The sequence below is a fragment of the Vespa mandarinia genome, chromosome 18 (genome assembly GCF_050613455.1).
Source record: "Vespa mandarinia isolate Hongniang chromosome 18, ASM5061345v1, whole genome shotgun sequence".
NCBI classification, from domain to species: domain Eukaryota; kingdom Metazoa; phylum Arthropoda; class Insecta; order Hymenoptera; family Vespidae; genus Vespa; species Vespa mandarinia.
In genome coordinates, this window is record NC_140827.1 from 45,859 (window position 1) to 117,947 (window position 72,089).

The window sequence follows — 72,089 nt, forward strand, 5'->3', positions numbered from 1 at the left end:
CCTCGAAATTTAACTTCATTTGGTTGAACAGGTATTTTTTTAGATTGATAATGAAGTTGTTGTCTTTTAAGCTTTTGAGAATGATGCGTATGAGTTCCAGGTGTTAGTCTTCTTCATCCGAAAATACCAGAGTGTCATTCATGTAGACAAACACGAAGTCCAGGATTCATGAATGGGACGCACATGAATTAGTATGACTGGGTAGCATTTTTTATACCAAAGAGCATACCAAGATATTCGTAGAGACCCTATGGACTTATAATTACAGATTTTTCAATATCATCCTCGTGCATAGGTAGTTATAGGTATGCTTTCTTGCCGTCAATTTTGCTATAACGTTTTTTGTTATATAGACGTGGAAAGAGATCTTGGATACGATCATGTTTGCATCAGTGGCACCATTGAATTTACAGTATTCACCGCACATTCTCCAGCTATTATCTGTCTTTCGTGTTATCTAAATAGGACTGGCGTACATGCTGCTAGAAGGTCTAATGATTCCGAAGTAAAGAAGTTCTCTGATTTGAGTTTTTGCCGCTGCTGCCTTTTCACCCACTAATCTGCGTGTTCGTGGAGTGACTGATGAACCATGCGTAGTAATTTTATGCGCATATGCCTGTGATTTTGAATTTAATCATGGCTTGCTGATTGGCCTAATGATCTCAATGAATTATTTTAAGAGTTCATCATATTTAGTAGGCAAATCTGAACTTATAGTTGAGATGCCGTAATATTGTGCTTCCATTACTTTTCCTTTTGATGAGAAATGAGTCACTGGATTAATCATTTATTAGTGTTTTCAATCAATGAACAGGTTGTCGTGAGTTAAGAGACCAACTCCGATGATTGCTGTTTCCACGTCCGCGATGGTGAAAGACCAGGAGAAATTTATGCTGAAATCTAAATCAAGATTGATGATTTTAGTGCCATATGTGTTTATGTGTGATGAATTTGCAACATAGAGTGTAAGTGAGCCAATATTTTGTTGGTTACGGAACATTTTTGCGAATATTATGACGACATTCCCAGAGTCAATGTAGAATTTCTGTTTGGTAGTGTTTTTGTAAATGTATAGTCGAAGTTCATTTGGTACGGAGTTTCTGTCATTCACTGCTCCTACTGAAGACAGCGATGCTAGTTTTTCTGGTTTGTTATTGATGCTGTTCGGGTGAGTGATGCTGTCGAAATGTTTGGTGACGTCTTTCATCTATTGTTGTTTTGATTCATTTGTTCAGGATGAGTTTCTTTATCATTTTTATCCTCTGTCATCAATGTGTTTAACTTGCTATTGTTGTTGATTCGTGGAAATCGGATTCAGATTCGCGCCGAAACCTAATAGGTCTGTGTATACATTGTTGGCTTTTGACATAGTGTTCGGTATTTGTGTATTTTTTTCAGATGTTCTGTACATGAAGGTGATTGTAATTTTTAGCATTTATTATTTATTAATTTCTTTCCTTTTTTTGCATCTCGTGTATTATAATGAAGCAGAATGGCTGAAGCTGATTCGTTTTTCTTTTAGTAGGAGTTCTTGATGCACAAAGATTACGTCGCGATCACCAATTGTGAGTTTTTCGCGGAGAACCCACAATGTAGAAAGAAACTTTGCATATCAAGCAATAATTGTAACAAATTTATTTAACATTGGCATGTACACAGTAGTTTAATCTTTAGCAGCTATGGCGGTGGTCAAGAAGAATCAAAGAAATAATAAATGATTTTATGTTTCCAGTATCTTTGTAGTTTCCTTTGTTTTTGGCATCTTTGTTTTCTCTTGTTTGGTTGGTTTTCTACGTGTGTATTTGATGGCGTTGAGGCGTGTTAGTTATGTTTCTTGTCGGAGGAGCCGTAACAATCACAACGAGACCACAGTTGCAATTAAAGCATTGGGTAACTAGAGCGTTAAAGTAGTTTTAATAAAATGAAATAAATTAAAAATTGACCTTTGCTATTACCAAAAATTAAACTATTAATTGAATAGAACGTTTTAAGGCTGTTAACTACCTTTCGTACGAAGTGTATGTGTTCTAAGCGACAGATATGGGCAAAATATGAACTAGAAAATAAGCATAAATATCTGTCCCCACCTATCGTATCAGGTTAGTTATTCCCCTCATAATCATAAATTATCGTCAGCATATGTGTCATGATGTATATAATATAAGTATATCCTTCTATTTTTTCTTATTACTATTCTTATTATTATATTATTACATTATATATTATTCTTATAGTAATAGTAGTAGTAATAATAATAATATGAAGTGAATTCGTACAAAGGAAACCATAACAAAATAGCACTGGGAAAAAATTTTTGTAATGTGGAAACGTACTTGTATTTTGACCTTATTTAAAAATAATATATAATATATATATTTATTATAATACATATATATACTTGATAAGTATGTCATCGAACAAAATTATACTGCTGTGTCCTATTCGACAAAGATCACCGTCAGAAATTAGTGGAAGAAATAAATATAAGAGATTGAATAGCGCTACCGTACTAAATTATCAAATAAGAAGAAAAAGAGTAAATTAATTAATTATTTTCGTTTATATTGATACAATAAAAAAATAACCGAAATCATTTATAGCCTCGAATCTAATATTTCTTTAATTACTAATCTAGATGCTAGCCAATGTCCTATACATTGTTTATAGAATTTTTACCTTTTTAATCTATAAAATCTATAAGGAATTATACATTTTTCCAAAATTTAACAATATTTTAAAAACTCAAATACATTGATATAAATGATTGGACATGTCTTTCCTTATTTTTATTATAGAAACAGTTGGCCAAAGCTCATTAAAATGACCGAGTGAATTACCGTAGCTTCTGTGTGAAACGCATTTCTTTGCGTTTGGAAATATTCAGAAAATTTGACTATCGGCAATTTACGCACACAGACGAGCTACTTCACGGATATATAAACATACTACATTCAATCGTGTATATAATGATCAGTAGAGGGGATACAAGTTTCTCTTCCGCCGCAAATTTCTAGTACTAAACTTTTTCATCGCGAAAAATATCGAAAATATCATTTACTTCATCAACAGGAGTAATTTTTGACCAATTTTGATGAAGGAAGTCTTATTTTAATCATGAATCTACTATAAATCTTCGTCGAATTTTTGGAAAATCTTTTTATTTGTTTATAAAATTCTTGAAAAAATACTATTTTTAACACGATTTTTTTGTAATAAAATAAAGGTTTTTCAAAAATTTGGAAAAATTATGTACTAGATTAATCCTTCGTCTTTAAAATGCGACCTTATTGTTCAAAATCGGTCAAAAATTACGCCTGTTCTCATTGATTACGTAAATCATTATAAAACCATGTTTAATGAACATCACTTAAACTAAAAAAATGTATATCTATTTTATTAATAATGCTTTTTTATGGGAAAAGAAATATTTTTATACAAAATATCTATTAATGATTGTAAAAATTTGTAAGTTAGATTCAAGTACAAGTCAATTAATAGTAAACGTAGATCATGTTAATGCAAAATAGCCATTGCTACTTATAGCATATATAAAATCACACTAGCATAAATTAATTTACAATTAAAATGTTCACTATCTATTTAATCTTTGCCTAGTGTAAGTCAATGTATATATTTAATTTGTTAAATAATATTTTTGAAACAAAATAAAGAGTTGAAAATTATATATTATGTTTTATACTATTGGTTACATTTGTTGTAGATTATGGTAATACCTTAATAAACAATAAACACAGATTTGTTAATGTTTTAAATGAAATTGAAAAATTTGAACATAAATAACAGTAATTTAGAAGACAATAAATATATTACATACATTTTATTACAAAAAATAAAATATTATTACTTTTTGTTTTTATATCACTATTACCATATATCAACATAAACATAGTTGTTGAGTTACGCTTTGGAAAATCTCAACATGCTTGAGTCTCATAAACAATTGCTTTTTATTGATCATCTACATAGTAGAGTTTTATCTGTGCTGGAAAGATTCAGTTTTGAATCTCAAAGTTTAGATACCTTATGTTCAGTTTCATATGTGTGTTCTAAGATTGTAGATGATTATTATTATTATAATTTTTATTTATTTTTAATAAAAACATGATAAAATGTAAATATAATATATAAGTTACAAATTTATGTTCGTTATCATGAAAAAACATGAGCTTTCCCAACAGACGGATGTGTCTTAGGATTAGATGTCCTTTGATTCTAATATAAGTATGTAAATGTTTTAAAAAATATTCCATTGCATAGAGTAATCTAATTAGTACATTTATATAAATAATTAATATTGTTTTGAAATATCATTATGAATTTCACTTGAAAATAAATTAGATTTTTGTTACTTTGCGACTTATGCTACTGCTGTCTGTAAAGTTTCAGATTTTCTATAAGGAAATGTTAAAATATATGAAATTGCAAAGCCAAAATTTTGACTCTTATATCAAAACCATAAAAGTCGTTTCATTGGTATGAAAAGAAAAACAATTTCTTCCATAGCCGCATATTTTCTTATTAACCTATATCCTTCCCTTTTTTAAATACAATCTTTTATCCATTTTTAATTTAATGCCACGTTCAGAATCATTAATTTTTCCGTACTAATGATGAATATTTTATAAAATTATATACCAGTTTCATGTATTAGTGAACTGGGAATTCTTGGCCGTTTTTTTATACTTTGAAGATTAACTTTCTGAAGATGTTTTGATAATATATAATCATAGGATAACTCTTTAACAATTTGTTACATAAAATGACAAATTAACTTTGTGTTTTTTAATAGAAAAATATATATAAATAAATAATCTTGTAAAAATGCAGAATTTTTTAAGTTATATGTATATAAATTGATTGATGAGTAAAAACTTCATAATTTGACAATAAAAATATCTTATCTATGAAATCACATAAGAAAACTATAAAATAATAAGAATGATTGAAATAACACGAAATATAATTTTAAAATATTGAAATGTTCTTGATGTGTCAATTGTTAAGACAATATGGGCAAATATCAAAATATCTCACATTTTCTATGTATTAACTAAAAGTAATATTACGCAACAGTTAACAGTTCAAAATTTGGATTAATCGTGGTTTTTTTACTTTGTGTAAGATATTTCAAATGCGCAATCCTGAAAATAAAATAGGATATAAAGTTTTTCCTTTCGAAGTGAGAAGAAATTGGATACGAAATAGACATATCTATATATATATACATACATATATATATATATATGTATATATATATTATATACTGTACAAGCATCACTCACAGTACTTTCTCCTAAGAATCATATATAACTATTCGAAATATCTGCTCTTTGGAACTCGTTGTATACTCGCTAAGAATGAGCATAGATAAAAAACACACTGCTACCTTTGTCCAAGATTAGGCATTTTTAGTCAAGTATCTAGTCTTCAATAATGTGTCGAACTAGGCAATAAATAAACTGCGAAGTTAGACTCTTAGTTACGACGAGCCAAGGATTTGTTTGGTGCTTATCCTTCGAATATCAATGCAACTCTCATGGGTTCACACAGTCACCAGGACAAGAACCACACATGAGATTGTTTAAACATTTCGAATGAACTATCTTGACATGCTCACGATCAATAAAGATATTGCTTTCCTTTTCCTGGCACTTTTTATTTAAACTCCTCCCTTTCCATTTCCCTTTCCTAACTCATGAATAGTTCGGGAGGAATCTACAGACAATCGCATCAAAGCTTTTATATATATATATGTAAAGAAAGTATATTTTCTTAAGTTAGAATTGCCGCGCTTCTCATATCGCACCCTTCGATTGATTTTTGTTATTTACAAGTCGAGCTGTTAAATTTTGAAGAGAAACGGGCATTTGGAAATAAGACTTAGACGAGAGAAATAATTTTATAAAGAATATATTAAATAAAATTTAAATAGTGAATAATAAACGTAAATTGTCGTTTCTTTGTTCACAGGTAAGACTGTAAATAGTAAATAATCGCTAATTAATAAATAAAGATTTATAATTTTTGTTTACAGAGAAATATATTTTCGTTTATCACCTCACCTAATAAATTCGAGATATTATAAAACGACAATTTTTGGTTTATAATGGCAAGAAAACTACAATTCGCATTTAAATGTGTGGCATCACCGAGCGACAGAAAGACAAATGTGATTGCCATAACCTCTATCACAACTGAGGACAATAAAAAATATATGTTGCCAGAAAATGAAAAATTTGCAAGTAACCACAACGAACTCACAAAAACAGAAAGCTATAAGAGAATGAAAAAATGCCTCAATCAAAGAGGGCAAGAAAGAAAAATATAGATTAAATGCACACAGGAAATGGACAATACGTATTTTGATGAAGATGGCAATATAATGTTTAATGATCTATATCTAGAAGAAATAGTAGAAACAAACATAATAGAACCCACACAGAAGAAAAATTACCAAATAGATTTAAAGGGTATATCGGAAAAATTCATGATCGAAAAATTTGTATGTAAGCATTCAATTACAGAACAATGGTTGGAGACATTTGAAAAAGAATGTCAAAGATTCGAAATTAAAGAAGATAACACAAAATTTTGAAATTCTAAGATTGTTCCTTGACTGGGGATGTTTAAACTGGCACTCACCAACACTAACAGCGTTGACAATGGAGGTTGGTTGGAACGAATGGAAACAGAAATTTTTGAAATCATTTGCAGGCAACCGATGGAGTACAAGTATATACGCTATATCCTACAGATATAAAGAAGGTTCACTAATGGAGTACGCTATGAGGAAAGAAAAACTACTACTGGATATGGACAACAATATCGGTACATAGACTCTGATGATGCTTATAGCAGCAGGATTACCAGAATTCATAAGAGATACAATAGACAGAGAAAATTGTCAAAGCTCAACAAAATTACTACAACAAATAAAAAAATGTGAAAATCTAGTAAGTAAGAACAGTTTAAAAAAAAAAGAAAGAGGAAAAACAAGATAATAAGAAGAAATTTGAAGAAAAGAAACCATGTAAGAATTGTGAAAAACTAAACAAAAGTATTAGATATCATTCAGAGGACTCCTGTTGGTTCAAAAAGGGAAATAGAAAGGAAACCAGAATAAATGGAAGCAATTCGATGATAGAAGTGGACCTATGCAAGGAACAAAAAAACGAATAATCACACCATTGATCAAAGTAAAGATAGTATTAGAAGAGAAGTTAGAGGTAAACGGAACATATGAACCAGGTTCCCAAGTCTCTCTAATATATTTAAGACTAGTTAAAATAAAAAAAAAGAGACAAATGATAAAAATAAAATATTTTTAAAGACGGTCAATGCTGTGACACAAACAAAAGATTTAGTAACCATTAAAGTAAAAATTTTCGATAAAGAGGAATACGTTAATATATTTATTGTAGAAAGAAATAACTTTGAAGATTTCATTATTGGGTCAGATATGATAAAGAAATTCAAACTAATTCAGGATGAAAACTTACAGATATCTCCAAAGAAAGAAACACAAACAAAAAAAATATAAATACATTGGGTAGAAATGAAGAAATAAAACAAGTTAAAGTAAATTTTAACGAACATGTGAATGAAGACGAATTTAGATTGGATCTGAATCACTTGGACAATACAAAAAAAAAAGGATAAAAAAACTTATAGAAAAGTATAATTTCATATTCGCAAAAAACAAATATGATGTAGGCACCGTTTGGGACTACGAAGCTCGAATAGATTTACTGGTTGATTAATATTGCAGTAAGAGACCATATAGATGCACTATAGACGATAAAAAGGAGATAGAAAATCAGGTGGCAAAACTATTAGAAAATAAATTAATCGAAGAATCTTATAGTCCGTTTGCAGCACCAGTAACTCTAGCATTCAAAAGAGATGAAAACAAACGATCATGATTGTGTATAGATTTCTGCGAATTGAACAAGATAGTTACACCACAAGTTCAACCATTCTCATTAATAGAAGATTTAATACTAAAAACAAGAAACTGTAAATACTTCACCTCATTAGATATAAATTCCACTTTCTGGTCAATTCCATTACGTATTGAAGATAGACAAATAACAGGATTCGTTACACAAGAGGGGCACTTCCAACAGACATGTCTACCGTTCGGATTAAAAACATCATCAGCCTTTTTCCAAAGAATACTATCTAATATTTTAAGAAAGAACAAATTAAAAGATTTTTCAGAAAATTACATAGACGACATCTTAATTTTTTCAATATCATTCGAAGAACATATAGAACACATAGAAAGAGTAATAAAAGCAAACGAAGGTTTCAGACTAAAATTTAAAAAATGTACATTTGCAACAGAATCAGTGAAATATCTCGGATACATAATAGAGCACAATACAGTAAGACCAGTGAAAGATAATCTAATCTCAATACAAAATTCTCCCATTCCAAAAACCCAAAAGAATATTAGACAGTTTCTCGGAAAAATAAACTTCTATCATGAATATATATCGAAAAGCTCAATACTGCTAGACCCATTACATAAACTATTAAGAAAAAATGAGAAGTTTATATGGTCTGAAGAGCGTGAAAAATCTTTCACAAATATAAAAAAATTATTATGCTCTCAACTAGTGTTGCAAATATTTGATAAAAATTTATCGATAAGAATTTACACGGATACATCACTAGAAGGCATTGATGCAATATTTAAACAGATACAAAGTGATGGTAAAGAAAAGCCAGTAACGTACTTTTCGAAAAAATTGAATGATTCACAAAAAAGAAAAGAAGCAATTTACGTAGAATGCCTGGCAATCAAGGAAGCGGTAAAGTATTGGCAACATTGGCTGATTGGAAGAAAGTTCACAATATTCACGGACCATAAATCATTAGAAGGTATGAACATAAAAGCTAGAACAGATAAAGAACTTGGGCAGTTAACGTACTATTTGTCACAATATGATTTTCAAATTAAATATATTCCGGGAAAAGATAACGCTGAAGCAGATAGTTCTATCTGTTCTAGTACTATAACCATTCGAAAATACAGAAGAAATACTAAAAATAGTTAATGTAATAAAAATAAAGGAGATAAAAACAGATCAAAAAGAAAATAGAACACTGCAGAGAACTAAAACAAAATTAATAGAAAAAGACGGAGTATTCTATAAAAAAATTAGAAATAAAAAAAGATAATTTTATCTACAGAATTAAGGTTAAAATTAATTAAAGAAATACACTCTGAATGGTGTCATGTAGGGATCAAACAAATGATAAACAGGATATCTCCTTATTATACAGATAAAGATATAACTGCAAATATAAAAAAAATTTGCCAGAGTTGTGAAATATGTATTAAGAACAAATCCAGAGGGCAAGGAAAATATGGACTGATGTCACAATTAGGACCAGCAACAAAATCATTTGAAATAATGTCTATAGACACCATTGGAAGCTCCGGTGGACAAAGATCGACAAAAAGATACCTCCACCTGCTGGCAAGATACGTATTTATGGTAATATCAAAAACTCAGAGTGCAACGGACTTTATCAAGCTGATAAATAAAGTGCTAGAAACGGACAAAATAGGAATAATACTCGCAGATCAATACCCCGGAATAAACTCAAGAGAATTTAAGAAATTCTTAAAAGAAAATGAAACTAAACTAATTTTTACGGCTGTCAACACGCCCTTCTCCAATGGTCTGAACGAGTGACTGAATCAGACCCTAGTAAACAAACTAAGATGCAGGATAAATGAGAAAGTAAAAAAAAGAGCTTGGACAACGATCGCTAAAGAATCTTTGGATAAATACAATGAAACAGAGCATACAGTAACCGGCTTTACGCCTAAGTATTTGTTAGATAACACAAACACCCAGCATTTTACCCGAAGAAATAAAAAGAAAAAACAGTAAAGATAATTGGATTAAAGATAAAGAACTAGCTCTAGAAAGAACAAAAAAATCACACGAATATAATAAAAAGATATTTAACAAGCATAGAAAGAATCACCGGTTTAACACAGGAGATCTGGTATATATAGAAGATGGCAATAGGTTGAATAGAAAGAAATTAGACGAACTGAGAATTGGCCCTTTCCAAATAATAAAAAAAAATTTCAGGATCAGTATACAAAATAAAAACAAGAAAACGAAAACAAGAAACTAAATTCTTCCACATAACAAAATTATTTCCAATATCAGAAGATGGAGACAAGGACTAAAAATTGTAGGAATTTTATCCTGGGGGGAGAGATGTAAAGAAACTATACTTTCTTAAGTTAGATTTGCCGCGCTTCTTATGTCCCGCCTTTTGATTGACTTTTGTTATTTACAAGTCGAGCCGTTAAGATTTTGAAGAAAAACGGGCATTAGGAAACAGGACTTAGACGAGAGAAATAGGATGATAGATTACTAAGAAACTTTATAAAGAATATATTAAATCAAATTTAAATAGTGAATAATAAACGTAAATTGTCGTTTTTTTGTTCACAGGTAAGACTGTAAATAGTAAATAATCACTAATTAATAAATGAAGATTTATAATCTTTGTTCACAGAGAAATATATTTTCGTTTATCACCTCACCTAATAAATTCGAGATATTATATATATATATAATATATATATATATTTATATATTTGGTACGAAATGTTCACAAGGTGGCGCTTTGTCATTCCTATCGCAGTTATTGTTGAGGCCAGTTAAGATCGTTATTTGGTAACGAAGTTTTGTCATCTTGTAATTATAGGTTATTAAGATTTTTTTTTTCTAAGTTACAAATCCGTCCAATATAGACAATCGATGATCATAGATGAGATTTCTACGATATAATGTTCGCAAGTTATGAAAATGTGGCTTTTTAGAGATATTTGCGAAAATAATATTGTCGTCTACATGTTCACCACCGTGCTATTACTCTTTATTTTTTCTCGATTTTTCGTCCCTTATTTTCACGATGTGTGTGCTTCTTAAAATAATTTATTCTTAAGGTAACTTAGTCTAATAATCATTAATCTTGGCTGATCGTATTATGTGTTATATTCGATTTTTATTTAAATCGTATATATTCTAGTACATACATTTAGAATACATCGTACGTATAATACATATGCATATATGTATATTCCTGGTGTATATTATACATGGATACTAATCTATATATATATATATATATATATATATATATATATATATATATACGCACATATATCACACGTACACGTTGTGTCTATAAGTCGTCATGGATAAATATGTATGTTCATACATTTGTTACAGATACGCTTATATACACGTGTAAAATTCTCAAAATTAAGGCATTTCTTTGTCACATCGGTGAGCGAGTGTTCTATTTTGTCCGGAATTATCAATGTCAAGCAAATGTTATCTTATTTATAATATAAAATAAGGATAAATATATGTAAATAGATCGGAAGAAAATGGTAGGATGTGAAAAACAAGCAAGAGACATTCTATAAGAGCTTGTGTTGTTGTCAAAAGAGTATTATATTATTGTTTGTTATAATACATACTACATATACTGCCTACTATATATGATATGTAATATTCATACACATTTTACAGATATAATACATAAAATTCTACGAATCGACGAAGTTGGAAATACAAAGCACAGTGAAGATCATGTATTTTATTTTGCTGTTTTTCTTATGTAGTCGAGGTAATCTAAGTGTGCTGTTAAAAAAAAAGGTCAAATTTGTTTTGATATATGAAGGAACGTAAATACGAATAAATCTTCTATTACATTAACAGAAATGATATTGTTAATGGTTTTCGGAAATTTGTTTTCATGTACGAACTTACGAAAGATTTGTAACAGGGATGAGTATAGGTGATCTCTCTTTCTCAGAATGATACGATACCTACTCGCAATAACATTTTCGACTATTCTTCTATTGTATAAGTATTTGCGTGTCAATTATTCCAGGGAAAATTTAACTATATTTTATTTTAGAATAATTAATAATTATCATAATTATTAATAATTATACTATATATTTTTATTATAAAATAATTTGAATCGTGAACATTATTAATATTTTTTAGATAATATTGTGATTCGTAGGTGATATTATTTTTTAATTATTTTTGTTACCGTTACAATGTTTTTGTTTATTTCATTATTACTTTTTATTAGTAAGAATTTGAGTAATCTTTTATTTTTTAACTTTATGCTTTTAACATTTTTTTTTATTGTACAATGATATTGTTATTGTTTTTTTTTTCAGATTATGATTGCAGTTGTTCGTGCAGCCATAATGAATCTATCTTTGTTTCGATGAAATAAAGAAGGAATTGTGAAGTAGATTTATTGTTAATGTTTTTTGGTTAATTTAAATTTGTTTGCGTTTTATGATGTTAAAAAACTTTTAGGAATATGTCTGTATGAATAATTTGGGTGCAAAGCAGTCATAGAGTCAATATTTGTTCGTATAGAATTTTATTTTTCTTTTTTTCTACAATCAGATATACTGTATATATAAAACAAGTAATAGATATTCGCGAATTAAATTCATTGTTTGCCTTTTACATATTAAATAATTATTGCGTATTTGAGTCAGTGCATTATGGAAGATGATCAAAGACCTATTACACTTCTGTAGAAGAATATTGGTAAATAAATGTTTAAATTAGCTAATATAATTAACATAATAAAATAGCTAATATAATTCTACATTTCTTTTTATTACGATAAATTTAATAAAAATTGTGTTTAACTCTTTTTCAGATTTGCATTGTCATTAAGTCAATGTATTACAAATTCAATCTAATTAATTTTCCATCTACGTTGATTTATTTATGGACCTATTGCGGACCAGCTTACATAAATTTCGAGCTACAACTGGGCGAATGTTTTGGAGCTATTGTGGATTTTCTGAAGCAGTGAGTGAACAAATTTAAGTTCCTACAGTATATGTTATGTCGAGGATGAAAGATTTGACTTGACATGAGTTACTGTTTGTAATTTTTTCTATTAATTGTTGACGAACATAGCCATTAATAATTAATTTTTTGGATTTACTCGTGAATGATACAATTGTAATTGTTCTTTTATTGAGCATAGTCTAATTTCATTTCCTTAGGATAGTATCTTCTTGTTTTGTTGGTATGAGTCATTTAAGTAATATGAGTTATGCAATTAATTAACTAACTTCAAAAGTCAGAGATCTTTATTTTTTTTTCGTTGGCAGTTTATGTAATTGATTTGAATTGCGTATATGTAACTGATGTATTTAATAAATATTCAGTAGCTAATTCTATATATCATATGAGGGTTTTTTTGTGTAGTATAGAATATGTTGATCGTATAAATCTATATTACATTTTCCTATATTATAATCAAAAATACCTTCAGTTTTTTTACGTGTGTAATTATTTTTGCATACAGTTACCGTTTCCGCCAAATGTTTTGTCGAAATCATTAATATATCACATCTGTTTTTCCATTTAAGAATCATAATCCCCTTCATATTTTGCATTCCAATCAATTTGTCTTGTTTTAAGTTTTTTAGTTCAACTTTTAGGGGTATTCTTTTTAGTTTTTCTTTATAGTTCCTACCAAATGAGTGTTACAAACAATTCATTCTTCGGCTGAATTGATATTGACAATCGTCTACGTAAATTGTGTGGCCTTTATGAGGTATATCCTTACACATGTTTATTACAAGACTTGTTCAACATGGTGCATTTGATTTTTTTTCCAGAATATATTTGAAATTGGTATGTATATCCTGGACCATAAAATAATTTAAATAGTTTAATATCGTATTTATGGCGCTTCCGTTTTAACCTTTAATGCTCTTTTTAATTGTGAATATCGACTGGCAACTCTAACTTATTCTCATCATATTTCGATTTGCAAGTTTTTAAGTGTCAAATTTTAAATGCTACAATAACGTGTAAATAATAATATTAAAGTCATTTAAAACAATCTTTATTTATCTCAAAAGTAATATAATTTTGATTACAATATTTATATTAATTATAATTGAGTAATGTGTGGAGTTTTCTAAAACATTCATTGGAATGCAAACCGGGAATGTTCACAAGTCTCACAGTAGAAAACTGTTTGTTTTTTTACCGCATTATTTCCTTTTGGTGAACAAACAAAACACTTTTTCTTTTTCCTTTTTGACAACTGATTTATTATATGGAGTTTCCCATTTAAACATTATCCCTTATCTGTTCCGGAAGGCCTGCCATACACATTGTTATTCCGAAGGTTACTTACGAGCTGACTTACTAATAATTTGACAAATTTATAGTCTGATAAAGAGCTTTCTCCTTTCCTTTTCTGAGAAAGCTTGTAAAGTATATAAGCATTTATTACCGCTTGTTTCTAGTCCCCAAAAGATCAATTTCTGCCACCATTTCAACGATTTTCTCAGGAAACAATATGTTGATGCATATTGATCGGCTTTATCTACATCATCCATATTACTCGTATAATTAGCAATCACATTTGATTTTGATACTTCTTCAGTAATACAATTTCATGAAAATCTAGTTATGACTCTTGACCCAAAGGTGTGATACGTGCTCAATATAGTGAAAATTTGCTTGTCTTTCCAAGCAAGGAGTAAGTAATTAGAATGGCATATTGCAATTGTATTTGAATTAATAAATTTCGGATTAGTAATTCCTTGTGATATATGTTTACGATTTTTTTATATTGTACTTGTTATGTGGCACTTCATTTGTAACAATTCCTCTGTTAGGACTAAACTTGTATAGTATCTATCTAACGTAAACGTGATATTTTGCACAGCCAGGAATGGAATGTAACAATTTGTTACACAGATGTAAAACTATTCATGATGATACTGGCAGATCTAGTTTCATAAAATCTCGCGATGTGAGTTTGTCATACTATGGTAAAATGCCATAAACGTATGTGGATTTTGCGTCAGCCAGGACAAATATCCGTATTACCCATTTAGTAGGTTTCTGTGGATTATAGATTATAAAACTAATCCTCCCCTTGAATTTCACAACAGCTTCGTCTATAGAAACTTCTTTTCGGGGTACAAAATACTCTAGGAATTTTTCGTCCAAGTATTTGATGAAATTGTTTACTTTTTGAACTCTCGTTTTGATGTCTTGAGCTTTTGAAGCATTCTTATTCAAGTGTAACATCCCAAAAATTGGGAAAAAACGCTTCCGGCTAAATATTTTGCTAAAGAACGGTATTCGTGTTTCAAATTCCTTTGAACAATAATTTTGAATGTGGTTCACATAAACTGTACCCATATTCAGTACGACACCAAGAAAAGCTTTCATCTCTTCAAATTGAACCTCACATCAGTCATTTCACATAGAGCATTTTGATAATATACTATCCCTAAGAATCTGCTTTGCATATAAATTTGTTTGTAGCGTAATGTTTTTAATAGAAAACATTGCGCTACGAACAAATTAGTAAAAAATAATTGAAAGTACTGAATAGGTTCATATAAATGGTGTACCTGCGGACCAGGAGTTTTTGTATCAGTTGAAAATTTAAATCGTTGTGGAATGATATCTTCGTTAAAAATTTCCTGCCAACTAGAAGATCTTACGTTACAAATACTCTTGGTTAGATTTTCTTCTTGTGGTTCTCCATCATCTCGTCATCATTTCGTCACTCGATGAAAGTTTTCTTATTTTTTTTTCTTCCAGAAACAAGAATATCACTATCACTACTGTCACTATAACTGCTTTCCAAATCAACAACTACATCATTATAGATGTGAAAAATTGTCATCGTTACTATCTATACTTTCCTCACAAAAATAATTCATTTTTCTCGACATAATTGAAAAATAGATAGGTTTACAATAAAACAAATTCAGATCTGACTGTCTTTACTGAACGCTTCTAATTGATTGAGGGATATTATTTCTTATTTGTAAACAATTACCAATAACGACTCAAAAATACATTTGACGTAGATCGGTGGTGCTTGAAAGGCATACTTGAAGCGTTAAGGGTTAAAAATTGTTTAAGAATTATGCATTCTCGAAATGTTATTAATGATTCATCGATACATACATCAACTACTTCATCGAGATCGTAATTTTTACAAATATTATGATTTAGTGTATCCACAAGTTTACTTATCTTATATAGTCTTTCATTTTTGATTGCTATCTGGTTATTATTAATTTAATGTCAGAAATCTCGGTATAATTCCAGATCTTTGGTATATTATTTTTTACTTGATCCAACTCCATTGATCTGATGATTGATGACTAGTATCTTCTTTATTAATGGTAGACTGGATGTTTATGCACGATAAATATGTAGGTAGCATATGATATTTATACACGAAAATATATACAAATATACACGAAATATTTGGTACTTTAGGTATTTATAATAATATAATAAATATAATAATAAATTTTGCAATTATTGTGATATATTATATTTCTAATTATAATACATTATAAGCATCTGTTCCATATTCGAAGGTGTTAATTGAGGAGGTTTATTTGTAAAAATTAACATGTATGCGGATAATGACTCTTCTACATTACAAGATTCATACTTAAATTTACTTCAGCAATATTCTAATACTTCTATCGGCCCTTAAATGTATTCATTAGTCATAATTTTTGAGATTTCTATTAAAATAGATAATTCTGTATTTTTTGTTATAATACCACTTTCTTTTTGATTTTTTCTCCGCAATTACCAGATATATTGCTCAGACGATCAATCTAATCTAAATATTAGGATGTCCTATAATTTTTTTCCTTTTTTTTATGCAAAATCAATAGACAATATTTGTTGTTTAAGGTTGATTTACTGTGTTATATATGAACCGTTCTACTCTATTACCTTCCATCTTTCAGGAAGCCTCATTATACCTCTTTTCAAAGTTGAGACTTACTTGCAAAATATTCATCGAGGTGCGTTTTTATTTTGTTTTCGGATTTGTAACATTTATCACGGAGAGAATTTTTTAACGAGAGAAACAAGTAATAATCGGATGGGGTAACGTTTGGGGAGTACGGAGGATAAGGTAGAACGTCCCAATCAAACTGTAAGAGTTTTTGTCTTACAGTCAACGCAACATGCGGTCTTGCGTTGTCGTAGTGAAAAACAACACCTCGTCGGTTCACCAATTTTGGCCGTTTTTCAGTTATGGTAACTTTTAATTTATCGAGTTGATTGTAATATTTTGCAGAATTGATCGTTTTACCTTGTGGAAGGAGCTCGTAGTACACTTTCCAGTCCCACCAAATGCACAAAAGAACTTTTTTCGGATGAAATCCAGGCTTCGCAACAGTTGAAGGTCGATTTTTCTTAGACCAAGTGCGTTTTCGATGCACATTTTGATATATAATCCAAGTCTCGTCTCCAGTGACAAGCCTCTTTAAAAAAGAGTTTTTTTCATGTTGCTGAAGAAGCAAATCGCACGTAGAGACGCGGTTCATAAGGTCGATCTCTGTCAATTGGCGTGGAACTCAAACTTCATGCCGATTTACATATCCCATTTTGATTAAATGATTATGTACCGTTGTCTTGGGAATGTTAGTGGCATCCATTATCTCGCGCACACTATATAACGGATTTTCTGCGAGCATACTCTTGATGAGGTCCGTATCCGTCGTTGCTGGGCAGCCGCTGCGATCTTCATCTTTCAAATCAAAATTGTCAGCTCTAAATTTCTTAAACCAATTGCGGAAGGTTCTAATAGTCATAGTACCACTCCCACAAACGGTGCAAATCTCGTCTGCAGTGTCTTTTGCATTACTACCTTTTTTAAAGCAATGAAGCATAACATGCCACAAATGCTTCTTTTGACTATCCATATTGAACGACGTAGAAAAAGATTTCAAAAGAGACTTTGTCACCGACGAAACGAACTTTAAAAGAGCTGTGAAACGACTGAAATTGATGCCATAAACGGACAACAGATAAACCTACATATTTATTAATATAGCCGGCTCGAGGTCATACATAGCGTAGCGCGGAAAAGACTTATGAGACACTAATATATTTTTGTTGAATTGAATGACATTATTTCTAATTTTTCCATTGTGACCGGTAAAAAGCTAAAATAAGTTTTCATAAACATTAAATCTTGTGTAAATTTTTCTTGTTTTGAATAAATATTTTCCTTCATATCTTTTTCGCTTTACGTTTCTCTTTTATTATATACATTAGAGTTTCGTTGAATTTATACGCTTCGTTGGTCGTCGGCGATGTTGACAACCAATCGCCGAATGCTGTTTGAATTATTTTCGTGAGTTTTTCCTTTGCTTCTGTAATGTCTTCTGTTATGTTAAGTTCTATATTGCAATTTGTTTATCTAATTCTTTCTTAAATTCTTTCCAGTTCGTTTTTCCAGTTCTTAATGTATTTATGTTAGTTAATTATGATTTACTACAAAGATGCATAATATAAGTAGCACATGATCCGAATTTTTTCTCATAATGCCCTTACTTTTGTTACGTGTAGTTTAAAGTTTGCTATAAAGAAATCTATGATATCTGAAACTGCTTCAGCATTTGTCGGTTAATGAGTTGGTTTATCTTTCGTTATTACAGTTAGTTTTTAGTTTTATATCACTTTTTGTATAAGTTTGCCTCTTGTTAATTATTCACGATCTCCGTGATTTTTTGCATTGAAATCTCTTCCTATTATATAATTGTTTCGTTTGGGTAGTATTTCGTTTATTTCTTTTTCAATTAATACATGATTCAGTGAAATATAGCATGATATCACAAGAATTTGCTGTCTGCCCAGGCATACTTTAATACTGGTGATCTGTGCGTATTTTTCTTTTAGTCCTTGCATCAGATAATGTTTTATTTCTTAACGAACTTAAAATGCAGTCCCTCCTTTTGTTCTGCTTGATCTATTTGGTGTTGTGTATATATATAATGGATCTATGTTAAAGTGATTAAGTAGTATTTCGTGTATTTCCTGTAATCATATAGTCATAGGCATATGTCTATCATGTGTTGATAGAGAAATTTCTGTAGTTGGATGTTTTTTCTTCATAGTCCATTACAATGTTAGATTATTATTTTTAGCATTCCCTTTACATTAATTTTCAATGCGAATTTTGGTTTACTGTGAGTTTTATGATCGTATCATAAAATACAATATAAACGAATAGTGAAATCCGTTTATAGTGGCTTTATATCTTTTGATATCTTTTGTTTGATGAGTGTAGTAGCTTACATTTTTTCTCTTAGTATCTTTATAGCTTTTCAACTTGAATTTTTATATCATTATCTGGAGAATAGTAGTATGTATGTGTTCCATTCCAAATTGCTTTTAAGCATATTTATTAATAGAACGCTTCAATACGAAATGGTGCTTTTAAAAATATCTTTTTCGCAGATGATATTAATATATTAATAATTGGAAAACAGAGTCGCACTTCATCAGCTATCCTGTGTAGACTATGCATTACATATGTAATTTGCATAACATAATTTAATTTCTTCCCTTCTTTGACCATGTATGGTGCTGCATCTCTTGTAAGTAGGGGAACTTTTCCTTTATTACAATTTGGTAATAAAATTCTTAAAGCTGAATTTACAAAGTGAGATATAGTTGCATAATTTATTTCTTCTATTATTTTAGAATACAATAAGCGCAGTTTTGACGTTTCATTCTCACAGAGCTATTTTACTATTAAATTTGTATTACCCTGCTACATTGGTCATTTCGTCTACAGAAATTCGTATATAATATTCTCCTATATCTTGCTTAATTGTCTGAATGCTTGATCATTCATCTAAGTAATTTTTTCGTAATATAGATTCATCCGGAACTGAATCATCTATATTTTTTGCAAAAAAATTTCTCCGTGTATGGTTATTTAAAGAACTTCACGGTATATTACCAGGAACCATTACTTGCGTTAAATCTTTGTAAAATTCATTCTTTCTTTAATTTGATGATTGGTGCTCACTTTCTCGTTTATATGGATCACTTTGTTCATCAACATTTCTTTTATGTTTAAATGTATTCATATGGCGCACTAACTGTAATTTTCTTTCGTATTTCACACTTTTACCACAGATTTAATAATAAATACTTTTTTAATTCTTTTCATTATTTTCATCTTAAATATTCAAAAACACTTTACTAAATTTACACACTTTTCGATAGCATTAAACTAATCTGACTTCACTATTCGAATTTGAAACGTTAACTGAATTTTAAATTAAATATTTAATGCTCAATGAGTGCTTCGAAGTCATGAAAACATACTTCATTGTTTAGTTAGTACATATTACGCGTTATTATTTTAGGAAATTATTATTATGATTGCTATGTAGAATGAATTTACAGATAGATGACATATTAAAATATTTTAATAAATAATGAGCACCATGAACATGAAATATACATAAATAATATATGCATTAATATACTGCATATGTTTTTAATCATAAATTTGCAGAGTTTATGCTTTATGCAAAGAATGCAAAATAAAAAATATTTTAGTACTTTCTAATCATGAAAAGTATTTATAGTTGGGTTCATTGATTTCTTCTTTTTTTTTTTTATATAAAAATATGCATTTAAATAAATATCTGGAGTCTAATTATCGGTATATCCTTTAATTAATAATTGTTTCGCACGTTTTCTTACTATGCTATTATACTCAAATATGTCATTATTGTCGGTATTAATCGTACCTTGATTTTTATATATCTATTCGTATCATAACTGGTTAAATGACTGGTTCTGAAATAAAAGTTATATTTTGTCAAACTGTATGCATATAATGGTGAATTTAATATAGAAAATAATAAACAAAACTACTTTTAGATAATGATAAAAAAATTATTTATGTTTCATTTTAATGTTCAAAAAGAACAGAGTAATGTATTTTCTTTCATTTAGAACTAAATGACAGATGTTTCAATTTTTATAGATTATAGATTTTTTTAGTCTGTTCTTTCCACGAATATATTTTCCCTACACTCACCGCAGATTTTAAATACTCTAATGTCCTTATTATATCTTAGTTTGCACGTTTTCCGTACATGTGAATTATTACTTGTATTTGTTGATATTTCTTGGATTATTACTTATATTTGATATTTGTATGTTTTGTTATTTTTGTTCTTGCAATTTTGAATATATCATGGCAAATTTTTCTGGGAGTTAGAACAAGAATTCATGTTGATAGCTTCTCTCCTATTGTTCGTTCGTACAGAATCCATGCAGATACATTGGTTAATCAAAAATATTAAAAAATATTTAATGTTGACATCTGAAAGATTTAAATTTCACATTATATTTTCTCGACATTTGATCAGTTATGTCCACATCGAATTTAGTGTTATTATACAATAGTAAGTAACTGTTTCAGGTAAACGGTTTAATTTTGATGTACTCTTTTGTTTCGTTTACTTTTATAAATTGTCATAAAATTAGCTGATTTATAAATTTTTATTGAAAAATATGCTATATTATGTTCCTTTTGTTAAATTTTAGCAATTCTTTTTTGTTTTACCGAATAGCTTCAATTAATATTGGATTTTATTTTCCTTGATATTTTTTGTAACTCTACATGGAAGACACAGACTAATGAAATTCGGATCATTTACTCTTATATTTAATAAAGATTTTATTAATTAATATATTATAATGGTACAACTCATCTTCTTTACTCTTTACTCTTTGTTCGTTCTATTCAAAGCCGTTTTCTGTTCTTTTTACTCTTTGCTTGGTCTACTCAAGACTGTCCTCTGTAATGATCACATTTATGCACACGCATTCGGTAATTCCGATAGCTTTGTCCTATTTGTTACTTTTCTTGCTTTAATTTTAGTTGGAAACAATTGTTTATTAACGGAGAGATTCATGGCCAGTTTGTAACAATTTTAGCTATATTCAATAAATTTATTCCATACTTCAGAAATCAAAGAATATTTATCAGTTTGTAGAGTTTGACTTCGAATACTTTTTTCATCTTATTCGGTTCTTATACGGTTCAATGACCGATAATATAATGTCTTCTAATTTTTTTCCATCAGCAGCATACACACAAAAGTTACACACGTATCCTGTACAAGCTTCAGACAGCGTTCTGACCAGTATTCCGTATTTTGTGATTTTTGCGGGATTATATGTTTTAATTGAAAGTCTAGTTCTCCACGGAATTATACACTCATCCAGAGACAATTGTTGATATGGTTTATACACATCGTTAAATTTTTGCTTTAAATAATCGATGACAGGCTGGATTTTCGCAAGTCTATGCGAATTGTGAGAAATTCTGTCATTGTTACAAAAATGCCAACTCTACATTATTTGTAAAAATCTGTTTCTGCTCATTATTTTCGAGAAGAATGGTGTTTCTATAGTTGAATCCGTGGACCAATAGTCGTAGAGAACATCTTTCTTTATTTGTCCCATTAGAACTATTAGGCTCAAAAATTTCTTCATTTCAGATACTGTGATGTCTGTCCATTTTTTCGTTTTTGGTATAATTCTATATTTTTCTATGACTTGATAATGATATCTATTGGATTCCTTCACCAAGTGCTCAAGCAAGTCATTTCCAATGAATAAATTTACAATATGCATTACAATCAGGAATAAAATGTCGATAACTTCATTACTTTCAATACTACTTAGTCGGTAATCTTTTAATTGATAAAAATTTATTATCGATAAATTTATCATTGGTAGGCACGCGATATTACCATCAATTGTCTGTTCTAATACACATAGGAAGTCATACGAGTTAATTTCATAATTTTATGTTGATCAATTACTAAGGAAATATGTTATTTTATGTTAAATAATCATTATTATTCGTCTATAAAAGGAATTATATTATTGAATAATTATTGAAAAATTATTTTATTATTGTTCATTGGTATATAATGGCATAAATATTTAAATTTAATTTATTCTATGAAAGGGAATGATTTTGTAACTATACTATCAAAAGAAATGTTTTTGGTATTAATAATATGTAAGGAAATGTTTTTATAATAGTAGTATGAAAATGTTTTTATAATGGTAATATGTCAGGAAATGTTTTTATAATAGTAGTATAAAAATGTTTTTATAATGGTAATATGTCAGGAAATGTTTTTATAACAGCAGTATAAAAATGTTTTTATACTGGTAGTATGCGAAGAAATAAGGAAACAATAGGCTAAGACATATTGCGCAATAACATCCGCCGATTTCTAAGAAATGTACGTAGTCACGATTTCATCATAAATATAATTATACCTGACAAAAGCCGCATTTTAGAACCCAATATATCTCGGAATTACATTTGGCTGAAGTCGTACGTCAACTTTTCAGAAATAATAACTGGATAAAACCGGAGTTAGAATTTTAAGAATTGTACAGAATAATAAAATATACATAAGCTAATTCTTAGAATAAAGGATGAGAAAAATGACGCAAAATCACTCCACTTTATTTTCGACCAACGCCTATACGAAAAGGCGGCTCGAGTAAGCGGCGCGCATGCGTAAAACTGTTTTTCAATAATCGAATGAGTAGGAGCGTAGCGATTAATTGCACAGTCGAATTTCAGCAAGCGTTCGGAATAAGTCGTTTTCAGAAAGCATACGGAATAAGTTCTTACTGTGAATATTGGAAATTAAGGCTTCTAGTCTAAAACTAAAGTGTTAGGGATTAAGTCTCAGATAGTTCCTAATAAAAATAATAATCTTAAAAACACAAGTCTTAAGGAAAAGACTTTTTTAAGGAAAGAAGTTTTTGGTTAATTTTTACGGAAAGTTCTTACTAGTTTACAACGATCTTAAGGAAGATCAGAGTGTTGTTAATAATTATTTTCGGACAGTATATCCTACGAATTAAGATCAGTTCTTTGTCGAATCGAATAAAGGAATTATTCTTGGAATCATTTTGAAGAAGTGACAAGCTCTTATGTTTTATAAGTTAATTTTTAGTTTTTATCTGTTCTAACTGAGTATTTCCTTTATACGTAGAATATCAGGTTTTCAGTGAAAATAAAACATTATTTTGGTTAAGTGAAGAGTTTAAGAATACAATTTAATTTAAATTAATAAAATAAACGCGTTCGCGTACGGTATCGATAATTTAAATATTAACATAAATAAAAGTGAACTGTTATTTTGTGTACATCAATTTATTAACAATTATGTACTTTATTTGTAAGAATTACGTGTCATCACTCATCACTTGCATCAACATTCAAATCTTCTCCCATTCGACTTTTTCTTGGTAATCAAGGGTCTCTGGGTACAAGGAAAGGTAACTCAAGGAATAAATTTTTATTGGATTATACATTTTGATAAATCAAAGGAGACTCCAACAAACCATCTTGATAGCAGCAGTTTCTGTGATACCAGATATTTTTATAAAACGGAATAAATTACTACTCTCAACCCCAAGCTACGTGCCAAAACGAGAGGAGTTTGCGAGATCGAAGTAAATGGTTTCAATCCTTGACCTGACCGTATCCGCAGTTCAAGTAATTTAAATTTTTTTTATTCGTCCGACCATCTGGGACGTAACAAAGTACTTAGGAAATTTGTCCCTTGATCCGTAAGAATGGCCTTAGGCGCTCCGAACTTACATATTAAATTTACCACTAACGTGCTACATTTATTGATGCAGTATTCGCGAGAGGAATGGCCAATGAAAATTTCATGAGTTGATCCTGGATTGTTAAGATATATTTATTTCCAGTATCGGTCAGAGCTAGAGGACCCATTACATCGAGCGCCATTTTATCGAAAGCCGATTCTGATGTATCCGTCAACATCATAGGTTGGTTGTTTATGCTTTACCCGAACTAATTTTTTTAATTGACAATCTAGACAATTTTGTATGAAGGTCTGTATTTGCCCCTTCATGTTTTCCCAAAATATCTTTCCGTAATTCGGTTGTATGTTTTGGTCACTCCTTTGTGACTCCCTAAAGCCGATGAGTGATTCTCACGTATTAAGTCCTCACGCTTGTCCTCCCTGCGTATTCTATTTAAATTTCTGCAAAAGAAAATTGTGCATTCCTCTGTATCGAATAAATCTCTTAGCCTTTGCTCAATATGTCCCCAAGGTATTTCGTCCAGTTTGTCCATCCTGGAGATGCTTGCTGTACGCAAATCCAGTTCTTTTGTTACCGACAAGAGTGATTCCAGAGTATCGTTCAGAATTTTTATGTCCGTTATGATATTTATGTTCTCTTTAATAACCAATGAAATTAAATTTTTCGACCCGTATTTTGTTACCCTTGTCCGTCCTAATGTCAGGTCTTCGTATTTCAGAAGCTCATTTCCCGTAATTGTTTTACTCCATCATCACGGATTTCCCTTTTGTGTAATAAATATGACGAGATTGTCTTTCCGTATTGTTAATTTGTCCCTTGTCTCTATAAGATTCTGTGAAATTCTGTACGTATGCTCCACCTGCTTTTGCCACCTGTATGGTGGAGAAGCCGGTTCAAATAAAATTTCCGTGGTAGAATCCAAATTGCTCTCGTCGAGGTTAGGAAAGTTATTCGTATTACTTCCCTCCGTCTCACGAGACACCCTACTTAAATCTATCACGTCGGATCCGTTTGAGTCTGATCTCTGGGATTATGATTCGCTCAAAGAGCTGTCACCTAGATGTAATGGCCAAACCTGTGCCTTTTCTGGCGGATCCCGTGAAAGGGCATTGCCGTGCTTGCCTCGTAAATTATTTTAAAATTATATTCCGCAAGTTTTAAACCCCATTTAGTCAGATGCGAAGTCGGATCCTTATGTGATTTGAGCCACACTAGTGGGCGATGATCCGTCATCAGTGTGAACTCCCTTCCGTACAAATATGGCCTAAAGTAATGCACTGCATAGACTATGGCTAAAAGTTTGCGTTCGATGGTAAAGTAATTCCTCTCAGCCGTATTCGATAGTCTTGAACAGTATGATATAGGTACTTTGCCTTCTTGTCCTTGGCTGAGCACCCCACCTATCGCGTAATCTGATGAGTCCGTCGTCACGTTGAACTCTGTTTAAAGTCTGGGTATTGAAGCACTGGTTTCTCACACAAGGTGTCTCTCACTACTACAAATGCTTCTTCCTGTGACTCGTCCCATTTAGAAGCTAGTTCCTTCTTTAACAGCTCCGTAAGAGGCTTCGTCAATTTTAAGAAACCCAGAATGAACCTTCTATAATATCCTGCGAGTCCTAAAAACTGCGTAACGTTCTTTGCCTTCTTCGTTCGCGGGAACTCCTTTACAGCCAGTAGTATCTTTGGATCTGGTTTCACTCCGTCCTTGCCAATTATATGATCCAAATAAATGACCTCTTTCTTCAGAAATTCGCACTTGTCAGGTTGTAGTTTAGATTCTGTAGCCTTCCTATCAGCTTATTGAACTTGACCTCGTGCTCTTAGAGTGACCTTGTGTAGAGGACGATGTCGTTCAGGTATACGAACATCTCCTCGCCTTGTAGTCCGGTTAAAACAAGATCCATGAGCCGTTGGAAGGTGGCTGGTTCGTTTTTTAACCCGTACGGCATCCTCGCGAATTCGAAATGCTCATGAGGTGTTGAGAATGCAGTCTTATGATTATCATCCGGATGCATCTTAATTTGATGAAACCTTGACTTTAAATCGAATGTCGAAAAGTATTTTGTAGAGCCCAGCTGATCAAGAATTTCATTAATGTTGGGGAGGGGATACGCCTCCCCGACGGTCTTCTCATTAAGTCCGCGGTAGTCGATTACCATCCTCCACTTCGGATTCCCTTTTGAATCAGTTTTCTTAGGTACCATCCATATAGGAGAATTGTAAGGAGAGAAAGATGATCGTATTATATCACTCTCTAAATGTTCCTGCGTCTGTTTATTGATCTCCTCTTTGTGTATGGATGGAAATCTATATTGCTTCATGTGTATTGGCATCTCGTCGGTAGTGATAATCTTGTGAGCCAGCACCTGTGTGCTCTCCAGCTGTTCTCCCAGAAGATGAAAGCAGTCTGCGCTAGTGGATAAGAGGTCAACAACACTCTTTCTTTCCTCGTTGTTCAGATAATCCAGCCGCAGCAATGCTTCTACTTCTTTTGCTCTGTCGCTATTGTTTTTCTTCCCTTTGTTACCTTGACATTCTTTCATGGTTCCGACGTATGCTATTGTACTTCCTTTTGAAGTTCCCGGCGCCTTTTTAGTATTGTTTCCTGGTGCGTTTCAAACGCTTGTAGCTTTAGCATAGGCACTACGACGTCTTGATTCTTTTCAGTGGTGTTTATTACTCTAAAATAAGCTTTACCCCGGTGGTTTTTAACGAGCATCTGTCCCATATATACATCTAGTATAGTTTGTATTTTTGGAATATAGCCTTTGTCGAGTTCATTGTTTTTAACGCGGCACTTTAACACAGTACTTGTCCTTGACGGTACGCGCACTATCTGTCTGTTTACGAACGGCACTTTCTCGTTCGCGATCTTCACGCACTGCTGTGTGTAGCTGACGTCAGCACCGACCGATTTCAAAATTCGCTTCCCTAGATACCGTCCTATTCGATCGGGAGGTCGACGCCACGTAGAATCGCACTAATTTCCTAAAAAGGTAGACGGCCAACGAATCCTCCGTTTGAATATGGTCGTCCGTAATGCCGCATACTTTCCTTAATGATATTGACTTCCGCACCGGTGTCAATCATGAATTTGATGTTGCTCCCGAGGATTCCGATGTCCATACTTATGGTAAGGTGCCTTTGCCGTAGGCTTGTAATTTGCGATTCCGATCTGCTTGGTTGAGTCGCCTGCATATTCGTTCGTCCCTGAGCGTTTTCCGTGGCGGCCCCGCTCCTGTCTGATCTCGACGGGCCGCTTGTCGGGTTTCCCTGGTTACTGGAAATTGATTTTCTTCTTTCCTTATTGTTTACCCTTGGCGACGGGCTCCGGCGATCGTCGACTATTCGGCCTTCTATAATCGATTGAATTTTGGCGGCTTCTTATCTTGTCCTGCGGACTCCGACGACCCGAATTATACGTGGAGCGTTATCCTCACTCCTACGTTCGCTATTGTAATTTAATTTCCGGCAATCTTTCAAAATATGGCTTATCTTCTTACATTAATAGCAAGTCCGTTGTTCGCGCAGACTAGATGGCCTATTATTTATTATTATATTTTTTACCTGGTCCTTTGATCGAGGAGAGGGAGGTCTCGCAATGACTTTAGCGAAAGTTGGCGGTCTTTTTTTGATTCGGCAATCTTTTGCCATATGGCCGGTCCCTTTGCAATTCGTACAAATGATTTTTTCATTTGTGATCGCGTGTATTCTAGTAATGTCTCTTAATCCTCCCTTACCGATGCGAGCGCGGTTTCTTTCCAAAGCACTACTTATTTTTAAAAGGGCATTAACCGCGTTCGTCAGATCGTAATACTTCTCATGTTTCATGCGTAGTTCGTATTCTTCCGGCAAGCCATTCTCTAACGCGTTGAGCATCGTACTCTCAATGCGTCTTCGTGTGTAATCGAATAATTCTCCCGATTCTTTGGTTTCCGCCTCGATTATAGCTTGCTGTAATTTCTTTATGCGTTCGGTGTAATCTAAGACTCTTTCGTTAGCCTTCATAAAAATATTGGCTAGCTGGCCCTTATAATGGCTCGCAGACTTTGGAAAGCTGCTCTTAATGAGCTTATTAATTGCTCTATCGTTTGCAGTTCCTGGTACTCTGTGACCAAATATGCGTGTCCGTCCAGTTTGGCCCGAATTCTGAGAACTAGCATTGCTTCTACCTCCACAGAAGGACGTTCAGGGAACAGGTCCATAACCCTTTTGCATGCTCGCGCAAACTGTAGCACGGAACATATATCCATCAAATCGCGAAATTGTTTTCGTGATTTCTCTCAATTTTAACTCCGGTATCCCCGAAGGCGATTGTTTAACCCTTTGAGTGCTATGGGCGCACATATCCGTTCAGCGAAAGCTATCGATATAGACTATGGACGCAGATACGCGCTCGGCAGACGCTATCAGTATGGACTATGGGCGCAAATACGCGCCTGGCAAAAATTTTCATTCAATGTGGAATAGACAACGAAATAGTAATTGGATTATATACTATATTATAATGTCCCCGGCGATCGTCAGCGCCAGCCGCACACCATCCGTACGGAGTGCATAGGCCACAAGTATTCAGTACTCAAAGGGTTAAAGGATCCGATGAGATATAAAGAAGTAAATGCGCGATATTAAATGTTGCGCGCTATGTAAATCTCACCGTCTATTTGATTAGATGAGTTACAATTGTTTGTGTGTCTCGTGTATGATGTGTAGTTAATTGTAGTGGCTAATTCTGAAGGAAACTTGAGAGTTTAGACGTTGTGAGTCTGAAAGATGTAACTTGACTCCTTAGAGGTTTTGAGTCCGAAAGTTGTAACTTGACTGCCTTTTGGCCTCTTTAGAACTATCCATAGACTAAAATGAGAGTGATAAAGGGCGGAGTTTGAAATATAGAAAGAGAAAAAATAAATGCCCATTGTTCGGGGATAGTTCGTTGGAATGTTTAAACATTCCGTGTGTGCCGCCTTTGTTCTAATGATCGTGTGATTAGAGTATGACAATGGATATTACACAGCTAGAAGCCAGATAACCCTTGGTTTATCGCGCCTAGGCGTATACTTTCGTTATTTACTTATTCGCCGGATTGACATATTATCAAAACCCAGATATTTTACTAAGAATGCTTAGGCCCAGACAAAGTTGGCCACGTGTTTTTACCTATGCGCTTTGTTAGTTAACCTAATAGGTTCCCACGGATAAATATTTTCAATGGCGATACATAACCCTTAAGATAAAATGCTGCGAACAATGAAGAGACGCACGTGTGCGTCAACATGAAGATTTTTTTAAGATTGCGGGTGAAGCTGACTGTTTAAATGAGTCAAACGTTGTTGTAAATAATGGTAGAACCTTTCTGTTGTCAGGTAAATTCTTAGAAATAACTTTTGAGAGAAAATAACGATCAATTGATCGTCAAATTAGAGTTTCACTGTAACAGATGTAAATACATCTTCATTATCACTCATTTGAACTCATTCTTCTCCATGTTTTTAACCATAAAAAAGATCATAAAATAATTGTAATTTTATCTATAGATAACAATTGTCAATGCCAACGATGATAAAAAATCTTGAACGTAATCATGTTAACAACAAATTATCTTCGCGGTGGAGCCACCAGAGTTACAGAACAAATGAACGATGGCTCCGTAGCAGAGCCTACAAAGCGCTAAGAGTCAAAATCGACTGAACTCTACCATCACTTATTTCACGTGGCGATCTTTCGATTTCTTTATAATATAATTCTCAGCAATTTTTAACAAATTTTTAATAACATTTCGGCTTCTACTTACGAATTTTGAAATTTTAGAATAACTTGTGTTTTTCTTTTTTAAATTCAAGATCGTTTTTATTTCTGTTTCATTTCTTGGCACATTCCATTTTTTTGTGATTAAACACACTATTTCTTACAAATTCCTTAAAATAACTTAAAAGTAAGCATTTGTATGAAACAATATTATTTTAATATTTTGTAGCTCCATCTTTTACTGATATAACAGTTAGTAAACATCTAGATATAGATTTAAATAATTTTGTAACAATTTTTCTCCTTAATGATGTCCAGTTTCTTTCGATGTAATCTTTTAATTCCTGAAGAGTATGAAATTGTCCTCCCCTCCCAGCGTATACTGATTTGGCTAAATGTGCCCAGCAATTTTCAATAATATTCAAGTCCGGTGTCCATTCTAAAATTTGGATATTTTACTCCCTAAAATAGTTTTTACAATCTTTGCAGTGCAGACACTTTCATTATCTCATTGAAAAACAAAGTTTGTGCCCGCAATTTTTACAACATGTCTTTTCAATTGTTCATCGATTAAAGTAATGTAATTATTTTACATGAACATATTTCTCAGCAAAATGTAATCGAGCTTCTTTATGTTGAGTCGTTAGTGGTGGTTTACACATCAATTTTTGGGTTCTTATAATATGTTGTACATTTTGCATTTTGATTCTCTTACAGTAGCAGTAGAATTTTATGCAATTTCTTAAATTGCACATCGTTGACGATCGGTTGACCTGTACTCTTTTTTTCCATATTGGTCTACATTTCTTAACAAATTGTAAAAAATTTTGAAACTACGATTAAATAGTTTTGCAATTTTTTCAATAGAACAATAATCTTTACGTAAATTTTGAATTGTTGTTATCTCACTATCATTCAATTTCTTACCACAATCTATTTTCGGAAATCTCGCAATATTTCTAAATTAGAACATGTACGATATTAAATATTTGCTTATATATAAAGTATGAAGACCTTGTACTAAGTGATAAAGAAAAAATTTGCAGGTGTATTATCATTTTGACGCAGCAGTCAGCACTAGTGTTTGTTTTAATTTTACTTTAAGTCATTATACAAAAGCGAAATGTTTACTTCGTGCAATCTATTATTGACTGAAAGCTTGTTAGTTAATTTAATTGAAGAAGAAATTGTACAACTTTTGACAATCAAGATGGGAAGAGTCACGAAAAGGAAGAACGATATTTGACTTTTCTCCGGACATCAGAAAAAGGATGAATGTCCGTTTCGTATCTTCAAAGTACTACGCGCAGGCTCTCACGGCGTACGGCGATTTCGACGAAAAATTCACCTTGTAGAATTTGCCACTGATGAGAGATGAGAGTGTAGTAGGGAGAACACAATTTTGCATCACAATTTTAAATGTCTAACCTTCGAATTCTAGAGAGTCGCTTTGCAGGAAATGGAATGAAATGGCCGGAGGTGGTAAGTCATCCTGTTAATTCAGCCGGAATTATCGAAGTTCTGGTGATGGGAGGAAATGCCTATAACCTTCTCTGGTTAACTTATTCTCGAACAGGATAAGATTAAAGAGACTCGTATCCTTCATCCCTTTTTTTTCTTTTCTTTTCCATATCTTAACACTCCACAACTCTCTAAAACTCACAATCCTATCATCCCGCCCTATCCCACGGAATGATTGTTAGGGATCGTGATACTGTGAGTGGGCCTCTCCTTGATTCCCCGTGGGTCGGGCCAATGTCACAGTGGATATAGGTCCCGACAAAACTACTCACACTGCCTCGCCGGCAAGAATTTTGAGTTTTTCTGTTTGCTCACTTGGTTGTAGCGGGGAGTAGATGCAACTGTAGATGCCGTAGGTAGCATAGGTATGCCGTAGATAGCATAGGAGCAGACACCTCACGGATATCCATCACAATAAATGCTGTTTTGCACTGAAAAATATTACATAACATGAGAACTATAGTTATACAGCTATTTGTGTAAATCAACAAAATTGCACAGTATGCTATCTTTTTATCTTGGCTTGTGTGTGTACAACGGCGAGCATATAAATAAGAAAATATTTATTCTCAAATTAAATTGCTGATATAATCATGGATTGTTTATATTTTTATTAGTATTATATGTCGCTGAAAAGTACATTTTATAGACATTGAATAACTATAATATAATTGTTAAACTAATTTTACCTTCATTTTTAACACAAAATCAAATATATATAGTATAGAGCAATTATCAGCGAGCAACTAAATAAGAAAATATTATAAAACTAAAATTTGTCAATTTTATCTGAAACAATATAATCATTTTTGTAACAATTAACTAAAATTATTCAATACTTCGTAGATCCTCCTTTATTCTTAATCATTTCCGTACATCTGCAAGGGATAGAGTTAATAAGTCAATGCTAATTCAACAACATCATATAATTTGTTAACATTAGATGGTTTCTTTTGTTTATCGACAATTTTTACTTCGTTCCAAGGAGTTCCTATTAAATTTAAATCGGCAGATTGAGCGGGTCATGTTATAATATTAACATGGTGGTCACTTAGAAACTGCTTTGCCATACGAAATGTATATTTAGGATCGTTGTCTTCTTGAAAAATTCAGTCTTCTTGAAAAATTCAGTCTTCTGACGAATTGTTCATAACAAAATGAAATAAATGGCGATTTAAGATATCAATATGATTCATAATTGTTTCTATTCGACAAATTGGACTATGACTATTCATAGTCATCCCGTTTCAAATCATTACGGAATTACCGATTCCTATGACGATTGGTTATAGGCACCTTTCATTGAGTTGTTCGCCCATTCTTCGCAGAACATATATTTTCCCATCTCAACCGAATTGATTCAAATTTGATTCATTGATGAAAATGACTATGGACAATTGCTCTGATGTCCAGTCAATGTGCTCTTTCATAAAGCGTAAACTTGCTTTTCGATTTTTTAAACTTATGAATGATTTTCTATGGATAACACATCTTTTTGAGCCAAACTCATTCGAACGTCTCTGTACAATGTGCAGACTAATTTCTGCATGTAGTATGTGCTAAAATGTCAGAATGAATTTTGACTGTAATTTTGAAACGATTCTTTTTTGAGAACCGACGAATTAAACGATTAATGGAAGGCGTTGTTTTTCGTGGTCTAATAGCTCGCACCTTGTTAGAATAGTTGTCATTGTTATCTTTTTGCTTCAAAGTTTGGTGATAGGCAATAATAGAAATATCCAAACGATTTGAAATTTCACAAAATTTAAAATTTTGTTTACTCAATTGTAGAATTTTTCGTCGCATATTAAGTGCAACTAGATATCCACCCATAATTATAAAGCAGGAAATGAAAAATACACAAATACAGATTAATTATTTCCACTTTAACGAACTGCAGACATTGACATTACGAAGAATTTCGTACAACTAATAGTAATAAAACAGTTTTTATGTACGTGCTCGCTTCAAATGTGTTGCTATGCACTGTTTACCGTCGTAAAGGTCAAACAACAACTTTAGGCAAGATGTTTTCTATATCAAATTGTAGCTTAGAATGTACACTTACCGAAAATACTGATTTTATATGTATTTTCATTTTATATGCAAAAAAAGATTGTTTATGTTTGCAAAAACGTTTTTTTTATTTATATGTGTGTGTGTGTATGTGTGTGTGCCACGTGTAACAGAATAAGTGAGAGATATTATAGGGATGACTTCAGCACATCAAAACAAGAAAAAAATTCACATAAAAATATTTGACTTTGCTACGGAGTTACAGCGAATTGGAGTTTTGATGAACTATATGCACTTTCATTCACAAGAGATGTTCAAAATGACCTCCTTGTATCTGTACATAAACTTGCAGTCGTCTTACAAGCAATTGCTTCATTCTCTCCATATTTTCAGTCATTGCTCGGAAATGCTAGCAGCTTTGTTTAATCCTTTCACGAAGTATTTCCACACTGTCTATGGGCCTTTTATAGAACTTTTATATTTTAAATAAACCTACAAATAAAAATCCAGCGGATTCAATTCGAGTGGGCAAGCAGGTCATGCAATGGGATCACCATGATCTATCCATTTTTTTGGAAATCTTTCATTTAAAAATTGTTTAGCTAGTCGGTAAAAATACGGCGGTGTTCCATCATGCATAAACAATATGCAGTATCTGATATTCAGTGGAACATATTCTAATAACATATTCTAATAACATATTCAACTGCGTTTTTAAGAAATCATAGTAGGACTGGCCTATTAATTTTTCAGGGAGAAAGAATGACATTACATTATTACCTATTATTCCTGCCCACACATTTAAACTAAATCGGTACTAATTGTCTTGACTAGTGGGATGCGGATTTTCATCAGTCCAACGATGAGGATTATGAAAATTTACGATTCCATTGTTTGTGAATTCAGCTTCGTCGGTAAAAAATATGCAAGTCCGAAAAATTTTGGTTTTGGATAATCATTTGAAGAAATCATCTACAAAAAACTATTCTAGGAAGAAAGTCAGTTTCAGAAAGTCCTTGTATTCACTGAATGTGATACGAATACATCTCTTAAAATTCTACACACTTCATATGTGAAGTAGTTTTTATTATCGCTATTTTTCGAATACTATCTCCATCATTTGCTTCAATGTGATTGAGAATCCGCTCTTTTAAGATCTTCGAATAAGGTTTACTATTTGAAACTCTTTTCTGAAAAAAGCCAGTTTGTCGCAGACGCTCATGTATCCTCTGAAAAATATTCTTATTAGGAAACGTCTATTAAATAAACTACTAACGCTCTTCATAGAGACGTATTGCTTTCAATGAACTACATTGGGCAAGCCCAAAGATGTACTTTCGGTTGATTCACTATTATTTTTACGTGTCACTATGATTCCGGGTGCTGTTGCTGGCTGCTCCTTTAAGTCTCTTGGCTAAGTGAAGAAGAAGAAGATATATTAACTCCATAATGCTTTTACGAGATATAGACTCCATCCGTATATGTTATACAGTACGTAAGCGTGGGTACGGTGATGTATTTCACTTATGAAGATATTTTCATTATGAAGAATCATAAATATAGCAAGTACTCTGGCGCTTGCTGACCCGAAGGTTACAAAAGCTCCCTAGAATCATTGTCTCATACTTGATGCAATCTTGTCTAATGATTCTTCGCCCATTAGATTATTAAGAGAAATTTTTCCTGATCTGCCTGATCCGCTGGCTTCTCTAACGAAAGTGTCGAGAATGACGGGTTTTTCGACTGGTTTTCCATAATATATAATCTGACGGGTTTTCCATAATATATAATCTTAACTTGTTCAGAGTGTTGGAGTATATCTCGCTGGTTCCGAGATATTCTGGATCAATATATCTTCACTTCGTAGTTACTGTGTAAAGAACGGGGCTTTCGGTTAGTTCGATAGTTGTTAGTTTCGGTAAGTGTTAGTTTTGTTATCAGACCTTCGTAAAGAATATCGTATTCACTGAACCCACAATTGTCGTTCGGAATTATTAATCAATAGCTCTCGCTTTCGTTTGAGTCTAGACAAATTTCTTCGTCCAGTGCGCATACGGTTCCTGTTTTTAGATGAATCGTGGTTCGTGTCTTTATTGTTGCATAGTAGTCGCGTAATATGATCTTAACAGTAGCTTGTACTACCATGTCATCCTATGTTTCGTACGGATCGCGAATCTTTGCATGTTCCATCCGTTCTGATGATTCTATTGATGGAGTAGCTCCTTCTAGCTGTGTTATTTTTCCTTAAGCTTGATAGATAAGCGTTAGATCCTAGAGAGAGACTGCCTCCTACTGAGCGTTGTTGGCACAGATGATGAGTGAGTGTATATAAATATTCTCGTTGTCCATTATGAATGATGGATATGTGTGAATATATCTTGCAATAATAAATAGTTTTATCGATCTCGATTCGACATTGAATTATCTTTAGTGCATGATAGTCCGATGATTGTAGTAACTGCATGTAGATCGTATTGTTTATATGTTAGAGGTTGGATATTTCGCATTTAGCTACGTCCAACAAGGAAAATGTCGAAATATTTAAAGAAATTCTTCAACAATCATATTCTACTAGCGCCATTCTTACTAAGATAAATATTAACACATTGTGTACGAGTTACGAGCTATCTCGTTTTCATGTTTTTTCGACTGAATCAATGTCTTAAGCAATCAGAGACAAATGTTTTTGTTACGTTATCAAGGTAATGAAGCCTTACGATTCTTACACCGTATTTCGGATATTGGCATTATCTTTATATGGATAACTATTATAATACTTGGAGTATTGAAAAATGTCCTTGGGAGCGCGTTGAACGCGCAGAGCGCCGTACGCAATGTGTTAATGTAAGTATTTTAATCGTTTCCTTGAATTGTAATATCTTTTCTTTTTAACTTAAGTAGTTTTGCCTGGACGTCGATAAGCAACTGATGGTTGGAGCTTGGTCTGCGTTACTTATATTATAAAACTTTCGACTAACGGAATAATAAAGATTTACTTTACCTGTATGGAAGATTATTACGCCATGGTGCGCTTGCTAAGATTGTGTAGTCTTATCGGGTAGTCTATCGGTAAGTGTTCCATGATGGCGATTTTATTGACACTTGCTTCGATGCTGCTTCGACTTATTGATCTTAAGACGATTAGTGTGCATTACTCGAGTGTATTTTTCTCATATATTTACGAGATTTAAAATCTCATACGTAATATGATATTTAATTAAGATAATCAATATTATCAGTTAAAATATGATTGATTAAGAAAAAAAGAAACAGTCTTTTCTAAAAAAAGGTAACTTAGGATTAAGAAGAAAAATGAAACCTCTTTCTCGTGTAAAAAAAGAACAAAGTAACTTATTGATACCATTGTGATCTAAAAATTATAAGTCGAATTCTAGTATATGAAACGAACATAATCCATAACATATATGTTTCATTGAATTTTGATTGAATAATATTTGTATTTATATTAATTCTATCCAATCAAAACTAATATATATTTTATACGTTATTTGTATCACACGTATTTTTATATATATTTTTAGGTACGAATTATCTAGTTTAAAACAACAATTTTGAAAAATTCAGTAAGATTCTATTTTACAAGTTGTATTTATTAAAAAAGTATTACAAAATTATAATGTCAAAATATTGTGATATATTGCCTCAGATACAAAAAGGAGATTTGAATTTAAAAATGATATTAGATGAAATATCAGAAATGAGAAGTAATTTCTTATAAAAATGTATACACATATATAAAGTATTTAAGTAATATTATATTTCAGTTAAGTGTGCTCAAATGAAATTAGAAATGTTGTTTGTATAAACCGCAATGTTTACAAATACTTGAAATGTTTAAAAAATTAGAACATAATTAAAATCCATTTGTTAAATTACCATTTATACAAGAATCGCATTTATTGGCCGAAAATATTGGGTTGTTCGGAAAGTAATTTCGTTTTTTCCCGACAAAGGATTTAATTGTATTTTTTGCTTTCTTCACACTTAAGCCGCATAATCATTATGTGTTTTGAGAGCTGATATAGCAAGGCTTGTGTGTGAAAAAGTCCAATTGATTCTACGCAGTAGTTTTTGGTTGGTGCCCTTTTAAATATGGAGAGCAATAAGCAGCATTTTCGTCATATTTTACTTTGTTACTATAGAAAAGGTAAAAATGCTATTCAAGCCAGAAAGAAATTAACTGATGTGTATGGAGAAGATGAGTTGACAGTATGCCAGTGCCAGAACTGGTTTGCAAAATTTCGTTTCGGCAATTTTGATGTCGAAAATGCACCACGTTATGAAAGGCCGGTTGAAGCTGTTAAAGACACCATAAACGTTATTTATCATTAGTTGATACAAACCTACGAATAACAACACATGAGATTGGTGAGAGGTTAAATTTATCAAATTCAACTGTTTATGTCACTGCAAAATTTTTTAGACGGTAAAACCTTCATTTCAAATGAGAAGGTCAAAAACCACTTCGATCAGTTTTTTACCAGCAAAGACCAAAAATTTTATGAGCGTGGAATCATTCTACTATCAAAAAGATAGCAAAAGGTATTGGACCAGAATGCCCAATATATAATTTAATAAAATATTTGTTCATTATACGAAAATTGTCTTTCATTTTCACAAAAAAAACGAAATGACTTTCTGAACGACCCAATACATCATGAGTTATTTAAACTTACTATGTTAATTTAAACATATTAAATACCAATAAATATTCTTCATTGTTCAATTTATTCGTGAAAAATTATTCAATTTATTTATGTTAAACTTACTAATTTTTACATTATTTTTACTCATAACTGAAATTATCTCACATAGTTCTACATATTGATCGTTAAATTTTCCCTTATGCGTATCTTTTAGGAGACATACGTAATCACCTACTTTGAAATTAATCACCTCTTTGCTTTTCATCATAATAAATTTTGGATCTGATTTTTGTCGTATTTAGGTTTCTTTGCGCGACTTCTAATTACCCGAAGACTAGTTCTTGAGGAATATACATCATACCCTTGTACACTTGTATTATATAAAAACAACTATTTCGATCCAATTATTTCCATTACTATTATCAGTAATAAAGTTTTCAGAAATTCGGCTAATACGTGGTAAGAGTGTTCAATCAATCCATTAGACTGTCGATAATACGGTAAGATGTTGAAAAAGTGATCTTAGGCGCGTCTCTTTCATTCATCAGTATAATCCTGATGCAATATTTCTATAATGTTTGGTAGCGGATAACTATTTTTTATCGTTTCTTTATTTAACATTCTGTAGTTTATTATTAGCCTCCATTTCTCATTAACGCCTGCCTTTTTCCCGCAGAGAGGCGAGTTGTATGGTGATAAGGATGGTCGGATTACGTCATTTTGTATAAGATCGCTTACTTGGTTGTTGATTTCTTCCTTGTATATAAGGAGAAAACGATACTGACATACGGCAACTGGTATCGAGTTGGCAGTCTTAATATTATTTGTGATGGTGGTTGTGTACATCAGCTTATTCCCAGTAAATGAAATAAATGCAACGCGTCCCTCAACATTTCTTTAGCTATTTCTTTCTCTTCTGTGTTTAATGACTCTAATTTCACGCATTAGAGCACTTTTTTTAGAGCGCTCTAAGATTACGGAAAATGCACAGCATCAGCTGAAGATTCCCATTCAATGTATTTACGTAAACTGATTTCATTATCTGTTTTATTGACAATGTATTTACCTGTTTTCATATTTCGAATCGTGTTCTGTTTGAAGTGTTTATCATATGCGTTCTTTGCCTATGCAAGAACTTTTTTGAAATCAATATCTTTTATTTCCTAAAACGGAACTACTTCTTGGTATGTGTTAATTGATCCATTGTATAAAACATGTGACTTCAAATAGATGTTACGTACTCTTTCCTAATTACAATTTCTACGAGCTTGAATTTTAAGGACTCAATCGAATCTTCAAGGAAAGATGTTAATATCGCCTTTTTCTCCAGATTTCGAGATCCTTAGTTTGTTTTATCATCTTTCTTTGCAAAGTGATATATTTATAGACGATTCGGTTTTAATGCAGATATCCGAATTAGTTTCTGAATCATTTAATGCGTTTATTAGTTGTTCTTTAGATTTTCATAATGTATCTTAAAATAGGCATAACATTTTGGCCAGAGATTCATCAGTTCGTTATTCTCGGGTTGACTTTTACCTTTCGGTAACTTTTACCTTATTTATTTGTTCTTCCCTGAGGTACATAGAATAAGTAGTGCTTGGAAACTTATTTTACATTATTGCAACTAATCGTTTATTATAATTATTCTTTTATATACATATACTATATATTTCTAATAATAAATGTAGAAAACACTATAAACAGAGAAATTTATATTTACAAGGAATGTAAAATATATCAATTAAATAAATACTAATATAGTTTTTGTAACAACATGCGTGAAAAAATCAAATATATACCATAAGTAATTATGAACAATTGAACGAGATATAAAGCATAATTCGAATAAGTACGATTATAAGTAATAACGCAGGAAATATATAGATGCTTAGTAGACTGAAACTATAAAGTTAATGAATTCAATGAAACCAACAGTATCGTTGATGGTGGAACAGTCATATCGGTAAAAGGCATTGTGGAGCTTCGAGAAGAACAAAATTATGACAGAAGGAGGAAAGCGATAAACTCTCTTAAAGAGATAACTATAACCAATTGCTCCCGTTAGATTTGTAACGATAGGTTACATCAGATGCGAAGTTTCCTAGCAATGTGCGTAAGGCACTAGTGTAGTTGAAATCCTTCTATATAAATTACATATGTATACACATCTGGCAATAGTGGGTTAATTGAAATCGCGACTAGTTCTACTCCAGTGTTTAATCATTGAGCGATACTTCTCAAAGGCAATTCTATTGATTCTTTCGAAACCCACTGTAGAGTTTACGAGCCGGCCTATTACTACGAAACTTTTTTCAATAAAAAATTTTCAGCGAAATCGGCAGAATTCCAATTAGTTTATCACTGAGGAGTAAATATTAGTCGAAAATTAATTAAATGCCGCTATGTTATATAGTTTGTATCTTTGCTACGAATCAATTTTGTTGCAAGATAGTGATTTAATATCGTAGTTATTACGAATATTTTGTTAAACATATATTTCGACTACGCAATAAACTCAAAAAATAATAGCCGAACAGAATTTCAAACAAACCACAGAAAAATGAATTTAAGTTTAAACACAAAGTATTCTACATGAGACATGAACAACATTGAAGTATAAAATAGAAGAAAAATAAATAAATCTTGACTTATAAATGCGTGAAAAAAATAAAGAAAAGAAAATTAAGAAAAATAGACGCAAAAGAACTTAATAGTATTCAACAAAGGAGAGCACAAAAATAAAGTAATTATAATTGCATGTAATGTCATGTTTTACCTAAATATTAATAAAGGAAAAATAGTAAAAAATATAAGGAGAACAATAAACATAAATTACTTGTAAAGTCTTTGAAAAATTAATGAAAATGTTCTTTACTGTCTTCTTTTCACCCAGCAAATTCTCGTTTCCTTCATTGACATATATAATTAGAAATGGTTACTCTTTGTTCGATTTTAAGTTGATTTAAAGAAGATTAATTCCCTTCTTCTCCGCGCTGTCTCTCCTGTCTCTTACGTGTAGACATATTTTTTCCTTATTGATGAATATCCCACGCGAGTCTTATTTTTTATAAAACGACAAATTTAAGAAATAAAAAGTAAATTTATTTTATACAGAAGTATAGATTTTATATGAAAACATGAAACGAAATCTTTTATTTTTATAATAAAATCAAGTAATTGTTTCATTACATATGAAAAATATCATGTCTACTCTTACAAAAAGAAAAATACTCAGGTAACTTGACCATTATAAATGTCACCTATTGAACAATATCCTTCATATTATAAAATAGATTATCCAAAACGTGGCATAACAATTATATTTAATCACGAAATTGTGGAATAGTGAATTATGAAAAAATGAATTGTGAAAAGTTCAAAATTACATTCTAATCACTTGGATTCACAGTTCGTTTATGAAAATTTTACTACTAAACAATTAAAAAATGTTTTGCAAGAAGGTATTATAAGAAAATATAAAATAAAGATTAATTTTATTAAAATAAAATATAAAAACCACAAACTAAACTTTAATCAATAATAATATATTTTTGTAATTATCGATCAAGAGTATTTTAATTCTAATTGTTTAATTGTTTCTATATTAACCTATGAAAATTTAAGAAAACATTATTTATCTGGTAATCTTTACAAAGTCGATACTGTGTGGTCTTTATATCAGATAAATGTTCTACTCTTGCTAGAAAACAAAAATAATTTTTATAAAGTTCTGTCAAGATGATAAATGATTTATACAAGCATTATGCATGGAATTAAAAGAATTAGGATTGCAAAATGATTTAACTTTACCTAATATTGTCTGTAAACGAATTGCAATAAATTATGAATGGTATACTCCTAATAATACGAGGTTCAGATTTATCATCTTGGCAGACTTGTATAAAAATAGTTTTCGTTTTTTAGCAAGAGTAGAACATTTATCTGATATAAAGACCAAACAGTATCGGCTTTGTAAAGATTATCAGGTAAATAAAGTTTCCCTAAATTTCCATGGGTTAATAATGTGTACATAATTTTATGCGATATTTATGACATTTCCCCCTGTATTTCCCGTTTTGATGTATTGGCGGAAATGCAAGCGTACATGTCATAAAATCATGCTCTCATCTATTACAACAGCTTTCCTAGGTTTTACTGTACTCTTTCTGAATTTCTTCCGTGATGTTTCTAATTTTGTTTAAGGAATCCTCAATTCTATATGTTGTATTATCAGAGACATGTAAATACTTCAAAATGGCCAAGAAACGATCGCGCTTCATAACACTCTTTTTACGGGCATTACTGTACATGTATTTTCGGACCAATATAATCTAATGTCTGGCATCTTCATAATTAATAATATACCGATAAAATCCTTCATTTAGTTTATTGTAGTGGATACCCAATAGTTCCTATGTTTTTTTTCTTTTTTCAGCAATGCCACCTTATGTAGAATATTTATTTGTTTGTTTAACTAGAAGTCAAATTATGCTATCGGTTACAGATAATTCATACGTCTTCAACGGATCATCACAATTAATATTTTTTGTTAGAAGTTCCGTGTCTTGGCCACGCTCGTGTTTTATCATTTCTTTTTCTGTTTCTGTTTTCTGAATCGGTTGCCATTCTCTTTCTTGGAATGTTATATTCGTACACAAATGTAAATTCGAAAGTCCAATACATGTATTGTCAATATTAGATTTTTTCTCTAATTTACTCTCGTCTGAAATGTAGTAGATAGGTCGTAGCTTTTTCCTTCGATAATATATAACAGATTCATCTGACGAATTATCGATTTCCTTTTTGACATCCTAATGGATATTTATTTTAACTGAAATTCGATTTGGATTATAATACATATATAATGTTATATTACTTCAAAAATATTTCAACAAATATTTCAACTTGAGATATGTACAGAGGATCACCTCGGAACAATAATAATTATGTAAATTATTATAGCAAAATATTTATAATGTTATACTACTTAGATGAATAACAATAGTCAGGTATAGGTTTCTGACAGAAACAACAATGTGTGTTTTTATTTTAATTGTTTTATGTTCACACAAGATGGACAATGTTAAATGAAGGAGCATATGATATATTTCAAATTAGCGCCGGCCCACGGCTAGGACAGTAAATTCAGGCCTTATATGACATAAACCTTGTTTAAGTGAATAATGGAAACGATGCATTACTTTATTAGTAATAAGACACTATTAGACAATTGTCATTATCATTAAGGTTTTGCTGCTGCATTTGAATTGCATTATTGTAACGATTTACATTAAAATACGGAGTTGATCAGTTTCTGAAATAAATTATTTTTTATTTGATGGTCAAAAAACTGTAATTTAATAATATTGTATTAAATAATAATAATAAGTAACAGAAATGAGGGAAATTTAGTATGAATATAAAAAGTGACGACTCTATCAAGCGTTTTGACATTTAAATTTAAATAAATTCAAAATGTGAAGTTAATCGATTTAATTCGTGAACAGGTCTTATACTATTCGTCTTATCCTTAAAAATTAAGTAATCAGTTTCTGGATACATGCCATTTAAAACGGAATATCCTAAATCGTTTATTTTTAAAGTCAAACAAGTAAATAGATTCTTGAGTAGCAGGTAAATCATTTGTCAATTTGAAAATTTTCACATAAATTCGAAATTTATAAATGTAGAAAAGCACATTCTGATGTGACAAATTTAACAATTGTATGTCTATGTAATAACTCGCCAAAGTAATTTCGAACAAAATACTTAAAAATTCTTTATCGATCGCTATTCTGGTACTAGATGTCTGAGGAAGGTATGCTCCACGTCGTCTTTTGTTCCTGGGCAGTACAGACACTTGTGTTTTTCCCCGGCCCATCTTATATAAGTAGGCACGGATACTTCCGAGCCTGTTCACGAATTGGGTTAAGTAATAGTTGATCTCATCGTGCCACCTCTCCGTCCACGTCTTCACGTCTTTGATCAATTTCGCGATCCAGCGTCCTCTCGAGTCGTGTTCCCAGGACGTCTGCCAGCACCGAAAGGTCTTTTCTCTCTTCTCTCTGCTTGTTACCGCCTTTCCAACCTTGGTTTTCCTGAGGTGCACCCCTTTACGTTCTTTCGCCAAGAGCGCAATTGGTATGACTTCAGCGATAACTAGTATGGCTGGTTCGGACACCGTCCTGTTCGCAGAGGCTATCCTAAGTACTGCTCTTCTCTGTACCTGCGCCAGGCGTTCCCGGTACGATTCCTTGCTAAGCGAGTCCGCCCACACTTCAGCACCGTAGAGGAGGACTGACTGTACCGCGGTTATTAGCAATTGGCGCTTACTGGCTTTGGGTCTGGTGATGTTGGCCATAAACCTACTCAGCGAAGTGACGCCCTTCGCAGCTTTATTCGCAGTTTGCTGGATTTGCGCCCCGAAGCTCAGCCTGTGGTCGATGATACCCAGTCATTTGATTGCAGGCTTGGACTCCACTGCTATGTCTCCAACTTGCAAAGGGAGAGTGATGTTTATTCTCCTCTTTGTAAGGATAACTTTCCGTTTTTTTTAGAGCTAGCAGCAGGCCATGGTCTGCCATCCAGCCGTTGACCGTCCGCATGACTTGGTTCAGCTATAGCTGAGCCAGTTCAATACCTCTTGTCGCGATGAGGGCCGCGATGTCGTCCGCATATCCCACAAGGAGCGTCTTTTTTGGTATTTCGGTCCTCAGCAAATTATCGTATGCCACGTTCCAGAGATTCGGCCCATGGATGGATCACCGTGCCGCTCCGACCTTCATTCTTTTCTTCACTTCTGTGGTCTGATACAGTAGCATCCGGTTTCTCAGGTGGTCATCAAGTATGCGCAGGAGATATTTCGGTACTTGGAAGGTATGTTCCAGCGCATACATGATGTCACTTCATATTGTGGAGTTAAAAGCGTTCTTCACGTTAAGCGTCACTAGTAAGACTACTCGACATGAATGTCAGTTGTGGTCTTCTGCTTTCCGCACTGTTTCCATGATCTCTTGAATCGCTTTGATTACCGATCGCCCCGCTCTGAATCCGTACTGTTTCGGTGACAGGTCGTCGGCGGCCTCAATCGTGGGCCTCAACCTTGCCTTTATCAACTTTTCCAACAATTTGTCTACCGTGTCGAACATGCACAACGTCTGATAGGACGATGGCAGCCTTAGATCTCCTTTGCCCTTACCGATGAGCACGAGGCGCACTGATTTCCATCGCGAAGGGAAAACTCCAGTTGTTAAGCAGGCATTATATGCCTTTAACAGTAGACCTGGATTTTACTGGACTACTATTTTCAGCACCTCGTTTGTATGCAATCGAGACCTAATGCATTCTTGTTTCATAAGGTTCGGGCCGTCCTCTCTAGCTCTTCTGCGCTGAAGGGGAGACAGTCCTCTATTTGGCCAAAGTCTATCTCCAGCCTAGTGGGATGTGCCAGGAAGAGGGTACCCACGATATTGGTCGTGTCCATGACTTGGGTCGATCTCAGGGCCTCGAACTTTCGGATTACAATTTTGTAGCCCAGTCCCCATGGGTCCGTACTGATATCCTCCCCCAACTTCCTTCAGCAGCCGACCTTGCTTTTTTTATGGCCCGGTGCAATTGCTTTTTCGCAGGCTTATGTTCCGCAGATTTGGCTTTTGCTTTGCTTCCTTGTCCGTTGTGCAGCTCGGCTCAATTTCAGGCACTTTCAGCGCAGCTCCGCGATCTCTGGAGTCCACCAGTATGCAGATCACTTGCCGTGGGGCAAGTCTCCTTCAAGGCCTGGGGAGGTCTCTTGCGTGGTATGGCAGATTCGTAAGCCGTGACGATGTGGCGGATAGTAGCTCCGACAAATGTTTCGGTCGCAGCCTTCTCTGTTGCTTCGTGTACTTCGGTAACTTCTATTTCTCAGGATATTGTTTTAATGAAGTTTCTGGAGTCCATCTTGTGAACGTTCCATCTGCGTGGAGTCGCTTTGTCTTCTCTGCCTCTCCATGATTCTCGGTGTACGCTAAATGTAATGTATTGTTGATCGCTTTCAGTATAGTCCTCGATCCGCAGTAATAGGCCCTCATTTGCGAGGGAAATGTTCGGAATCGTCTCACTGTATCCGGGGCGCCGGAAGGTTGTGGTAGATCCAACATTCAGGACATAAAGTCCTGTTCTGGCCACCATTTCCACTATGTATTTGCCCCTCGAGTTTTAGTGGGGAATTCTTTACTCGACCGCCTTAGCATTGAAGTCACCAGCCACCAGGGTGTTACTTGTTGTGTTCTGGATCATTTCCTGCCGCATATCTATTTTTTCCTGGAATTCGTGGATGAGTTCGTTTGGTGTGAGGTAGCAACTAAAATAAGTAACCTCCTCACTTTTAATCCAAACGAAGCCACGGCGGCTTCCGTGACTTTCTACTAATATCTTGCTTGGTTCCAGGAACCAGATGGCCTCTGTGCAATGAGAATTAGATAACCGTAAGGGCGATTTCTTGTCTCTATATTGTTCACTGATCAACAGCAAATCTGTTCTCTTCTCTTGGGCCAGCTGATACAGTAGCTCGTTGGCAGTCTTGCTCCTGATCATGTTTGCTTGTAGTATTCGCGTCATCGCAGGAGCTTTTTGGCCTTATTGAGAGTTTCCTTGAAGGTGCTACAACACCCCGATCCAGAAACGTGGTTACATTCGAGTCTTTCTTGTTCTTCATACGCCTTCGTGCATAATATGCAGTTTTCCGGGGCCAGGCACTCTCTCGCTTGATGGTTAGCTTTATCATATTTATAGCAGAATTTGCTTCTGTCCGGGCCGTTGCAGTTCCGGGCGATATGCTCATATCCAATGCATCTATAGCACCTTGAGACTACCGTCCTCTGCCTTATTCTGCAATTGACCCATCCTACCTTAATATGTTCCGACTAAAAAAGTCGGCTAGCTCCTTGCTCGCTCACCTCTACGATGGCCATTTTGAGCACTCTCCAGATTGTCTTTGTGGTTCAGATCTTCATTTTTTCTTCGGAGCCCACCTGTATGTCTTTTCTGATCGCTTCTTCCACTTCTTGGGCTGTGGTTAATCTATCGAGATCTCTAATCTCTATCGTCACGCTAGGATCTAGATGGCGGACCGTCGCCTTATCCCCTAGGATGTTTCTAAGCGTGTCTCTGAAGGCGGCCTTATACTTAGTGCCCCTGCCCAATTCCAGGCGAACATCCCCTGCCCTTGTTTGGCGGATCGATCTCACCTCTACCTCCGAGTCCTCCGGTTTAGTTCTGCTACGTGCCCCGGGCACGTCCACATAGGTTCTTCCTCCATTCAGCTTGATCAGGAGGGCCTCCAGGTGAGGCTTTGAACGTCTATGTATACTTTTCTTTTCGTATTGTCTTTTTTGGTCTTTTTCACATTCGCCGAGTACCTGGGCGGGTATCTTCTTTTTTTGATACCGTCGTCTTTTGGCTACCTCCGTCCAGGTAGGGGTGGGAGGCGTCTCCTCCTTCTTCTTTTTCCCGGTATTCTCCTCTACCGGACTCGACGCTGCTCGTTTTTTGTTGGCCTCTTCTATTGTTTCACCCTGGGATGACATACCATTTCCTTGAGCACACGCTGTCCGTATGTTGAGTCCTTCCGGAAAGCTCTGTGGCCTTCCACAAGACTCGCAGGTGAGTAACGACATCCAGGGTTTCTCCTAAGAGTACGATGTCTTTTTTGACATCTGCACTGATATTTCTTTGCCGCTCGGTTACACTTTTGATGGCCTTCAGTATCTCTTTGCATTTCGCTAATTCCTCCTCTTCTTTTTTTCTCGTACTCGCGATGTGGTCATCAATGGAGAAACCCTGCAAAACCATTTTTTTAAACCTAACTTGCTACATAAATTTGCTACATTTATGGCAGGAATTTCTATATAATTCCAGATATTCAGTTCATTATTTTCTGCTTTCTAAATCCATTGCTTTAATAGCTGATAATTAATGCGTTATTATCACCTTCAATAACCAATCGCTTACAACGTTTTCGTACAGGAAATAAAATATTAATACTGCCAATATCACGATTAAAAATATCTATTAAATCATTATTTACGAAGTTAGCACACTTTTCACTGACCTCATCAACGCTAAATTTTCTTTTTGAAGATATTATAAAAATAAATATACCTGAACGTGCGAATGCGGTCAAAAATAACACATAATTGTGAAAAAAGACATCGGGAGAATTAACAATGAGTCTAAGACAAAAAGACATCAGGAAAACCAGAGTCAGAACTGTGCTGTTTATGTTAGGCCTAATCATGAGTCTGACAAGTGTTTATGTTTAGCCCGATCGACTTATCACTGTTTTCACTCGTGATACTCATGTTTGGTCCAATTTCCTTATCATGAATCTCATACGTTATTGTAAGCGAAGTGTTAATTTGGTCTGGATACGTTTTAGACGATTCTATACCATGAACTGTTTTCACTCATCCATTGTTTTGTTAAAGTTGTCAATACCTACAAAAACTTAAATCAGTAAGTCGATGATCAGCATAGTAATCTATGTCGGTTCGTTATAAAGATTTGGTCATCTTTAATTTTTTAAGTGAATGCATTTATTAAAACAATACAATAAAAATAATTTAAAACTTCATGAGTATTACGTTAATGAAATATTAGTGAAGAAGTGCGCACATATGGTCCATTAATGCGATTTTATCAATAACTCTCTGATCCTACATATATATATATATATATATATATATATATATATATATATATATATATATATATATCATTAAATCAACTTATCAAAATTATAATAATTATCGTTTTACTTTGAAAAATTATTTAAATCCATCATTTTTTTTATTCTATCGTTTCTTTAATTCATCTAATCTCATAATTATAGATATCTCATGAAATATGCATTCTCATATATACATTTTCATTCTCGAATTATTATAATTTTTAATTTCATAAGTTACAGTATTATACTTATTAAATGCTATGAACAATCATTCTAGAATCTAACGTAGAAATTATTACTGAAACATATATAACGACTTAAAGTAAAACTCGAAAATTTGCATATTTTTGCTTTATGAAGCAGAGTAATATAGAGGAATTAAAATGAAGAGTATTACTTTTATTAAGGTATATTTACTAACATACAACTTCATGAAAAAGAAAAAGAAAATTCATTTGCATTGAGCAATAAAAAACAAATTCTTAAAATTAACACTAAACCTACCACGACTTTTCTTATTATATATGTACAATAAATTTACATTAAATGAACGATTTATATCTTTTTATAATATTATTTTCTCGAAGACTCAATTTTGAAACTATAAAGTTGTTATAAACGAAAAATGTTTGAATCAACCTACCCGTTGCTCATATTATCATTCTTTTTCGTCAACATTTGCCTGCGCAGGCTACTATTTATACTCTTACAATTTTTAAAAAGAAATAAAATGTAAATTATTTATTTCTAAATAAGAGAAACTATACTTTCAACTATCAAATTGGCTATTATCTTCATTCTAAATTGAGAAATATAAATTTTTTTAAGATCGATCATTTGACTGGTAAGAATAGGTATACATGAAGTGTATGTTAGGAATAGGTATACAAGTAGTGTTAATGGCACATATGTTTTACATAAATAAAAGATTTACACGTCTACTTCTAATCATTCCTAATAGATCATTGCCCGAGTACATAATAATGGAAAATATTACACGCGTTCTATCATTTTGATCGAGTAAGGTATGTTTACACTTAACGCATGTTTACACTTCTTTCTCTAATTTCTTTCATGTACAAGATATGAACTTGCAATTTTATATGAAACTACTCTGGAGGACATATCTAATATACTTAAAATGTACATATCTTATTATATTATATGAAATATACAAATACATCAATCAAACGTCTTATCATTTTGTCCGATACTGTTATCTATTTATATTTTAAGAATATTATGAAAATTTTTAAATATACTATTTTTTTTATCCAGGAGTGTATCCATCTTAGTCGCACATTTTTGAAAATTTTTCTTCAAAAGGTCCAAATATTTGTTCTTTTCTAAAATAAGGTCGATAAACACCAATTCATCAACTTCAGCACTCGAAATACATCCCTATACAATCACAGAACCATCTCCATGTTTAGAACTAAATTTAAAATTTTTTAATTTCAAAGCTTCGCTTACTAAAATGAACTCTTTAGAATAAGTCAGTATTCATTTCCTAATAAATTCATTGATGTACGATATTCTTCTTGCTATTCGAGTATAATACCCTTTTCTTCTCATTATTCTACGCATTGTTTCAATAATGATTGTCTTCTCAGTTTCATTATAAATTTCTGAAGCTACATATTTCTATTTTAAGAATATTACGAAAATTTTTAAGTATATTACCTTTTTGTCCAGGAATCGTGACTGTCTTGTGTTGTCTGTCGTGACTCCGCTAGATTACTCAGGATCGAACTCTAATATTTCTCTTCTCCTTGATCTACTCAAGACCAAATTCGTATTATTTGCTCTTTGTATGGATCTACTTAAAACTGCACTGCATGGTCCTTCGTTCCTTTCCTTACCTCATAGCCTTTACATCCCCGCTCGCATCCATACATACATACAATTCTTGCGGCCGTATTGTTCATATTGTATTGAGATGGTTCATGTTCTTTATTTCGATAAGAACTATTTTTGACACTTAATAAATGAAAGTCCTGCCCACGGTAGAGTGATATTGTCAGCCTGAAATATATTTCTAAAAATGTACCATATTGATTATATAAAATTCCACTTTGATATATCATAAAGAATGACGACATATCGTAATCGTGATATAAGAGTACAAATCTGGCACGTTGAACGCCGTGTCATCCAGATCAAAATGACGACTACGTTTTTGTGTGAGCCTTGGCACCCATCTTAAATGGATGAGAATCTTCTTCGTTCAGTTAAATAGGATTTTACAAGAAATTTGAATAATTTCTTTCGTAACAAGCATTTAATGGAATTAGCACATGTAATTATAAAATATAAAAAATAATAAATATATATAAAATAAAATCAAAAATATACATATATATATGCTACATATAAATTTATATTTAAAATGTAACATACTTAAGTGATAAATATAACATTATATCACTTAGTATGGCATTCGCAAAAACAGTTCGAACACAGTTGAGGTGATTTGAGACAATTAGGACAATATAAAGTAGTCATTTTTACATTTTTTCTCGCTTTCTGGCATTCGAGAATTTATTTCTTCTATTGATAACATAGAACGCACAATATTTTTATAGTCTTTTGCCCTGCAGATTTTTACGAACTTGTACAAATGATGAAACACCTTGATTGTTTTCTTCTTCTCATTGTTGGATCTACCATTTAACGAGTACAATTATCTTCTAACTACAAGTTCCCTGGATTTTCTTATTTCATTTTTTTATTTATAGATTTTTAATATATGACCTGAGCATTTACTATGGAGGTTTCTATATGTGAGTATATTTCCAATTTTCGATACCATGTGATGCTTTTCCATATGTTGTTGTATATGATACCATCTTGACGCTTCTGTCGATGCCAAACTTTCTATTATTATAAGTTGTTACAGCTAAAAGTTTCATTTTCGATAGATTACCGCGATGTGTAGAGAAATCTGAATATGATACCATAAAAGGTATATGTTTTGTGGACAATATTCTAACATCACGGGTTTCTCCATTTTAGTACTACAATCCCATTATTATCTTTGAGTGATATCATTTCAACTTTTTTTCAATGGATAAGACATAACATATTTTGGTATAAAGTTCTTGTGATGTATAAGGTGTAAAAAGAGTTTTTATCGCAGCTTCTACAGGTGATTGTGCAACGTATGATCAACAACGAAACATTAAAAAAGCTGGCCAGAAAATTAATCATCACCATAAATTTGAAGCTCAAATTTTTTTTGTTGAAATGTATTCTACTTACTACAAAGATGAAAAGTACAAAAGGAATCATGCGTCACAATCGAAAAAAATATGGAAAATTTTTTATCAGTTTCTTCTTAGCCATAACACAGAACCATTAGTAATTATACATTTTAGTAATCATGCTTGTTCATCAGCTTGTACATGACTACCATTATTACGTAATAATATTTATTGCATATATAATAATGTATATTGCATAAAATTGTTTCTAAATTTTGTCGAACTTTTTCATAAAGATTTTATATAGTACGCAGATGACAAAATATATTTTCAATTCTTAATTTTAATTGTTGAGTAGTTCTAATCAGCTGTTCTAACCGGTATACCATATGCTTTACTGCTCCTTAAAGAAAAAAATCGTAAGATCTGGAGAACGAAACGGTCACACAAATAAGGTGCAGATCTATGTCTTATCCAATAAGTTCCAAATATTTCTTTTAACAATTCTCATACCGATCTAATAAAATGCGTTGGTACATCATCCGTGCATAAAATAAATTTGGTGGCGTTTATGGTGTCGTATAATTTCCCTTAATTGACATATGAGAAACGACTGAAAGAAATTAAAATAATGTGTTTCGTTTAAAGAATTGGACAAAAGAAAAAGAATGATAATATTATCGCCAATAAGACCCGCTCACAAATTGATCTAAAAATAGCCTTGATAATATGTTTCAACCATAGCTTGGGGATTTGTATATGCCCAGATTCTAGTATTTTGTGAATTTTGAATATTCGTGTTGGAAAAATTACTTTTATCTGTGAAGAGCATTTTTCGGAAAAATTGTGAATTTCGTTGAAATTCCTTCAACATCAACGGCAAAAATTACATTGTAGGAAACCATCACCATTGTTAAATACTTGCACTCATCAAAGGCGATATGGACATGAACCTTCTTCACGAATTATGCGTCTTACAGTCATATGCGAAGTACCTATCGTTGTCTAATGCTACGTAAACTCATATGAAGATGAACACATGCAAGTACAATCAATTGTTCCTCTTTTCCTAATGAATGCGAGGTCGACCTATCCTACGATGACCATGATTAATAACGATTTCGATATCATGAAAACGTTGATCAAATCTCGTCGATTTGAAATATTCCTAGGATTTTCTTTTCTACTATTAATTAAATACTCCTGATATATATATTTCGAGCTAAAATGTAATTTCCAAAGGCTTCATCAACAGCACGAAGCATTTAACACACATTATAGCAATAAGAACTATTTCTTCTTCTCTTCATAGCTGAAATTCAAACCAAGAAATACTGCGATTATTGCCAATATCTGTAGGTATAGTTATCTGTATGTATTTCAAAGTTATGGCGTATTTATTATCTTTTTCTAAGTATTTACATTCAAATTCCAAATCATAGCTATAGAATGTGTAGTGATATTATTAGAAGTATTCATTTAGTAGACCAAGAAACTTTATCATTTTTTAAGAGAATGGTTCGATTGTGATAAACGGTTCCTTTTGCACTTTTTATCCTTTTTGTAATTAGAATATATTTCAACAAAAATAAATTTGATCGAATAAGGAAGCTTATTAAAAATGAGGAAGAGGCTTAATGCCTTCCTCACTTCGTGACCCGATCTTTTATTCTTTGTAATAACATAAAAGCTCAATGACGTTAGATCACCGACCATGCATGTGCCTACTTTTAGACAACGGATAGTGTCTTATTGCTATTCCAGTTAATCGTTCTGTGTCTTCAATTATCGAATTTTCGTCCCTCCAAATTCGATCCTGTAAATCTCAACCGATTTTCGCTTAGCGATCAACATACTAGGACGGGAGGGGGGGGAATTTTCTGAAAAAATAAAGATTTTTTCCATCATTTATATATGCTCTTTCTGACATATATTCAATTGCTTTTCATTGGCCTATTCGATGTTTTTTCTTAAACTGCGTAAACCACGAATTGGAAGTTCTAGAGTTGATTTGTTATAAATAAAGTAAAAGTGCTGCAAGTTGTTTGTAAATTTTTGTTAGCTATTATGAGATTCCTTCAAGTGATCATACGGTTATCAATCGATGATTAATCAATGACCTACCACGGATATATCTACTTTTAATATGTGATTCCCTTATTGATAAATCTTCCATATGTTTTAAACGGAAGTACCATGTCTTCGAGTTTTAACTTGAATATGCTTTAGCATTATTAACAACTTTTATTTTATAATAGAGTCCTCCAACTTCTTTGAATATATTCTCAATGCTGGTAATTATGCGTAGTAAGTTCTATAAAAGTTTCGAAACTTATTTTCGTTCAGTTTTTTGTGAGTATATTAAGAAATTTCTTTTTTAGTAAACTAAGCTTCTTCAATAATTACCACGGAAGATTTTGGCGCGATCAGAGACCATTTTAATTAAAGAACTGCTCGTATAGCACAATAACATAATTCAATTGTACTTCCGAAATTTCATTGTACACGTATTCTTGATTACTTTTTTTCCCTCAATAAAAAACTCTAACATATAAACAAATTCCATGTCCAACATTGCATAATATTTTTTTCGCATGTTCCTTTTCAGAAATATAAATATTAATATAAGAATTAATTCACGAATATAAAAAATACAGAATAAAGAATTGTTTTTTTTTTCTGACGTTGCTAGAAATTTTTAATTAATGAACAATCAATATTTATATAACCTTAAATTATTATTTAAAAATACTGTTTCAATAGATCGTTTAATAAAGAAAAAATTATATTATACGAAATAAAAATAAGATTATATTACAGATGATATACCTCACTTGTACACAAAATTTTAGAAAGTTTTGAATTTTGGAATGTTTACTCTTCCATATCAGTTGCGTACGTATTCATCGTTATTACTGGCCCGATTTTGCTATTACGAGGGAGTATGTGTCGATTTGTAAAATTCTATTTATATTATATTTTATTATATAAGTCTTTATTTCAGCATTTTATTATATTATATTCTATTTATATTAATTTTTATTTCGGATTCAGAAATAGGACATGGATAGAACAATCTCACTTGATATAATCTTTATATTACTCCTTATCATTACCAATTCATAACCTTTACTATATAATGTAACATAATATATTGTATAATATATGCTTTAATATTTATATATAATAATAATATATAATATATAACTCCATTTAGTATTTAATAAGCATTACATTAAATTAAATTAAATTAAATTAAATTAAATTATTAAATCAAATTGAATAGATTAATTCAAACATCATTTTCATTTCCACCATCATAATCATGTTAATCCTCCGACTAGCTTACATTTGCACTACTTCGTTAAAATATATTACTCCCATATTATGGTCAAATGTTTTGGCTCTCTCAGTCTTTACTGCATCCTGGACATCTTTTTGTAACTTAGCATACACTTCTCCCCATTCCTCCATATCTGCTTATCTCATGGACGCCTAGAATGAGACTCTTGTAATTAGTTATTAATACTATACTTATACTGTTCTATAAGTCTAAACTAATATTATTATATATATAATATTATTATATACGATACTTATAAACTAATACTATAATGCACAACATAATAGAACTCTTCAAGTAAAGAACAAATTTTTAAAATATTTTTTTTAAAGGTCGATAACGTTAGTAATTTTCTCCTTTATATAGGGAAAAAAACTTGTAGATTTACTGATGGGCATTCACAATGAAGAAGAAAATAACGTTGTGTTTGAGTATTTAATAAATATAAAAATAAAACAATGAAGATCATACGCTGTTCGTTGTTCACTGACATGTTGGTCATTCTCGCTGTTTTGCTTGTCATTTTGAGGGCTCCGCAGCCACCGTTTAGAGCTATGTTAGACCTAGGATGGAGCAGTACGAGGAAATATCACGCGCCTTCGCTTATCGCACTTAGGTTTTATTGCATAAGACTTTAGCTCATTAAACGCACGTGCTCGGCCCTAAATTTGTCCATCCTGCACCATCATCTGTCCTCAGATGTTCTCACACTTATATCGTTGATACTACACAATCCGTCATCGTTATCACTAACATCACTTTCCTCGATCCATTCCTTCATATAATTAGTTGATATCTGATGCGGACCCTCATGTTTGCCAATCTTCTGTACCACGTAGCGATCGTTCCGTAACTCTTTGAACACTTTATACGGATCTAAGTACTTCGAAGGCAATTGTAGTCCACGACCAAATTGAGTTCTCTTAATAGAGTCATATTGCATGTATTGTTTCACTTTCTTTCTTTATTTATTATCTCTTTCGATTTTTTTGCTGAATCCGAAGAATATTTTTTTTCACTTGTTCGTCTCAATTACTCTGAAATATGTTCACTAATTTAAATTCGATTAATTCTTTAATTTTTGAATCATCCTTCAATCGCATCTGTGTACTAAAAAGTAAGTTAAATGGAGAAGTCCCAGTACTTCGATATAGTGCCGCATTTAAGAATTTTTGCGCCGTCTTCAGATACTTATACTACTCTTCTGATTTTGGAGCGGATAATTCGGTCAGCAATGGTATTTGAGTTCTATTTACTTTTTCTACCTGGTCATTGTTTCGGATGGTAATAAGAACGTGTTCAATCCATTCTCGTTCACGATATTCTTCGAATTTCTGCGACGTAAAAGAAATGATATTTCGCGGATTCCCGAAAGTTGCCAATTGTTTCCTCAATCGGTCTAGAACCTCTGTGATACTGGTAGTCTTCGTAGAATATAAACAGTTGAACTTGATGAACACGTGTACGACTACAAAAATATACCTATAGCTCTTTTTCGAGGTGACTGACACAAAAGACATCTAACGTGTACCTCCCTTATCGATGGCATATAGAAGTCCTTCTTGTTTCTCTTTTTTCCTTTCTGTTAAAATATAATCGACGCAATTGGTTATGATCTTTTTTATTTTTGGTTGCATAGCTGGAAATCAGTAATCATGCTTCAGGAAAGCTTCGATCTTTACGGCAGAGAAATGTCCATTTTCGTACATTCTTCTAATAAGTTGCGACTGCGCTATCATCAGATGGATGTATCGCCATCGATTTCCCTGAATAAAATTCCTCTTTTTGTAATATAACTTTCGATTCGTTACGTCAATTACCTTCTTCAGCTCCTCATCTTTTCGATGCGCTTTTCGCTCCTCGCTGTCAGATCTTTCTACTGCTAGATTGGAAGGAAGAGGATTCCTGTTGAGAACGTCTACATGTTTTATGTTGCTTTCTGATTGATGTTCAATAGAATACTGGAACTCTTTAAGGAGAAACGCCCAACGAGTCTCACGCATAAATCCTTTTCCTTTAACGTCAATGCAAACGTTTAACAGTCGGTTATTTGAACGATATGTCGGACAAGTATATTTTAAATATTCAACATTTCCAGTTAGTAACAGGGATATTTTTCTTCCGCTGCACTTGCCTTTCCACTCGCATAACAAACATAGCGCGTTATCGCTATCCCATTGGAATAAGATATCCATGCTTTGATGCATCCGCATGCAACTTCATCTCGCATTCCGGTCGATAAAGTCGAAGCACGGACTTATTTATTACCGTGGATTTAAGTTTCTGAAAAGCAGTTTCTTCTCGCGCTCCGAAATCAAATCTTTACATTGGGCTTAAGCAAGTTCATCAATGATTGAGAAATCATCAAACCGTATAAATATTCGGAAGTAATCCGTGAGGTCCGGGAAGCTTTGGACTTGCTTTACATTCTTCGATTTTAGAAAACGCATCACCGCGTTCATTTTATGCTCGAACAGTCAGATCGTACTGCATTCTACTAAATGTCTCAAGTATTCTACACACGTTCCATAAAAAATGACATTTTTTCCAATTAATAATCAATCCATATTCTACTCCTTTATCCAATCATCCTTTAAAATTTTTAAACCAATTTCGCAATTTTTCGAAGGTACAATGAAATCGTCAATTCATGTCAAAACAATTTCTTTATACCTAAGATCCTTAAACGCAGCATTGATAAACTTTTGAAACACGCCCCGCGAATTATACAATCCAAACAAAATCTTTAAAAATTCATATCGACCATAGGGAATAATAAAAGAAATGTACTTTCGACTATTTTCTGTTACTAGACCATGGAAGAACCAATGGTCCTAAGGTCTAGCCATGGTTTTTAAAATCTAGCGTGCTATTACCGTTATTATAACTATAATTTTATCGCTCCCTGTAACAAATCTAACTGAAACTCTATTAGAGGAAAAGGATAACGATCCTTCACAATTTTTTTGTTAATTTATTGATAATCTATGCATAGAATAGTTTTACCATCCTTTTTTATTAAAACTAAGAGGCTCACGTATTCCGATAAAGAAGATTGCGCTACTTCATCACGAATCCATTCATTTATTTATCTATTTATCTCTTCTTGCTCGGATGGCGATAGTCACCGCGGTCTCTGATAAGTTAGTCGCGTCATCTTTAATAATTATTTTCATATCGCCCTACTTCGTGTGTTTTGACGGGATCATATTCGCAGATCATTTGTACGCTCTTATGCTGAAAATTCCTGACATTTGATATATCGACTCCGTGACTGACTATAGTTGACTTCGTAACTACAGTGTATTTGATATATTTCAAAAACATTGCCATCATTTGCATTTTGATTTCATTCGAATAAAATTTCATTCCTTTTTATCGTGATATCAATGGCATTTAAAAAATCAATACCTATCAGTAATTGCATAAACTCATCTGAAATAACGCGAATGATTATCTCCGTCTGTTAATACGTTCGCTGTGAACTCATCTAAGATCTGGTTATTTTCCGAATCTACCCCTCGGAATCGGATTTTATTTTAAGATAACGTGGGTTTACCTATCTGAATATACTTGCTTGCACGCATAAGCGATAGTGAAATAGGTCGGACAATCCCTAGCCACTAAACACCTATGAAAAAAAAATTTTGCTACTCAATGTCGTTCATGACATGCTTCGAACGAGATATTTCGTGACACGATGTTATTTACTACACGTTTTAGACGAGATATCTCGCGGATTGTTTCTATTAAAATAGGAAATATCTCGTCAATAGTATTGAATAAAATTTATTTTGTAAATTATCGCATTCTTATATACGAAGGAAATTAGAAATGTTAAATGAAAAATATGTTGTTTTTTAAACAAATAATTTTAATTTTCAAATGAATGATAAAATTCGGAACATAGTGCCATACATAATGATACATTACAATTTTTGCGAAAATAACTACTTTCGTTACGAACATTCAATTCCTTACACAGCACACATCGTTTTGTCGTGTGGCATTTTTTCAAGTATTTTTCAAGAGAAACATCTAAATTTCATTCTAAGCGACAACTTTGCTTTGACTTTTTTCTTCCATGGCCAGAATTTTCTACTAGTGTATAATATTTTTTCAATAATCCTGAAATAATATCTTTTTTCATTTCACGAAAAATTTTTCTTGTGAAAACAATTCCATATAACAAAACAATTACTTATGGTAATGTCGATTAAATCCAAAAAATACTTTTTATACCATTTTAATGACTTTCGAATAGATTTACGACCATATGAAATTTGACTGACCTACGCCACATATATATGTATTACGTTCTACGATGATATTAGGCTTTCCTATATATTGTCCCGTTATATAATCAATTTTGATCACCAAACAGGCATAATGCATAGTAGTGAGAGTTGATATCACGCTCTTATCTTTCCACGCACAAAAAATCATTTAATTATAATCTACTAACATTTATCCTTTTCTTAATTTTTCTACATTTTTTAAGAATTCATTTTAAACATTGAAAAAGTGGTACTCGAAATATCTCGTCCAAAGCGTATGCCTAATAACATCGCATAGCCAAATATCTCGTTCAGAGCGAGTTATAAGAGACATTGAGTCGCGAGATTTCTTGTCTACGTTTGTAAAGTGGTTATCGAAATTTTATTGCAAAAAACTAATAATAATAACAAATAGTATCAAGTTATTAATTTATATTATTTTTATTATTATATATGATTTTTAAGTTTTATGTAATAATTGTCGATATAGAAATTTGTTTAAAATGTTTGCAAATACATATATGCGGGAACACGACACAAACACACACACGCGCGCACACACACACATAGATAGACAGACAAAGAAATATAAAGCACTTTGTGGAATAATTAAATAATACGAAGAATGAAAATTTTTGTATACTTTTGATACCAATTGATTGAGATTATATACTGTAGCGAGCATATAAATAAGAAAAATGTTTTTGCAAACTTAAACAATCTGTCCTTGCATAAAAAATAATAATACATATAAAATCAATATTTTCGGAATGTATACATTCTAAGCTACAATTTGATATAGAATACATCTTCACTAAAGTTGCTATTTGACTTCTATGACGGTAAACAGTGCGTAACAGCACATTTGAAGCGAGCACGTAAATAAAAAAATGTCTTCTTACTATTAGTTGTAAGAAATATTTCGTACTGTGAATGTCTCCAATTCGTTCAAGTGAAAATAATTAATTTGCATTTGTTTATTTTTCATTTTCTGCTTTATAATTATGGGTGAATAGCTCGTTGCACCTAACATGCGACGAGAAATTCTGTAATTGCATAAACAAAATTTAAAATTTTGTGACATTTCAAATCGTTTGGATATTCATATTACTGCTTATCACCAAGTTTAGAAGCAAAAAGATGACAATGGCTACTATTCTAACAAAATACAAGCTCTTATACCAAAAAAAACAACTCTTCGCATTAATCGTTTAATTCATCGGCTCTCAGAAAAGTATCGCTTCAAAACTGCAGTAGAAATTCATTCTGACATTTTAGCACATACTACATGAAGAAATTAGTCCTCACACTGTACACAGTTTTAGTTCGAATGAGTTTGGGTCAAAAGAATGTGCTATCCGTAGAAAATCACTCATAAATTTAAAAAATCAGAAAGCAAGGTTACACTTCGTTAAAGAGCACATTGACTGGACACCAGAGCAATTGTCCATAGTCATTTTCATCAATGAATCAAATTTGAATCAATTCGGTTGAGATGGGAAAATATATGTTCAGCGAAAAATGGGCGAACAACTCAATGAAAGATGCCTATAACCAATCGTTAAAGGAATCGATAATTCCGTAATGGTTTGAAACGCGATGACTATGAATAGTCATAGTCCAATTTGTCGAATAGAAACAATTATGAATCATATTGATATCTTAGATCGCCATTTATTTAATTTTGATATGAATAATTCGTCAGTAGACTGAATTCTTCAAGAAGACAACGATCCTAAATACATGTTTCGTATGGCAAAGCAGTTTCTAAGTGATTACCATGTTAATATTATGATATGACCCGCTCCAATCTGCCGATTTAAATTCAATAGAAATTCTTTGGAACGATGTAAAAATTGTCGATAAACAAATATCATCTAATACTGACAAATTATATAATGTTGTTGAATTAGCATTGACTTATTAATTCTATTCCTTGCAGATGTGCGGAAATTATCAGAAATAAAAGTGGACCTACAAAGTATTGAATAATTTTAGTTATATTACAAAAATCATTATTTTGTTTCAGATAAAATCAATAAATTTTAGTTTTATAATATTTTCTTATTTAGTTGCTCGCTGATAATTGCTCCATACTATGTGTATTTGATTTTTAAAAATAAAAGTAAAATTAGTTTAATAATTATATTTATTCAATATTTATAAAGTGCATTTTCCAGCCACATGTAATACTAATGAAAATATATATATATATATATTAGCTTTTATGACAATATACTGTGAACGATTTCTGGTAATAAATCCATGACTCGCCAGAGACAATTTATTAACAAATCGAAGAAACTTGTTCCAATGAAATATTTGTTTATTGGTCAATTAGCTTCATATTTGATTAACGTGCTTGGTACGTTTGTTTTCTTGCTTATCAGATAATTAATCTAATTAGTAGAGAAAGAAGAAGAGAGAGAAGAGAGAGAGATTTTGATTGATTGATTGAACTTTATTTAGTTTTCTCAGTTTTAAATAATAAATTAATAGTCTTTTACCATTCTTTTAACTGGGTCTAGCCTCTCGCATTGTATTATTTCAGCTGGTAAGGTGTCGTATATTTTTATTCCCTCATAAAACACTTTTTGCGTAGTCTTTGTTTTACAATATTATATAGCAATGTCTCCAGCTTGTCATGTGTATCTTCCGTTTTCATTACCTACTACGGGTGTCCCATAAGTTTTTTCCGCGCCACGTTATGTATGATATCGAGCCGGCTATATTAGTAAATATGTAGGTTTATCTGTTGTCCGTTTATGGCATCAATTTCAGTCGTTTCACAACTCTTTTAAAGTTCATTTCGTCGGTGACAAAGTTTCTTTTGAAATCTTTTTCTACGCCGTTCAATATGGATAGCCAAAAGAAGCATTTGTGACATGTTATGCTTCATTGCTTTAAAAAAGATAGTAATGCAAAGGACACTGCAGACGAGATTTGCACCGTTTGTAGGAGTGGTACTATGACTATTAGAACCTTCCGCAACTGATTTAAGAAATTTAGAGCTGGCAATTTTGATTTGAAAGATGAAGATCGCAGCGGCTGCCCAGCAACGATGGATACTCGAGAGTCATCAAGAGTATGCTCGCTGAAAATCCGTGATATAGTGTGCGCGAGATAATGAATGCCACTAACATTCCCAAAACAACGGTACATAGTCATTTAATCAAAATGGGATATATAAATCGGCATGAAGTTTGAGTTCCACGCCAATTGACAGAGATCGACCTTATGAACCGCGTCTCTACGTGCGATTTGCTTCTTCAGCAACATGAAAAAAACTCTTTTTTAAAGAGGCTTGTCACTGGAGACGAGACTTGGATTATATATCAAAATGTGCATCGAAAACGCACTTGGTCTAAGAAAAATCGACCATCAACTGTTGCGAAGCCTGGATTTCATCCGAAAAAAGTTCTTTTGTGCATTTGGTGGGACTGGAAAGTGTACTACGAGCTCCTTCCACAAGATGAAACGATCAATTCTGCAAAAATTGCAATCAACTCGATACATTGAAAGTCACCATAACTGAAAATCGGCCAAAATTGGTGAACCGACAAGGTGTTGTTTTTCATCATGACAACGCAAGACCGCATGTTGCGTTGGCTATAAGACAAAAACTCTTACAGTTTGATTGGGATGTTCTACCTCATCCTCCGTACTCCCCAAACGTTACCCAATCCGATTATTACTTGTTTCTCTCGTTAAAAAATTCTCTCCGTGATAATTGTCACAAATCCAAAAACGAAATAAAAACGCACCTCAATGAATATTTTGCAAGTAAGTCTCAACTTTGGAAAGAGTTATAATGAGGCATCCTGAAAGATGGAAGAAGGTAATAGAGTAGAACGGTTCGTATATAATACAGTAAATCAAACTTAAACAACAAATATCGTCTATTGATTTCACATCAAAAAAAAAGGAAAAAACTTATGGGGCACCCTATATTTCGTATCTATTATTTAATTGCCTACTTAATAAATTCCATATCTTAAAAAAAATGTATATACATTATATATAAACTGCAACGCTTGCAACATATGTTCCACTTTGGTGTTGCATTCCAACACAACTCTCATTGCCAGATTTTGTGCTATTTGCAACTTATCCAATTGTGTCTCTCCCATATCCATTAGCAATGCTGCACAATAGTTGAAATGCGGCGTTGTGATGAATTTATATATAATACATCTTGCATATACTCTTATATAATTGCTTATTTGTAAAACTAATTTTCTTTTTAAATATATAATCACAATGATCCTTAAATCTAAGATTACCATCATATGTTCTATCTCGGTCCATCTATGAATTTCAAAATAGTGTTTCCTTTAAATTCTTTTCTTACACTCCTAACTATTATATATTTTGTCTTTTCTGAGTTCATTTTTAATTTTTTCATATTCACCCATTCTTCAACTATGTTAAACACCTTGTTTATTTCCAACTCTAATTTCATCCAACTCTACTTTCTCCAGTAACATATATTAATATATCGTCCGTAAATATTTTTATATTACATCTTTCGGGGCATATTGTAATTATATCATTTATATGTAGAATAAACAATAAGGGTCCCAATACAAATCCTTATGTCACTTTGTGTTCAGTGATAATTAATTCAGACAACTTATTGTAGAAACAAACCTGCTCTAAGATCTAAACCATTCTAGAACAATCCCTTTAATTCCATATTGATACAGTTTTTCTATTAACCTTTTTCCTGTCCACTATTTTAAATGTTCGCTTAATATCTATAAAGACTACCATTTTACTCTCGCTAATTACTAATTTCCATTCGTTATCATCTGCTTATATTGCCGTTTTGCCGGAATATTGTTTTCTAAAATCTGATTGGTGTTCCGTTATAACTTTAAGTTATATCTTTCAACTTGTTTCTTAACATGTTGAGTGCCACGTCAGTCACCAGTGACTGACACTGAACTTTCTGTTTAGGCCGCGTCAGTCACTGGTGACTGACAGTGTAAAATATGATATAAAACTAAAAAATTTATATCACTTTAAGTAATTACTGGATATTTATTTAAAATACATCATTTTTATTTATTACAGGATTATATTATTAATGCATTTTAATAGATTTTATTGAAACACAGTAAACATAAAAACGGTTACCCTACGCAGGTATCACAAAATGTGACAACTTGTTTAGTCATTTTTCTGATCATTGCTCTATCATATTCTGTTGCATTTTTGTCATAACATGATTTACAATATTTTCGCACTGCAGAGACTTTTCCAGATTTTTTTGATGTTAGTGTCGGTGTTTTCTAGAAGCTGTTGCAATACTGCCAGATGGAATGTCTTCTTCTCGGCAACTTGTAAGATGTACTGCTAAGGTTTTCTAGAATTTAATAATACTGATATTCTTCTTCATGATATCTTTATATAATATGTAACTATTTAGAACTGTAGTATTCAATAACAGTTCAAAGGCTAGCTTTTGGTACCATTTCAGGAACCTGCATAGTGGATTATTGTAGGCATTCATTTGATCGGATAAGTCGACAGTTGCCTTTCCTCTATTATAGTGCTTGTTGTTTCCTCCTTGATTTGAACGTAATGTTCCTACTAAGTGAATATTTTTATTGATTAATTTTTCTGCTGATTCCAAGCTTGTATACCAGTTCTCAGTGTATAGCGTGTGTCTCGTATCGAATAAATCTCTACGAAAAGACATTACGATTTTAGTGGGCGTAGTATTTTCTTTTTCTAAATTTTTCCCTGTATATATACGAAGAGCATACGTATAACCGGATCCACACTAAAACTTAAATATTTTAATTCTATATTTATAGCTCTTTTATTTTAAATATTGGCTAAATATAATGCGGCCATGAAACGGAGTCATCAATACATATGTCCTCGGTTGGATTGTAGTATTTTCGAAAATTTACTTCCAAAGTGTCTATAACTGGTTGTATTTTGAACAAACGATTGAAACCATTACTGTTTCTGTATCTACAAAATGTAGCATTTTCAATAACAGTTCAAATCTGTTTCTGGACATAATTTTTTTTCGGAAACGTTTGCATATAGGCAGGATCATTGGACCAATATAGATATATGGCTGGTAATTTCATTAATCCCATCCATAGAATTAGCGAAAAAAATCTCTTTATTTCACTTTTATTTGACACTGACCACTTTGCCAAGCGCTGCGTGCATCCACCTTCTAATTGCTGTGATGCAAACACGTTTATTTGTTCGGCAATTTCCTCGAACAATTTATCCAGCACAAGTAATTCATAGCAGATTTCTATCGCTATATCTGACCTGATATGTAAATTTTCACTTACAAATCCAGAAAGATGTGTAAACGGAACAATGTTTGGCTAATTACCCCTCGAATCATGCCATTCTCTAACCTCCTCTTCCTCGGATGATAAAAATATATCTATTCTTGGCCGTTTTTTAGCAAAAATAATTCCTCTACTATCGCTTTCACATTTTTCGATTGACATTTTTACGTTCAAGGTTAAAGAAATTTTTTTGTCTGCACTGGACCAAGAACCGCAAAGAACTGAACGAATATGAATGTAAAGCATTTCTAAAATGTATTACATAAGTCATTTCTAAAACATTTGTATTGCTTTCATCGTAAAAGGAACCCCAGCCGGGGTTCCATGAAATCTTATCTAGCGGTCTGAACAATAAAGAAGACAAAACAGATTTGGCGCAATTATGTGTTGAATGAATGTCTATAAGCATTTCATTCGAAACATAAACATATTCTACACAACGCTTCTACGCAGCACGCGTGGCCTGACGTGGATTTCCCTAAGAATTTCCGTGGCACTCAACGTATTAACGATTAATTCTAGCGCTTTTTCATAGGTCGGTAACATATTAATCGATCTATATTCATTTGCTCTTTTGCGTTTGCTATCTTTAAAAACGATACTATCATAGATGTTTTCCAATTCTTTGGGCACAACTTTCCTTTCACGAGTTACGTATTATTTCCACAAATTCTTCCTTTATTGTATAAAACATCAACATCAATATATCAGTCGTTATATCCTCTTCAGTTCTTTTCTTTCTTGACAATCTCATAGCAATTTTTTCTAGGTCTTTTATATTAATAATTCTAAAGTTCTGTATACTAATTACTTTATTTTCACTAATATACATAATTTTTTTACCCATGCCCTTTGTCTACATTATCTGCATATTTAACTATCTTTAATACTTTTTATATATACTATATATATTAAATTTATCAGTTAAGTTATATCCATTATTACCTAAAAACTTAAAATCTATGCTATCTATATTTTGCATGTATCTTAATTTTCCTCTAATAATTTCTTTCAGAATTCTTCATATTTTAATAGGATCTTCTCTATTATTATCTATTATTTTTTTATAGTATATCTTTTTTTTCTTATTGACTTAACCATTGCATTTCTCTCATTTTTGAATTGTACCCAATTCTGTTCCCCTTCCTCTAAATATTGCCTTCTTAAACGCTTCATCTCTTTTGTTTACCGTCATTCTTATACGAAAACTATTGTTTCTCTTCCCATATCTCTGGGATTTTAAACTTTTTTTCGATGCTAGGGTGTCCAGTGCCTCCACTATATCATTCAAAAATTGTTTAGCTCTTCTGTTTATTTCATTGTTTTGCTCTTGTCCTGTTCTGTTTTCTTGCTAACCTAACAATTTGAACTAGTACATTTTTATTAACAAACTAAAGATCTATGATTATTTGACTGTCTTTTGTAATTCCTGTTGCCTTGTTGACATATTGTTTCATAACAAAACTTTGTTTTTTGTAATTTCTTTGCATAGAACGAATCTACCATAAAATCGATATCGAAGTCTCCTATTACATTCTTCTTTTATAGTTAGTTCCTCTATTAACTCCTCTGAAAAGTTCACAAAATCACCATGTAATGCACTCAGTTGCACGTTAACGCCGCATGCATGGAAAGAACAGAGATAATGATAATAGTAAAAATAAAAATTGCCAAAAAATTGCACCAAAGAATAGGAGTATTTTTATTTCAAACAAGGAATCTCACTTAGTATATAACTACGTAAGATTTCATCAAAACTATTGATCAGAAAGAAGAAAAAGAAAAAGAAGGGAAAGGGAAGAGTTAATTGACAGTGACAATGACGATGGCGATGAGAGTGGTGGTGGCTGTGGTCGAAAAAATGGAAGCGTGTAGTGCAAGGCCTAGGAGACGAAACGAGCAAGAATTAAATGATGCGCAGAGGAAATTACTTAATTTCGAATCTCAGTTGCACGCGAACAAGCATTATGCGCACGCGAAGACACAATGAGGCGTGAATCGGAACGAACGAAAATAGAAACGGATCGTCTCATTTTCATGATGCAGGAAACTCTTGCCATGAGGAACGAGATTCGCTCAAAATCCGATCAACATTCAATCAACGAAGCGTTAGGGATGATACCGCGTTTTGACGGGAAAAGTATACCTCTTACGTCATTCATCAAGGCATGCAAAAGAGCTCGTCAAATAATACCGGATTATCCAGAGGAGTTGTTCATCAAAGCTGCTATCCGGAAAATACACAATACGGCGTACTGCGCCATATAAGAACAAAAATTTCGTAACATGAATACGCTATGTAATCGACTTCGACAGACGTTAGGATCCGTACACTCGCAGGAGTTCTACAGATCCGAGCTTAGGAATATTTTAATGCGCGAAAACGAACATATGATAGATTATATCGGTAGAGTAAGGGATCTACACGAAACATAGACTTAAAATCATTAAATGCGGAACAAATCAAAACGGCAAAACAGATCATAAGAGAATCTCTAGAGTTATTCCATCTACCGGGAGACAAACTCACCTATACCAATACAATAACGCATAAGATAGAAACGGTAGATTCGACACCAGTCTCCGTAAGACAGTATCGATTCCCTCCCCTTCACAAAGAAGAAATAAACAAGCAAATAAGCGAGCTCTTAGGGAATGAAGTTATTCAGCCCTCGACGTCACCCTACAATTCTCCTCTATGGATTGTTCCAAAGAAAGCAGGCGCCGATGGAAAGAAACGATGGCGATTAGTAATCGACTATAGAATGTTGAATGAAAAAACAGTTAAAGATAGTTATCCTCTACCTAATATCACGGAAATATTAGACCAGTTAGGAAGCGCTAAGTACTTCAGAACGTTCGATTTAGCATCCGGATTCCATCAGATCGCGATGAGCAAGGTAGACGCTCCGAAAACAGTTTTTTGGACTCCTTACGGTCATTATGAATTTACACGAATGCCTTTCGGTTTAAAGAACGCTCCTTCAACGTTCCAAAGACTAATGAACTCGATTCTCACGGGACTGCAAGGAAATGAGCTCTTTGTCTATTTAGACGACATAGTTATCTACTCCAGCTCTTTATCAGAACACATTATTAAATATCGAAAATTACGCGATCGACTGAAAACCGCAGGATTAAAGCTACAATCCGAAAAGTGCAATTTTCTTAGGAAAGAAGTAACGTACTTAGGGCATATAATAAGTTCGGACAGTGTGAAACCCGATCCAGGATAGATAAGAGCAGAAAAAGAATTTCCAGTACCATACTCAGCTAAGCAGTTCTTAGGACTAGCCGGTTACTATAAACGATTTATACCTAATTTTTCAGCGATAAGTAAACCACTCACAAACCTTTTGAAAAAGGATGTTCCATTCAGATGGAACAAAACAGTCAGGAACAATCATTCAAAACGCTAGTAAATCTACTATGTCAGGAACCACTTCTCCAATACCCAGACTTCTCGAAACCTTTCATTGTTACAACCGACGCATCTAATTACGCTATAGGTGGAATATTAAGCCAAAGCGAAATAGGCAAAGATTTACTTATTGCATATATGTCATATACGACATAGACTTCTTAACCAGGTGGAACAAAACTACCGATGGCGATAACAGGCTATGATCGAAAAATGAGAATCGTGCTGTTAGAAAAGAAGGTTATGCTATCGAAGATTAATAATATTACGTTCTGCAGCCGCGGCTGCAATGGCATCTTTTGCGTCACTCACATTGCGGCCCATTGTACCAACAAACCGTAGTTTCTCGTCTTATTGCATGGACCATGTGCTAGGATAGTGGATAAAGGTGGAAAGGGTGGATGAGTCGCGAAAGGAGAGAGAGATAGATAGATGCATTTATTTATACTTTAGGACTTTCGACCCCTAAGAGCATACGACCAGTAATACAAAGATTTTAATCCTAAATACATTCTTCCAATATTTGTTTACACAGTCCATTTATTGAATTATTCGATGAAGTTAGCTACTACTTCTAGAGACTATTACTTTTTGTATTATAATTTTGTAAGTGTAATTCAATCCATGATCTCCTGATAGAGAAAATTATATATGCGGGATTTGAAAATTGCAACAAATTCAGATAATCGTATATTATCCAATAATGAGTTCCATGAGTGCCATGCAAGTAAATGATTTGTAGTACGTTTCTGTTTTACATGTTGGATGACTGTAGTATTCGACTTAGTTCATTGTTATTTTACCAATCATGCTTGTATCTGATCTATATAGGAAGTTCTCAAATAGGCAGGAGGGTTTTGTCAAGACTGCACAGTTAGTTTATTCAGAAAGTACTTTCTTCTATCTTCTAACTTGAACCATTTTAATTTTCAAAAAAATGGTGTGACATATTTTTGTATTATTTAATGTTGAGTATAAATCTAATTATTCGATTTAATCTTCGTTGTAATTTCAGGTTCAGTTCTTTGATGATATTAGCAAAGACGACGCAGCAATAATCTCACGTGAGGAAGAATTTATATAAACGCAGATCTATCTTGTAGCGTGATATATCAAATTGGACATATCAAATCGCACCATTAGAGTGATTTGTTTCAAATCTATGGCACGTCGAATATCATCAATTACTTTCTGAACCAAGGTCTATATTATATCTTTTCTTGTATGCTGAATGCATGCGATCAAATAAATTATTTTCTTCGAAAAAGTCAATTACTTGATCATCCACAATTTTTTCGAGTGGGTTGGACATTAAATTTAAAAGTGAAATCGGACGAAAATCCTCTGGCTTTGTGGCAAATTTGGTTTTTGGTGTCAGTCTAATATACAATCGTTTCCAGTTATCAGGAAAAATTGAGCTGTATAGTCAGTAATTATATACATGTAGTATATATAGAAAAATTACAGGTAATGTTTTTTTCAGCATACTGAGTGATATGAGGTCAGGACCCGTGGATTCTGATGCTTGTCTTAAAGTATTCTTTTCCAAAAGAGAATGTTCAATATCACGAAAAAAACAGATTGGAGTCATTAAATTCAAGCTCGACTTCTTTTAGCTATTGTATTGAATTCCGTGATGTTCCCATTTGGATAAAGTAGGCATTTAGAGTATCTGTGTTTATGTCCAATTTATTCTCACTTTTTGCAGATGAAGTCCTAATTTTCACATTTCTTGCCAGATGGATTTAGTATCAGAAATGGAACTAAAACCTTCATTATAATATTTCTTTTGCGCTTGTCTAATTTGCATAGTTTTCTATATTCCTCAAAGAATTTTGTTGATCCTGACCTAAGGACTATCTTCCTTTTAATGTCATCCGAGTCCTTATATCGTCATTTAACTAAAGAGCAGGCTTATTTCTATATGCTATCGTGTGAATTGGTGCATGCTTATTATAAGTATTAATGTCAGTGCTGCTTTATATATCTACCATGCAAGTGACAGAGTTAGCGTGGTATAATTCAGTCCAGTCGAAGATCTCCAAGAAATTCATTGTTGCTCAAATTTTTTATGTTCTTACATCTTACTCTCCGCGAGAAATAGAAGAAAGAACCTTATATTTATACATAATGAATATTAGATCATGGGCCGAGAGAAATATGACTGAGAATTGTCCTGATGCTTGTCCTGAATTAGCTTGTCATGGTCACCTATAAGACAATAAGTGTATTTGAGTGGATTGTATGATGCGTAGTTTGAACATCACAAGGTAGAGATTGGAGGATTCAATCAAGTTGAC

The 72,089-nt window shown here is 32.6% G+C and overlaps 1 long non-coding RNA gene across 2 annotated transcripts; it reads left to right on the plus strand.

The window, feature by feature from the left end:
- The first annotated feature begins 11,462 nt into the window (after positions 1 to 11,462).
- LOC146872406 (uncharacterized) lies at positions 11,463 to 37,763 on the plus strand. Of its 2 annotated transcripts, XR_014983233.1 has the most exons (6): positions 11,463 to 11,514; positions 11,598 to 11,694; positions 12,263 to 12,647; positions 12,763 to 12,917; positions 36,743 to 36,910; positions 37,384 to 37,763. It is a non-coding gene; the product is annotated as an uncharacterized LOC146872406 (long non-coding RNA). The 2 variants fall into 2 exon arrangements; XR_014983231.1 differs by lacking the exon at positions 37,384 to 37,763 and having other exon boundaries at positions 36,740 to 36,997.
- Positions 37,764 to 72,089: the final 34,326 nt, after the last annotated feature.